Genomic DNA, 72089 nt, shown 5'->3' with positions numbered 1-72089 from the left:
TAAAAAAAACGTTTGTTTCATTTAATACATTTTTTGAATTTCAATCAGCTTTTTAATAAATTATAATATGAGTATACATAAATTGCCTTACGCACCGGGCAAACCCTTCGGCTTCACTCGTATATTCCTCGAGTACTTACTATCTTCTTGCGATGTGTCATTGTCGTTTGTTTATGTTTAACCTATAATTGTAATGGTGGTTTAGGCAAGTTTTTATTGTTTAATAGTTTGGAGTAAAGCAAAATGGCAAGTGAAATTCGCGAATTGATGAGTAGCAATATTAATGTATCGTTAATTTTTTTATTAGATAAGAAATTTAGTACGTTGACTTTCGATGATAAATTATTTATTTCAAAATTAAAATCTACGCCTGACATGAAAAATTTAACAAATAAAAACAATTGCGGAAGTAACGGATCATTTAGTAAAAATTGGTACAATAAATATGAGTGGTTAACAGGCAGCGAAACCAAAACCAAATTATATTAGAATTGTTTACTATGTAATGAAAAAAGTTAAAACACCGTGGAACTATCTAGGATATTCAGATCTGAAACATATTAATGAATCCTTACAAAAAAACAGGAGCGATCGAATTAGCATACATATTCATCATTAAAATTTAAATTATTAGGAAAAAAAACATTCAAACTTTTCTTGATTCCGCATTTCGTGAGAATATTTTAAAACATAATAAAGTCTTGGAAAAAATAGACATTGTAAAGCACTTTATTGATATGATTATTTACTTAGCTACACAAGAACAAGATTTAAGGACTATAATGAATCAGATAATTCCATTAATCAAGGCAATTTTCGTGAGCTTGCAAACTTACTTCCAAGGTACGATAATAAATTTAGTGTTTTTAGAAAAAAGTCTAGTTTTTAGCAGCCTTTCAAAAACTATTCAAAATGATTTAATAGAGAGCATCAATGGTCTAGCTCTAGCATCTGAGGTGATATTCTCAGAAATAAGAAATGCTCTATATTTCGCGGGCAAGTACCCAAATGAAATAACGGATGTTAAATCTTTATCTCAGTTATTAGTAGTTTTTAGATATGTTCATTGTGGTAAATTAGTTGAAAGATTTATGGGATTTTTTTATATAAGCAAGGGGAAAAAAGCTGCGGATCATTTGTTAACAAAAAATAAAAAAAAATTTGATATAGAAAATAAATTAGTAGGCCAGTAGAGTGCAATTATTCTTATATGATATTAAGTTACATGAGGAAAAATATTTTGCCCACCCATCTCATAAAGCCACGAGCCGCCACTGCGTTATTCTGCACTCAATGCTAATTCCAGGAAGAATAGTGTTACTTTTAAAGATTAAATAAGCTATGATAAAAACAAAAATTAACTAATGCATTTCATTTAGTTGCTAAGGTAATTTGACTGGCCCTTAGAAGTATTTAGATTTGATATTTCTGACAGCAGAATTAAACAGCATCTTTTAATCTTTCAGGTCTTTTGGCCTATAAATAATAAACAGTTCTAACTGCGTCTGTTTTGTAACCAATTTCCAATTTTTATAGCTCGCTATCACTCAGAAATGCATACAAATCGTGTGGAGTTTCGAACAGCGCAAAAATTATTTTAAACTCAACAACTAAGCAATTCGCGTGTAAAGAAGAGACAAAGGACGGGTATGACTGAGGTGATTTAATTTGTGGGACTTCCCGACTAACAAAATCAGGAGCTCAAAATCAATTTTCTGTGTTTCTGTTACGTGGAAGCTACCTGCCTCGGCTACACACTAGCGTCAGTGATAACAACAATAACTATTGTGGGTGTGTGTGTAACTAAATACGAACCTTCGTGTAAGAGCAGATATCCTAAGCGAAAAGTAGATATGACGAGGGGCAAAGCGAAACTTAAAAATTAAAAAGAACTGGCACCTAATACTAGAACTGGCTTTAAAACTGGCATCGGTGTGTGGTTGAGAGAACCTTCGGTGAGTGTAGTTACATCTAACTGTCGCCGTGCGTGAACATCAGACCATAGTCCAAACGAACAAGTATTATCAAACATGGGTGAGTTCGAGCGGCAGTTTGACCACGTTCTCATGCGGCATGATCGCAGCTGACGTCGGGCGCCGTCGCGGTTAGAAAATAACAACTGATTTGTTTAGATTGACTATGGCATAGCGCACCGTGTTTACCAGGGCCCCACTATCGCGGTCCCCACCCATAGTAAAAGGCTATGTACGGACATTCTAATAGCACCGCATAGGACGGGTTCGGCCTGGCAAAAACATAGGGGACACGGTTTATAGGGAGCCGTCAATATAGACGCGAGCGCGACGTTTCCTCAAGTTTTCTCGTCACCGCATTAAAATGCACACCATGGACTTAAAGATGTACTAAAGTACACTGAGGGAAGTTTAAGAAAGTTTCGCTACGGTAATCCGTATTAAAATGTCAATTTTTCTTGTTAGTGTTACAATATCACATGTCAAGGTTAAGGGAAACCACAATACACTGTAAAAAAATCAGTGTGAGTGAAAGAAATAAAGGTTGAGCACATTTTTACTCAATATTTTATCCATTAAACTAAAACTGAGTACTTTCACTCAAATATAGGTACTCCTTAAATAATTTCCTCACGTAAACTCGTATTTGGTGCACTTGTACCTAAATCAGAGTAAATCGCCTCGTTACTGAGCGATCCCACCCTTTTTCATATCCAGATGCATTGTCTTTGTCTGTTCCCATCGTCCCATTAGGTTATCTCGTGACAGTGGCGTGGTGGATGGCAGTATGGCGTACGGTGTTCGGTGTGCAGTGCCATTCCTGGATATTCTGCCGTCCTGTGCAAAAAATTAATTGCCGCCCTACTCTTGAATGAAATTTTGAAATAAAAATACTGGTTTGAGTAAGTGACGTCAAAAATTGAAACCCCATCATTTTGTGATATTTGATAAGGAACCTTTCATAAAACAACGTTATTAAAAATAAATAAAAACCTTATTGTATTTAGATTCATAGTTATTTACATGCGATAAAAAACAAAACTTAAAAATAAATACACAAACAACCGAAAAATCGCAAAAATAAAATAAGTCTATAATACAGGGTGATTTAGAACTTATCAAAAAAAAAATTCTGGATGTACAGGGCACCCTTATAAATACAATTTTGTAAAGAAAGAATCAAAAAGGTCAGTTCGAAATTGATTTAAAAATACACTTCTGCACGGCACTGGAAACTGGTCCACTGTAAAACCTGACCTCGCACAATGCGACCGGTATGGCGGCGTGATAAAAACGGACAAAAACTTTCGCAAGGAAAGAAATATGTAAATAGAATTTTATCGCACCTATTTTATATCGGCAAATTCAAATGCTTTTGCCTTTATTAATTATTAATAAAATTAATTTGTGTTTTTAATAATTTAATAATAAAATCATTTGACATACCCGATGCTGCAACAGCAATTGTTCAAAATTTTATCCACTCACGTGTAAACAAATTTGGGTCCGTCTTACTCACTTTCTACGAACTAACACAAATGATGTCTTGCTTCACCATAACACAAATACTTTACCATAATACAAATGTTGTCTTGCTTCACCATAAATTAAAACGATATCCATCAACTCTGAGTTGCTATACACGCAAGCCATTTTTGACAGTAACTACTAAAAAACTGATGTAAATACCACAGATAACAGGTAAAAACTACCACAACGACGGATTTCAGTATTAGGAGTCACATGGCTCTCCACGCGTATTGCGAATGACGATAGAGACTACAGTTGTCCAGCTATGTAGTGGTTTAATGTGCTATAACTTCAATAATTTTTTTCTCAGAAACTATAAGGATTTTACAATATTTTTTTACAATATTGACTCCATGCCTCATGCCGCATCTATTCCCAAATTTTTTTGGATAAGTTGTGAATCACCCTGTATAATATCTATAATATATACATATTTATAATAAATTATAAATAAAATTAAAGTAAAACCCTACGAGCTTTTTTAGAAGCAAAATCGTGTATTATATTTGATATGTCTAAGTTTTGACAAATTTCATGTTCAATTGAAATAGTGGCAAGGTTTGTCAATCTTTCTTGGGACAAAGAGTAGACGGTAAGAAATTTTTAATGAGTTTTAATTTACTAAAACTCCTTTTCCCAGAGGCAACCGTCACAGGTAATGTAAGAAATATTTTTAGAGCTAGGGCTAAATTAGGAAAACAAGAGGTAAGATCATTGGTGATTATATAATTTAATATAAAGTAGGGTTTGGATTCTTCAAGCGATGTAACAATGGCTTAAAAACATAAAATTGCATTATAGAGCTCATTTCCATCGATATCTCGTTGAAGGAAGTCCCCATTTCCTTGTAAATAAGAATCTAGATCCAAACATGATTTTCTCAAAAATTCTGGTTCCATTTCGTGAAACTCATATAAACATTTAAATAAATTATTAGATTCTTCTATTAAAGAAAATCTTTCTTGTAGTGAATTGTTCGTGGTATCTAATATAGGTACTAAAATAAAAATGTACATTAAAATTTTGTTTTTGGGGAAGAGGAAATTCGGGCAAAATATTAACTTCTGCAGCTATCGATTCAGATTCTTTTATAAATGAAATTAAAACTTTCATCAGTTCTTTTTTCACTAATATAGTTAATTAAAATTTTTGAGGCAGTTACACATTCGGAAATATTAATTTTAGGATTATGAGACATTTTACTAACAACGTGAATTTTCCCGATTAATTAAACTGCGCCGTGGGGCGAGGTTGCCAAGTCTAACTAAAGTATTGTAAGGGGTCTTTTATATGGAATTTATATACTGTTTTACGAACGAAATGCCGCCCCCTAATTCCTGCCGCCCCGTGCGAGTGCATGTGCTGCACCCCCGCCAGGAATGGCCTTGACGGTGTGCTTTGGAGCTGCACAAGTAGGTATCGGTTTATCTGATTATTCTAGTGAAAACTGTATTTAAATGCAGTGATTTAATTACAATAATTAAAGACAACATATTAAGTCTCGATTAATATTTGGTTAAATAAACGGATAGTTAAATTGTTATCTATAATGATGTATTTATAACGTACAAACGGGTCTATTCTGTAACGCTTTTCGTTAAATTTTAACGTCAAGGCCATAGTTAAAATTTTAACCTCCTATTATTTAACTCGATACTGTATTCTGTAAAATTTTAATGGATTTATTTTAATCTAATATGTTAAAATTTAGCGGGACCAAAATAGATGCTGTTAAAATTTAACATGGCTTGACAAATGGTATAATTGATCTATATTATTTATAAACGTTATAACGACTCTACAAATTAAATCATTTCAAGCTTTATTTGCAACCACAATTTAATGTGGCTGCAAATTGGTGTAAAATATCGTTGACTTCCAAAAAGTCAACAAATAATTGGAACTTGTTTTTTGTCGTGTTTCTTTTCTTCACCCCCCATAATATTATTATTTGTACTAATCCACCAATCGGGGTTATATTATCACAAATCGACGTCTTTTACTCATAGAAAAATATAAATATTTCTGTATGCTTTTAACTTACTGCTAACTTCACTAACATTGAAAAATTAACGTACGGCTAACAAAATTGTTTTAACTGGGCCGTTAAAAAACTTATACCGAGTACCAGTTGGAGTTACTATTTTTAGCGGTAGGGTTAATTTTAACCTATAAGATACAGAATACAGCTGAATATCGGTTATGGCAATTTATTTATCCGATCAGTGAATCAATCGAGACCTAAATTATTATCTCTAAAACAAATCTGTGTTGAAACCACCATAACTGTTTAGTAGTTTATGACAATGATTTTTGAATTAAAATTTCAAAAAATTATAAAGTGGTGCAAAACATCTCCAAACATTAATAATGTGGATTGTGGAAGCATTTATTAAGTAAATTGTACACATTAGTCTATTTCAAATAACATGGCTTTTACTCAAAAATTATACAAATGTAATAAATTACAAAAAAATTATTACAAAATACCGATTTTCATCTCTTAACTTCAAGGATTAATATATACTATCATTTGCAGAACACGCTGTATAGCGTCTAATTAATTTCAACACTGTATATCCTAATTTATGAGTGATTTATTTTTGCACTCAATATTTACTTAATTAAAAACCAAGTCTGAGTAAAAAATGACTCAGTAATAGTTAAATTTAAATCATATTAGAGAAAAAGTCAACTGTAAATTGGTTTTATATACTCAGAATAGAGTCAAAAGTCACTCAATTGATAGTTAGCAGTAGCTCGAATTTGAGTAAAACTCACCCATTTCTGACGCAACAGCTCAATTGTACTCATACTAATATAGTGAAAATTACTCACAATCGGATGTGGACAAAAATTGATACATTATTGAGTAAAATTGAGTGAAATTTGAGTGAATTTTTTTTACAGTGTATAGGAGGCTGATTTTCAGGCATTTCTCACGAATATTTTTGAGTGGGACAAATTCATTAATATTTGATCAAACTTTGACATTATTTTATCAATATTTTAAATTACATTTACAAATTTTTTCAAGTCAATTAAGTTGAAAATGCCGATGTTGGGGGTTGGGTTGTTGTCCACCCAAGGTCGTCGTCCTAGGTCGTTGTTCACAATTTTGATGTAAAAGCAAACTGGTTTTTTTCTTGCACTATTATGATTTCTATGAACAGGAACCTCGTTGGGGGTAAAAATTGTGAAAATTTAAGTTGTGACAAGTGTTTGAAAAGAATGAATCGATTTTCACCATTTTTTTCACTTATCTTGAATAAAAATCACCCTTAAAATTATGATATCATCCCAATTGCTGGTTCATATTTTTTGTAATTTCATAACGAAACACACTTTAAATTTTCATAACGATCAATCAGCGATTTCAGCACAAAGATCAATCGTAGAGATTATTTCAAGGTCAATTTGGATTTTTTAGATACAATAGATGTATTTCTGACAGCGAAAACGGATAGATCGAAAAATTTTATGTTCTATGTTATGGTTCAAAGTGACCCTAAATGCTTATTTTAGGGTTGAAGGGGCAAGATTTTGCGATATATTTTGGGAAAGCTCTTACGACGACGGATTATGCTTGAAAATCTTATGGTTTGATGGAATCAAACGATGTTGACCTTGACAATGATCTAAAGGTCAAGCTTGAAGATTCTTTAAAGGTCAAATCAAGTTTTGTTTGCAGTCCCATTAAGTTATGGCCCAGCCAATCAAGGCAAGATCGCTATAACTCGATGAGTCAAGGCAAGGCCACTATGACCCATGGTCGAAGCTATCTTGCCTTGATTGGCTGGGCCATAACGATCTTGCCTTAACTTAATGGGGATGCAAACAGGGTTCTCCTATCTCGTACCTTGATTTGACCTTCAAAGAACCTTCAAGCTTGACCTCTAGGTCACTATCAAGGTCATCATCGTATAGTTCCATCAAACCGTAAAATTTTCAACCAGAATCTGTCGTCGTAAGTGATTTCCCGAAAAATTTCTTAACCTTAAAATAACATTTTAGGGTCATTTTGACCCATAACATAAAATATTCCGCTCTATTCATTTCCGGTGTTACAAATATATCTATCATATCTAAAAATGTCAGTTGACCTTGAAATGACCTTTGTGTCAAGGTCACCTTCGAATGCCTCCCTCAGAACCCTACGTTTATGTCTAAAAAGTTTCTCTTAAAAGTGCTTTCCTAAGAGGATATTGCAATGCATTATTTAAAATGAGACACCGTGTATATTTCTTTGAATCGAAAGAAAATTTCATAAAACTTTGACGTTTACCATTTTTTCTAGATGGAGGTTAAAAAAAATAAGTGCCCTTAGTACCCCTGATTTACTTGTTCGCAGAATATTCGATCGAAACGTCGATGTGAGAGAAGGGATCTGGAATAAAAACAGCCAATACGCGAACCTCTTCCCCTTTTATGTATTTCTGGTTTACCCACTGAGCGCCGCGGCAGGTCAGTTGATAATTACTTTTAAATGACCATTTTCGAAAGCAATGATTATCGGTTTGGTTTCGAGTGACCAACTAATAACAGTTCGCGTACGAAAAATGTAGACGTTACTCGGTTCGGCATGACTCCGACATGCATTTGCCATAGAAATCGTGAAATCAACCGCGAACCTCACCGTAAAATTAAAATAAAATTAACGTTTATGCCCCGCAAAACCAAACCGGCCCGACTGGCACGTCCGGGCGTTTGGAGAAAACATAGGAGACATAAAAACGCTAAATTAACTACAATAAACTGGTCTCTGTCGCAATAATATAAATTAGGAATTTAAATATGTGTGACATGAAATATAATTCTTATCAAATTGACGCGATAATTATTAATAAGTATTTAGAAATACGGGGTGCGCCAAATTTTATAGTCAAACTGTAACAGTTGATGATGAAGTCTAACATAAAGAGTTGCTATAAACATAGATCGCAAAATATCGCTTTGAAGATATACAGCGTGTTGAAATTAAAAATAAACACACATATCTCTTAATACTCCAGTCGAGTTAGATTATTAAACCCAAGAACTTCAAAAAAATATTGGTAGACATTTTTATTACACTTTATGACGGGGAAGGCTATGTAGAATGATAATATCAAAAAAATTACTCGAAAGAATTGACACTAAGTTGGCAAATTGCAAATAAGTATGGCAAATTTACGTGTTTTTTCACTTTTTTACTATCCACGAAAATCTAGACGACCTATCGGAACTGTAAAACAGAGGTCGAATGCGGAAATTTTCAAAACTTGCGCATTATTATTGCAAGAAGCTATGGATGTTGATGAAATTTATGGGAAAGACGGACCAACATGTGTGCCAATCGCCGATTTAATTGACCGTAAAATTATCGTTCCAGCTATTTGTTAAATAATTTCTTTTGTTTTTTTGCAACTAATTGTTTAATTACTAAACGTTAATTTTAGATGTTAATATCGTAGATATAACGAGCGTTCAAATAAAAACTTGGTCAAGTTGGTTCTGAAAATTTGGACGAAGGGCGTAGCGTATAGCAAATGAACTTAAACGTCATCTGTCAAAGCGCTATATCGCCGCTATCAATTTGAATATTTTCGTTTTAAAAAGCGTTTAAAATGGTGTTTTCTCAAGAACAAAAAGTGTTTATCATAGAGTCCTACTTTAGAAATGGACGCAAGATTGATGGAATATGGAAGTATTCTATTGAGGAATGTTTCATAGAATTTCAAAATCAATTTCCCGGCGTTGTTGAGTACAAAATTTTTTAAAGTGCAGTTCAGCGTTGTGTTAATGTTTTTCGTGAAACGGGCAGTGTAACAAGAAAAGAAGGAAGCGGCCGACATAAAAAGCGGACTGAAGAATTAAAAGAAAATGTCCAACAAATAAATAATGGAAAATGCGCCAAGAACTTCTGTACGTGTTTTATCACAAATGGTGGGAGTATCAGTCGGTACCTGCCACACAGTGTTAAAAAAAGATTTGCGTTTGTTCTCCTTTAATTGTTTGTTATTGTTATTACGATTATTCTTTAAAATAAAGTTATAATATAGTCATTAACGTTATTGAAACTGACAGCTGCTATACAGCTCGTTGAGAAATGAGGTTAAGTTGGTTGCTATAAGCTACTCCCTACGTCCAATGTGTCAGAGCCAACTTCGACCACGTTTTTATTTGAACGCTCGTTAGATTCCATCTGATCCAAAGAAAAACAAAAATTTCAAAAAGTTGAAATTAAGTTGCCCTCTACAACTAACAAAGTAAGACGTGCAAAACAATGTTATAAACAAATTGTCACAGGGCCAGGCAAAAGCCGCTCGGGAATTCCCTCTTTTTGAATTAAATAGAGCTTATTTTTAGGGTAATTGAAAAAAAAAAGTGAGATCACCTACGCCTCTTTGTTCCCACGATAGCTTTTTTTATAACGTTAATTGTTTATTAACTATAGGACGTATCGAATCGAGATTTTAGAGATAAACAATAGTTCATGTAATAAACGCGCTAGCAGCAGTAAAAGTTAACGTTAATGAAAGGCCTACACGCGGGAGGAGCGCCGGGCCCGCGCATGCGCGTGAATGTCGCTCTCGTCGCGCGCCAGGTTTTTTACTTGATCATTTCAAATTCGGTTGCAAAAAGCAACTATTTCAAATCAACAAATCAATACTTTTTTATGTTATCATTAAGTGAATCGGAATATGCCTTTCCTGACGACAATTTCGTAAAAATACTCAATAATTATGATTAATTCAAGAGTTATTTTTATTAACTTTTGGAGAGATATGTTTATTAACTTTTGGATATTTTAATAAAAAAAATGGCAATTGTTTAGGAACTATTGTTTATAAAATACCCACTCACACGAACAGACATCTAAATTTCAATTCATTTCATCATAGTGATATAAAGAAAGCTGTATTTAAATGTTTGTACGATAGAGCCAAATTGATTTGTTCAAATGAAATTTTTTATAATGAGTTAAAATTCATAAAGAACCTACTGTAATAATAAATCAATACCTTGAAAATTTTATTGAAACAGTCTTTAGTAATATTGAAAACAAGACAAATTATGTTAGACAACAACAAGAAATTACATCCACAATAAAAATTCCATATACAGGCTGTTACAAATTTGCTTCTCACTACAGGGATCTCGAAAACGGTAAGAGATACAAACTAGCTTAAACGGGGACAAAGTTGCGTAATCAGGAGCCCAGCATTATGCCTCTAAATAATCAAGGCTACATGATTAATTTTCGAAATATTTGAAAAAAAACCGAAATTTTATAAATCCGTTTTTGTCTCATTTCAGCCTCGTTTGAGGCGACATTGAAAAAAGAAGAACACTTTCTCATGGCCACTTTTTACCCACTATCGAATGGCATAATCAATTTTTATATGTAACGTTTCGTCTCTCCAGGACCATCATCAACTTCATTTTTTTAAATACGACCCTGGAAATTTTATTACATTTTCTGCAAGGCTTCATGACCTCCAATACTGTACTGCCTCAGCCGGAACCAGATTCAGACGTTTTGTCTTGAAAAATTCATCTCCAGTGTATTCGTTCCAAATTTAATTGATGATGTTCCTAGAGAGACGAAACGTTACATATAAAAATGTTGAAATGAAACAAAAACGGATTTCCAAAATTTCGGTTTTTTTCAAATATTTCGAAAACTAATCATGTTAGCCTTGATTTTTTAGAGGCATAATGTTGGTCCTCTGATTACGCAACTTTGCCCATATTTAAGCTACTTCGTACCTCTTACCGTTTCCGAGATCCCTGTAATGAGAAACGAATTTTGTAACAGCCTGTATATACCTGTACTCTCGGAAAAATTAAGGAATATAGGCAACAAATTCAACATTAGAATAGTTTTTCAGACAACTAAATAATACTTTACGGAGTTTATTATCAAAAACGCGCCCGAATAATGTTTTTCGAAATTCAAAAAATTGCATTTATAGCATAGGTACCTTGTGAATGCAATAAGCATTATGTTGGGGAGATTTCTCAACCTGTGAATATTAGAATGAACGAAAAAATTTGCTATCACGCTTGGGAAAATGGTATAATTCAATAGGGTTTGGCTAAAATTTTGGAAAAAGAAAGAAAATACAGTTAAGAGAAAAATAAAAGAGATTATTTTATTTTATTGAATGATGAAAGATGTGCGACAAATTATTGAGATTTTTTGGTTAGGCAAAACTATTTTCATAAAAATAACCTTTGATTGATTCATTTGGTACAAGAGTTTATTTTACTAATTTTTTAAATTCTTTCAAAGGTGACAAAATACCCAAAAAATAAAGAAAACTAAGAAAAAAATTCATAAAAGCATTCTGCGGGGTGTCATTATGTTTATGGTTACGTACGCAACCCTCTGTATATTAAACAGACCTTACAATTTAACAACTCGATTAATTATGAAAAAAAAATCACCGCATTGGCTTACACATAATATGTGAACCAGTGACGGCGATACTAGGAAGCATTATTAATAAGACCCGTAGAATGTCGACGCCAGTGGGGAAATACATTTAAGTTCGGGTGGTATATCTTGTATTTTATTCAAAAAACGAGCCATTTTTGAGATATGTATATATTTTTTTGGTTAAATTAAGCCTAAGACGTAGTTGAATAAATTGAAAATACATTTAGAATTATTTGTTTCATAAAAAAGTAATAGAAAATCGTTAGAAATACAATTCTAAATATCATATGGTTACCATAAATCCAAAACAATCATTATCTGTAATTATTTATTTGCACTGTTCAGAAATTTGTAAGAATTACAATTGAAAAATAATGCAGTTACGAACGAAAAGTCCAAAACAATCATTGCATCAAAATCAGATACAGCTTGTAATTATTTATTAGTGATGTTTTTAGTGTTTCTATTTAATTATACTTCTATAAACAACCTCTTGCACTAAAAGGATGAGTCAAGGGGTTGATTATATAAGTTTAGTGTTGCCCAATCAGAAAGATCACACCGAGGAAGTAAATAACGTTTCTCCACTAATCATTAATCACTATAACAAGTTGACGATTCGAAAATATCCCTCTGTTTTCATTCTCAAAACACAAATATCCTTAAAGTTAAACATGACATTTTTTTAAATTTTGTTAACCTACCTTCCATAATTTGTAATATATATCACGTTATTATTTATCATTTAAAAAGAATAGGTAATAGGTCTGATATTAGGACCAGTTACGGATAATTTTAAAACCAGATAAAAAATATTGAGTACCTTGTGAAGTAGGCGTTAGTTGGCGAAATTCAATCAAGTTCATAAGAAATTATTTTTCTTTAAAATAATTTAAATAATCACACTCTTTTATCGGATCATACTTAAGGACTACCCTGTATATATAATGCAATGTAAAATATGTCACCTTTGACAACCAAAGTTGACATTATTTGAGTAGTTCTGAACACTGAACACATATAGGTACATACCATGCTGTCTATATTCATGTTATTCTCAGAGATATGAGCAAAATATATTAAAGTTCCCTAGATTAAATATTTTAAACGTTTGTTTTTTTTACATTTATAAGTATTACATTTTCTATTTCAGTCGTCGCAATGTATGCGTATAGGCAACACAACATACAGCTCAAACAATTCATAATAGTATAATTATATAACGCAAATTATAATTTCGATTTCAAATATTACTAAAATTAAATAAGACTTTAATACAATAAATTGCATGTATACTTAAAAAATCAGTTTTATGTATATTCAAGGCAAAATAGTGATACCATTATTAAATTTTATTGCGAACACGCCATCTGCTTCTTAACCAATAATAATCGTTCTCTAACCTAGTTTCCCTAATGCAAGCCAGGGGGAGCCCTTTTAGTTTTAAAAAGTGTTATTATTACTGTAATTGTAACTTTTGTAGACTATTTGTTAATGAAATAAAAGTTTTATGGTTTCAGTTTCGACAGTTTTAACTGCAAATGTTGAGTTATACTAATACAGTGATAATACAACCTGTGAAAATGTACAAGTGAGTACCTACTTACTGTTATCAATTATAACAAAGGAAAAATTAGTACATATTTAGACACTATAAATAGTGCAAAATTTCATTTTTATAAACAGATACTTATGCAAATTGGACATATACCTACCTATCCCTTTAATTATTTTCAATAGGTAGGTAAATAGTTAAAACTGCTTCAAGTTTTTCAAAATGTATACAAAATAAGTAGGTTACCTACCGAACTTATTTAGTACAATGACCACCAATTTATTTGCAATTTGCAAAGTGATCTCTCTTTGTCCAGTTGTCAATTAATCTTTAAGAAAAAAAAAATTGAAACAATTTCAGAACAATTTGAGGTTATACTGGACAGTTAATTTTTGATGCGGATGTGCAGGAATAGGGAGAGTAGGTACAGGGACCTGATCCCCACATTTTTTTGTATTAAGTAGAATATAATATACTTATTTTATATTTTCTGATAACCAACATTTAAGTCAGCAAATAAAGCTCCCGCCTCACATATTTCGGTTTGCGATACGCCACTAGGTATATAGTGATATTCAGAATTATGCTATTTTGCAAATTGAGCTGTTCATTATAACGTTTATCAAAGAAAATGATAAGTTGGTTTAATGCTGGGGGCATAAAATAGATAAAGACAATGATAAAGTATAATAAGCAGTTCCTAGATTCTGCTGTGTCTAAAAATAGGGGATGCTCATCATATCACGGAAATCACACTTATAAACATTTAAAAAATATTGTTGATACCTGTTTAGTTGTTCTTGTGAGAAATTAATTGGTGTTAAAATAATGAAGGTGAAAATTTTCGTCTATCTATGCTCAAACAATTTTTTAAATTATGAGAAAAGTACTAAACATTCGTTAACTTATTTACACTGATTTACGTGTTAGTCCAGGCGATAGAGCAGTAAAAGTAGGCTTTGGCGTTTGTGTTTGAAGTCATCTATATTGTTGTACAGAAAAATCCCAAATATTATGTAGAATAAGAATCCGAGTTTGCCTATTCCTTAGAGCAAGTACAAGCTCTATTCCAAAAAACCATTGCTAAATTCAGGGGAACAACACACATACAAAAAGAACGAAAAATTACCCGTTTTTCGACATATTTTCCCTGTAGCATTGAAAGTAAGCTCTAAATCAAAGAAAGTCATTCTTTATTTTTTGTTTATTTGGCGATTTTCTATAAAGTTACAACAAGTGCTAATAAAAAAAGTTGAATTTTGCATTAACAATGGGCGACAATTTGAAGAAAATCATATGTATATTTGGAGCAATTTTTAAAATAAGTAAATATAAATAAATATTTATGAAACTTTGTGAATAAAGAGTAAAACATTATGTCAATTCTATCCTAAAAATTTTGCAACGATCGATCGCGTGGTTTTCGATTGGCAGGATTGTTAATTAAACAAATTTCAAAAAGTTTATCGCGTACCGTGGGCGTGGGTTTAAATTAATGTTAGAAAGGGCACACATTTTTTTAGAGATACTTGTCATAATAAACAATGATCAATAATACTAAAAATATCTATTTTTACATTTTTATAACCATTTAGAATTTTTTTTAAATTCAACATTTTAAAATAAACAATTATTTATTGCCCATGGAATTTCCTATGCAATCGACAAAATCTTGCACACATAAAAACTATGTATTAGCCAAATACGACAGCACTCTACTGTCATCTTTTATCGCACATACGCATTTTGAAACCCAGGCAGCGCGCGGCAACGCAGCTCTCAGTCATCACCTCTGCCGAGAAATTCCAGTAACCACGGTACCTTTCTTGATTCTTCTTTCATTAAACTTTTATCTGTCGAAAATGCACTAAACGGATATTGAAAGTTAGCAATAAAAACAATTTTTTTTCTCGATTTCACGAGCTATAAATTATTATTACTTAAATTAAAAAAAAAATTGTAAATGGTTATAGAAGTGTAAAAATAAGTATTTTTTAATCGATCGTTGCACAATTTTTAGGGTAGAACTGACATGTTTTACTATTTGTTCACAAAGTTTTATCAATCTTTATAAATATTTACTTATTTTAAAAAGTGCTCCAAATATACATACGATTTTCTACTATTCTTCGCCCATTGTTGCAAAATCGCAGTTGTAACTTTATAGAAAATCGTCAAATAAACAAAAAAATAAAAAATTACTTTTTTGTATTTAGTTCTTACTTTCAATGTTACAGGGAAAAATATGTCGAAAAATGGGTAATTTTTCCTTCTTTTTGTATGTTTGTAGTTCTCCTGAATTTAGCAATGATTGTTTTGGAATATCGAATTCTAATATTTGGGATTTTTCTGTCCAACAAAATAGATTACTTCAAATACAAATGCCCCGAATGCTCTATCTCTATCGCCTGTACTAGGTATGTTATATTTTTCATGACTTGTGGAAATGATCTATGATTTGGATTCTTTGAATGTTGTTATAATAATATTTCAATTTTACCATTATGCTACGTGCTACGTATTTTGAATGTAAACTATTTTTCAACATTTACTCAAATTTAATTTTTAAATCTGTTTAAGTAAATCTGACGAAAAATGGTAATATTTTTAAAAAAAATGGGTGCAAATTTGAATATCTTATTTATTTTATTATTTCTTTCTATGTAGGTATACAGGGTGGTCCGAATTTTATGCAGGAAACTTCGAGGGTAGATAGATATCTTTAAAATAATATGTGTTTGCCTTATAAACATCGATAAAAAACGAAACGGCACAAATATCTCCAATACCGTTAGAGATAGCTATAGGGAACCTATACACAGTTTGAAAGAGTTTTAAATTTCCCAACTCCCAAAGTAAAAATATACTGGGTGTTCCATTTAAAATAACCAAGTTATTGCTGTTTAAAGTTGAGAGAAGTATTCAGCAGTTTTTTGAACACCCTGTATAATACTAAGTGACGACAAATATAACAATTTATAACTTCAAGCATCTAAAATAGACCCTCCAAAGCTGCTTCCTTAAAATTATTTTTTTATTGCTGATATTAAATTTCTACGTTATGCTTGCATTTTCACTAAAATTGAAATATCTCACAAACTATAAGTCCTAGGTATGCAGAACCTTTAATAAAGTTCACCTATTTTTTTACGGTACTTTCAAAAATGCAGTAAAATACAGGGTGTTCCATTTAAAAAACATAACTTTGATATGGTACGCTTTTCCTGGACACCCTGTATATCTCAAAATAATTTTAAAATAACCATAATTAACCTACACATACCCACCTAAACAGGTTTCTGTAACATTTGCCGTTTGGTCACTAGCGACCGAGGCGTTCCAGGTGGCCCACCCTGTATACGAGTATATACTTTGAAAAAACGAGGACTGTCCATATCTTCCAAGGGAAAAACGGTGAATGTCCATATCACGTGGTATACGTACAACGTAAATATTTAGATAATATAAAGATAATAAACAATCATACTATTTTTATTAATAAATAATTGCCGTCGTCTAGATCTTCTACCCATAAAGAGAAATACAAAAACTTACAAGAGCATTTGTTCATCTGCAGCATAAGATTATTATACCCAATTGCCCTTTTCTAACCAATATCATGACTGATTAGATATAGCAAATTATTTGTAAGAATATTCTTATGTTTTGTAACGACTGACCTACCTTTCTTTGGACATTCCCCATTTTTCAGTTGTATGTTAATAAATTTTTTGTGACATTCCACCGTTTTCAGTCGTATTTTGTGAGTTTGTTACTTATTCAACATATTTTTTTTTACTAAAATAAAATATTTGCGAACATTACTTCATGATTGTTTTAATCATAGATTTTTTAAGGTAATTTTGAAATTAAAAACTTTATATATTTAAATAACAAATATGTACACAGTTGCAAAGTTTAAAAAGCTTATTCTGAACAAACATGTAAATGTGACATTCCTCCTTTTCCCCCGTGCTCTTCAACTGGAGACAATAATGTTTTACCACTGCTTTTCGATTTATTCAATCTTAAAAAGTATAATTACGACATAAATTACTCCTTATAAATACATACAAATAGTAAAAATAACTATATACAGTTAAACTATATACATTTTTTTAATATTTAAATACGATTGGATACATCATATATGTATAAACCCTAGAACATGTACGACATGGATTAAGTACGTTTACGGCGACAGTGTAGACGAGCGACAGAGAAAGAGAAAGATATAGTTTGGGTACTTCTTTCTCTCTCCACACTCTTCCTCAACGATTAGAGAGGGAGAGCGGATACTATCGCCATTTCTCTATACAAAGTCTACACTTTTTAACACCTGGTGCCTCCTCCATATGGTATATGCTCTAAGATATAAACAAATATTACACTCAGTAAAATATAATAAGTAGTAATAGTAGTAATAAATAAAATTACATTCCCCTATCAGTTTTTATGGTTATTGTAAATAAACTTATTTTTTACATTCATATTACATATATCCATAATAACTATTACAAAAATTTATAGATTCGTCTATTTTAGATATTAATTCGCTTCCTTTGAAGATGATGAAGGCATAGGCATAGGTACATTTGAAAAATTTGACATTTAAATACTGTTCTGTTTAACTAAATTAAATTTAATTAAATTAAACAAGTAACTTTATTAACTACCTCCACACTTGATGATATTTTACTTGAAGTCTGATACGTACAATTTAGCAAATAATGTATACCTTCTTTTAAAAAAATCGTCAGAACTCAAAAAAACAACCTAGCACTACCATCCACAGCTTGAACATCAAAATACACAGCACCGTCAGCAGCGCATAATGGGCCACCATAAGTTTGTAGTATTTCACAGCGCCTTTGGGGATGGTGTCCAAAGGATCTTTCAGTAGATACACCCTCGCACCTCTGGTGTAGGTATAAAAATACATGTCCCAGTTGAAATCGCCCATGCTGAACTCGAAAAGCTCCTTGTCCTGCTTTTTCATCCGCTTCCAAAGGGCCTGGATGTTTCCGTTTTTGAAATTCCACTGGCGTGTGCAAAAGTAGGCGAGCACGTCGCTGAACTTGTTGATTTTTTGGTAGCCCTTGACCAACCTGTAAAGAAATAGGAATATTAAGCTTTGTAATTATTCAAAAAATTAAATATACAGGGTGTTTCACAATGATGTGGAAATATTTTAAGGAGGTGTTTACAAAGTAATTTTAGGGGAAGAAAATATTCAAATCTCAAAATGGCAGAAAAAATTAGCTTTTATTTTTTTTCACGAAAACGGTTAAACTTAGAAATTTCAATTTTGGTACACACAACTAGTTGAATAGTATTTTTGGTAGTTTTTTTTTCTGGTTTATGTCTGAATCAAAGAAATTAGCACCCCTTGGTTTTGTTTCTCTCACAACTTTTTTCTATGTTAATCAATTCCAACAAAAAAATAGCTTTTAATACTACATTTCATTTAGAACTCTCCTCATTTTTTCGTATACTTAATGGTTTACGAGCAAAAAAATAAGTTATTTTCCTTGCCGACATAATTAGTATGACAGTTACCAAAAACGATTGTCATTTTTGACATGCTTTTTGCAAAAATTATTTTTTATCAATAGGAAAAGCTAAGCAAATATGAATTAAACATTTAATAAAAAAAAATAAAAGCTAATTTTTCGGCATTTTGAGATTTTAATATTTTCTCAGGGAGTGCTCAAATAAAAAAAAATTGGAAATACCCCCCCAAAATTATTTTTTAAACACCTTGCACATCATTATGAAACACTAGATTTTGAACTTTTCATCAATTTCTTCTTCTTACATATGGTTCATACCACATCATCAGTCTTCTACTTACTAGAAGCCACTTTTTAAGTAGTTTATTAATTAACTTTACTTTTCTTGTGCTTGCTTATTCTATAATTTTAATCAACATTTTATAGAAACTTTTTATGTGTACTTGCAAATATGTGTAACTCTCTTTTGTTCGTGAATTCTCCATGAATATACAGGGTGTTAATGATACACTCTGCCATACTTTAGTGACAGATTGGTCGTCACAAATCAATAAAAAGTGTTGCTGAATTAAAATGACCATGCCATACTTGAATAAATCGAAAATAACGAGGCTATTCACCACATGAAAAAAATCGTTAGCAATTTTTTGTTGGAAATACAACTTAGTTATGAAAAATATAAAAAAAAATCATTGGTATAACCATTTTTAATTTTCTGAAAGATACTAATCCCTCAGCTAAATCTTTACAATATTTTACCTGATGCCGTAAAAGAGTTAAACTCTTGTAAATTTAAAAGTATCAGGAAATATCTTTTTTTTTTATTCGGTGCAGGAGTATCTGAGTGCTACCACCATGTTTTTAAATTTTTAATTATTGCTTGTCTTGATTATTTTAACTGTACTTTTGCCGTTATGTAAGTTTTGTTAATCTGTTATTTTTTGTTTTATACATTGTGCATTATTGATTTTTAATATTTTTCTTTTTTTTACTATTGATATATGTTTGACTTACTACAATTGTACTTCTTTGTATAAAAAGTAGTTAATAAATTTATCTATCTATCTATCTACAATCCCCTAAAGAATTTAAAATTGCTACGTTCATGATTTTTTTTACTTATAATTACATTGTATTTTTTTGTGAGATGAATAGTTTTGTAGTTATCCTCGATTTTAAATTAAAATTTTGAAAAATAACGACTCGCCCGAATCTTCGATTCCACTCTGCCAGTATGCCGACCGTTTTCCGATTAATTGTTGCTGCTAAAATACCGTTTAGTATGCTCGGCATACGTGTAAATATAATTGTAATATTATAATTTTTTTGCAATTAACAATTACCTTTACTGGTGCATGTTCTACGGTTACCGGCTAATTGTACTTGTTCATTGGTCAGCATGCGCATAATTAACGATACCTTGAAGGGAGAAATCATTCGGCTATTTTGCAGCGGACTGACGGGATATAATCACTGCGTCTGCATCTGCGTTAATAGTTATTTAAGAGATACTTAAACACGTGATTTTTCTTTTTATTTCAGCATCCTGCATCTCGAAAACATGTTTATAAGAACTGTTTGTGACAAAAACCACCATTAAAATTTGACAGAATATTACCTATCGTCACCACAGAAATTAATTTACACATATTCAATACTTATTTACCTCTGCCTACCTTTATTTATTTGATGTCAACTGCCAAGTTAGGCTAGTGATCAGTTACATGACAGTTAAAATTAACATAAACAAAATATCAAATATACATAAGTGCACAAAAACTTTTAAAAAAGTCTAAAAATAAATACATATACCTATAGAAACGGATTTAATTAAAGTTGAGAATTCATCGTTTTATACAGTGGTATTATAACAAAAAATGTCAAAAAAATGTTGATACAGCACCTATTTATGCAAATTGAAGAAGTCCTTGGTGTATTAAATAAAATAAACACTCGAGGGATACTCTGCAACTCAATATATTAAAATTTAAATATTATAATTATCCCATTTATAAGTTTAAATAAAACAGAATAAAAAAGTCATCTTTAAGCTTGTGGTAGATAATAAATGAGTTTATAACGAACCAAGAACTTTTTGTGATGTGATTAATGTGACTGACGAAAGTTTGTTTGGAGTCAAACATGACACTGAAATCCTTGAATTGGTTACATTTTGATTAAAATATCTCATCAGTTTTATATGCACAATACAGGTAAAATGATTTTTTTTTGGGAAATGAAATGCAAAAACATTCTTGGTATTAATTGGCAAAAAGTTGGCTTTATACCATGTGTTAATCTTTGTTATATCACTGCAATTCCAAACAATTGGCATGCATCAGTGTAATGCTGTTAATATACGTTGATGTCGTTCATAAATAAATTAAACAGAAGTCAAAAAATTTTATTAGCTAACTTTTCTATTTAAACAAATAAGTGAGGAAAATAGTTTTTCACACTGCAGGGAAAACCATCAATTTTAGCGAAAAGTGACTCACAGACAGCATGTAGGGAATAAAATTATCTACAAAATGAGACTTGTTAAATTAAAATCGGTTAATAAACAAAAAAGTTATTTGCAAAAAAAACAAGAAAAGTGCCCATTTTTTAATTTGTTTATAACCATCGCATTTATTGTTAAAATTTTATAAAACCTATGACAAGTTGAGGGTTTTGTTATACTTTAAAAGTGTGCCAAAAGTGGGCGCTGTAGGTGCAATAGTTTTCACAAAATTCAATTTGTTTATAACGCAGGCTCCAAAAGTTATGAACTTTAAGCCTCTGTACAGGCGTTAATTTTCAACCAAACATGATTCTGAAAGCGTCATTGTAATCTTAAAGACGTAATTAAGCGACTTATTAGAAAATATCACCGGTTTCTTGACATTAACATTTTCAAATTGTGCATTAAAAAACATGCGTTTTTCGCTTATAAACAATTTGAATAAAATTGTTGCTATTTATACTACCTCACCTAAAATAGATTCAATGGATAGTTGGCAAAAAAATTACAATTTAAAAAAGCACCCTCTACGACCAACAGGAGATAAACATTAAGACTTGAATTTTTCGCAAAATAAAGTTTACGATGTAAACTACGATTTCCCGTGAATTACATTAAAAAATGTGGAAAATTAACGACTCGCGAGCCCTTTAAAGAGAAGATACTTGCTAAGTAAAATGTCCGGCGTGGTGGTGGGGGAAGCTCGTCCAAGCGAGTCGCGCGCGCGATAAAAGTCAAATCCAAAGTTCAAATTGATGCGCGCTGTAAATTTTTGTATTTTTGTAATATCTTGTATTATGTTCCTCTAGACAATTATACAATAATATCGCAGATAGGACTTTTTTCGAGTTTCTCTTTTATTTTCGCTAATTTTCCTGGTGTATAAGTATTTGTACCCTATAATTGAGTAAGATGAAAGCACATGTTTACTTACATTGGCTTCTTTCCCAGGCAGACTGCTATAAAGTCGACAACGTAGGCGGGAATGTTATGTAAAACAAGTACAGCTATCAGGTTTAGATATTTGTTGGATATCATTCGGAAGTAACTGTGCCACACCACCTTCTCCGATGGTATTTGCACGCAGTGTTTTGTGGACAGTTTCTGGAAATCATCTGGAAAAAAAACACGAAATATTCAGCAAAATATTTATAAAAAATGTTACTACTAATTTATTATCTATTAAGATATTATTAAATGTTATAAAACATGGGTGTAATAGCGGTGTTGCAACAACCTTTTGGAACTTATTACTTTATTTATTACAATAAAATAGAAGAGTATTCCATAGCGGTTTTCTTAATTACTAATCCTTATTCATATTTGCCTTCGTCTATAATCCCGTTGTATTGTTTACAAGTTACCCTACTCACCCCATGTAAGTGGACTTTGTGGTGAACTAACAAAATTGTAGACGGGTATTTCCTTGTCGAATTTTTCTTCTCTGCTCAATTTATCCTGAGTCTCTTTGTTATCGTTTAGTGTTCTAGGAATTGAAAAAATATTGGATTAATTTGTTGAACAAAGCAATTTAATGGAAAACAGTTAAATATTGCGAGTTTAAGATGTAAAAATATAGAAGGAATGTCAGCTACCAAAAATAATAGATATATTAATTAATGTAAAACTATCAGTTTCATATTAATAAAAGCTTATTAACCGTCATAGGTCACACTAGTGCGAATTCGCAGCACCGTTTTTGTTGACAGCTGGCATGTCGCAGGTAGTAGCTACCGAAGGTTCCACCACCAAGATAATTCCTTCTATAGCCCAAACAATCAAGCCGTACCATAGCTGGCATCAGTTTGTTATTGTCGGCCAAACTAGAGAGTGTGGAAAGCCCAATCAGTGTGAATTCGCACTAGTGTGACTTTAGTGTGGACAAAAGTGTGGCTGAATTTATATCATACAATCTAGAAATAAAAAAAAAAGATAAAATGAAATGCAAATTTCCGCTTTTTTTACCTCATTTTACGTGTCGAATAGACCAGAATATATTTTTTCAAATATTTTTTTTCATTAATATTTTAATAGTAACATGCATTTGTCAATATTTACGGATAATAATATTTAAATTTAATATTAATATTTTTATGCAAAGGAGTGCAAAATAAACATCAATTTATAGAAAATGAGACAAAAATCACAACTTCAAAAATCGATATCATTTTATCAATATGGGGTATTTTTTTTTAAATATGGACTGAACTTCAAAACCCTTTTTTTACTTTTTCTCTAGCCATTATTTATAAAAAAAATACGAATTTAAAAAAGTAATTATCGCATTTTTTATTAACAAATTATTTTTTTTCTAACCTAATTACATCATTCGATTTCTTGGAAAATTTTACCCCGGTTTTGATGTAAATACGCTATTTTCGTTAACAAATAAAGTAGACAAAAGTTCAAAGTTGGTAAAACCTGAATTTGCACCAAGTGTGAACTTTGAAGGTTAATAAACTGTTTTATGAATTGCTCCTCAAATTATGAAAATTTCCAATATTTGATTAGTCTTATAACATTTAAAATATGGCTGTTATATACATATTTTTAAAATGGGAAAAATCCAACAAATACAAATTATATCCACAAATGATATTAAAGTATTATAACGTTTATATCTCATCTACATAAAGTTTATATTAATACTTAATTATGAGTGTAAAAATAATGTAAATCAAAAACACCCTGTACAGAGAATTGACAACTAAAATATGCTTTTCTGGTGACCCACCTTTGGTGTTCAATTTGAAAAGAGTAAGGGAAACAAGGAATAACAATGAAAAGGGAAATATTACATTGCTGACTAGAAAGTAAGAAAAACATTCTTAAAACACTTATGCCTCTAAAACATACTTTATCGAGGCGACATCCCAAGCTGCAGCTAAACAGCTATTGATGACATAATCGGCAGGTACCAGTTCGGCATTGTTCTCTTTCTTCGCGTGAAGAGTCCTGAGCAAACCAATTGCAACACCAAGCAGTATTCCAGTGGCTCCGTATACGTTGTCTATCCACCCTGCTACAGGTTCTTTCACTGTAGCGATGACTATGTAAAAGAAAAAAAAGTATCACCCACTAAAGCTCTTCATCTCGTTTATCATTATTATATATTTTTTTCAAGCATGCAACGTGTCCAATTCCCTTAGGAATACGCCTTCAAAGGTTCAGCAAATTAGATCAGTTTTAAATTAGTCAAGTTGGAAGAGATTTTTATCCTCTACCCAATCTTTTTTATTTAAAAAAATGCGGTCGTGCAAATAAATATCAAACAAAAATCTTTCAAAGATATTGCTCAAAGTGATCCTCAACAACTAAGTCGCTAATGCAATAAAAAATGGACTTAAGTGTTGCAAAGGCTTACCTATAGAAGGTCGATATAAAGCGATGGGTAGATTTTTCCCTTCTGCCCTTACTACATCTTCTGCTACGCACTTCGTGAAGGCGTATGTATTTGGGAAATCACCAAGTAATCTGAAATTCACAAAAATATGTCTTTTTAGAACGCCGTTTTATTTAAATTAACAGTGATGTTCATTGGCGTCCATAGAGGAAGCAGGGGGGAACATTTTCTTTTAATACTGCTATCTAATCGTAAATCGAATTATTATTACTATTATTTTTATTTTTCGAATAGTTCTCCAATAAAAAAGCCGTTATCGCTATATCGATAAAACGTGTTAGATACATTCAGCTCAGGTCCCCCATAAGCGGGTGATCTCTAAGTTCAATTTTTAAATATTCGAAAGTTTGTCGAAAATCCTAAGTCTTCAGAAAAAAAGCGATCCTACGTCCACGATTTTATTACGAATATTATTATCATTATTTTTATACATTGGTACTTACGTTGGAGTAATTTTGTTTAGTTTTTCGTCGTCTAAACATTCGACTAGAGTAATTAATTTCTCGCCACTAATTGGTGTTTCGTAGAAGGTTTCGTCGATGTCTTCTCTGTTACAGTTTGAAAACGCTGTGGAAACGTGTACTACAGCCTAAAATAAAAAAAAATATATTTATAAACGTCATCGATCAAATTAGTAAGATTTAAGGAGGTATATCGGGGTCCGAGGAAAGTGAGGAGCGCAGGGGGTCCTATGCTTTTCTTATGGGACTAAAGCCCGCTGCCAATTTGAAAAAAAATAAATTCTATTCAAATTATTTGCGATAAACATTATCTATATAGCAAAGAAATCTACTCATATGCACATAGCATACATATTGACTAATTAACTACATAAAAATATCATATTTAAGTAGTTTTAAATTATATTTAATGAACGCATAAAAACTATGTAGATGTGGCAACAGCGCTAATAATTGACTAGCAGTTGTTCACACTGCGAACCTACAGACCTAGGACATCGGAGATATTGCGCGTCAAATTCGGGTAAAGATGCGTACGCGTTCAAAAATGTATTGTGTGTAAACTATGTATAGCAAATATATCGTATTATCCTCGCGAAGATTTGTATCCTTTATTTAAAATCCGTAAATCATGTGAACTGGTAAAACAACGAGAATTATGTTAATTTAGTTCTAAAGAAATGAAATGACACTCGCGCCCATCTCTCGTCCAAGTCAAAGGATGCAATGCAATTTTGAAGGTTCTGTGATAGAAATTACATTATTACTCACTGTTCGTGTTTTTCATCTATATTTTAGTAGTGTTACAAAAGTAATTTTTTAGATATAAAGTTTGCTGAGAAATATTTATGTTCCTTTGTTATTCCGTACAAATGCTTTTATCTCAAGTATTACTAATCATATTAATCAAGTAAAGAAAACTTTATGTAACACTAAATATTGCTGGGTACGGATTACGATGTTTTTATAAACCATTAAATATATTAAATTTATTTATTAACTGTATTTTTTATTCCAATAAATATATCACAGCTTCCTAGTCTTTTTTAATTAATCTAGTTTTTTAAAAACATTACAAAAAATCATCTGTTGTGGATAATTTACTGTTGATAACAATGTACATGAGATTTAGGAAAAATGTATATGTTTGAAATCAATTTCGTTTTTATCAAATCTTTCAAATGTATTCCCTCCTGCTGTCAGCTGATTGCTACGTTGCCACATTAATCCTCAAGTCAGACAGAAATGCAATTATTGGTTTCTGTTTCTAATTAATACAGCTGTACTATGTTTAAAACTTACATTAGTTTTACATCAAAGATAATATTGTGTACTGTCTTATGGAAAAGTTTTGTTTCACAATTTCTACATTTTTTCTCAGTTACGGTCAAAAAAAGAGCCGCACCGTCCATCTCCGCCATATAAACATATGTTAAAATGAACAACTTTCAACAACAATATCTCAAAATGTAGATTAAAAAAAATTTCAAAAAAATATGACGCACAGGGTAATACGCTATATAAAATTCACGTACATCTGTGCATTTGAGTAAACCCTATATACCTCCTTAAACAGTAATAGTAGCAGCAAATACCTAAATAAACATCAAAAGCGATTTTAAGTATTTCGTAGCCGGTCCTCAACGATATTATAGGGTAACGAAAAATGTTACTGAAAATTTGAATTATGGAGTACAAGCGGCATGGATTGAAGTGCATTTTGCACCAAAAATTAGAGTTAGAAATTTCGAAAATCGTGTTGATGACGTCATGAAATATTTTCTCCAGGAACATACCTGTATTTTTCCATATTCCAAAAGAACATATTTTTCGATATATTTTTATGTTTTTTTAAAACATGAACGGGACACCCTGTAGATACTAATTTAGAATTAACTTCTAACTCGACAAATATACTAAAAGTTCTACTTTATGCACACAACATTCATTACCGGAACGACTCTTAGTATCAATAATAATATAAATAGTGTCCCATCTTATTGTGAACCATATTTTTTATAAAGGGAGATCAAGAGGCGAGAATTTCCACACTAGCTATAAGTAAACTTTCTTTCCATCCACGTAAACTGAAAATGGCCTGTTAAGGTCAATCGGTTCAATCCGCTGATGGATAACAAAGTTTCTCTAGGAATTTCAAAATAGGCAACAGGTATGTGTGTGATTGTAAGTACAGACGAGTTATTATAAGCCGTGTTACAAAAGAAATAACGTAAGCCAAATACATTTATAGAAATTCTATTACAGAAATGCTGACGAGATCGATGTCTATACGAGGTTTTACGTAACGAACCGGTGCTTTGTTGGGTAGGTACTTTAATTCATTCTTGGCGAATAATGGATCTAAAATGGGACGTAGTTTTCCTTTTTTTATACGGGAGAGTTACCTATTTTTCGTACACGAAACGAAGATTGTTTAATTTTTTTTTGAGTTAATTAACATAAACAGTGGTCTTATTCAAATACGGCCTAGTGCTACTTACGATGTTAATTAATGTTTACATTATTATACAGTATGTCCACGGATTGTCTTTATAAGAGGACAGACAAATGGACCAAAAAGTGAAAGATACGAAAAAAGGCAATCTTGGTAAAAGTTTGTACTTGTTTAGAAAATACGAATAACCATGTCGAACTTCAATTTTGTTGCACAGGGTGGGTCAAAACACAAAAATGTTATTTTACGTAAGAGCAAACGTACCTTATTTTGCAAGATACGAAAAAAGGTATTCTTGATAAAGGCTTTTGCTTGAAAAGTGAATAAAATTGACGTTATTAAAAATTGAATTAAGTATTCTCTAACACTCCTTTAATCAGAGTCATTAATCGTAAAATAATAATGACACTTAATGATACATTTGTCTTTATTTAATGAAGTGAGGGTTGCTTTCGCTGTACAGCAAAAATAAAACGCTCTCTCAACGGTAATAATAAAGTATTTTATTGAAAACTAAGTTGTATGGAAAAAGACGAGTTGACGGGGTGAGTGTTCGTTGGAGAGTCCCTGTGTGTGGAGTCGGTCGTAGGTATATGAGTACGCATCTGGTCGCCGGTGCCAGTCCGCCGTAGACCTTTCCTGGAACGCTGGTGCGTCCGGCGGCGTCCTGCTGGCGCTCTTGACGTAATGCTTAAAAATGGGTCACTTGCGAACATGTGTACTTACTCACACCCCTGCATAGTTCTCATCAAAATGCTATCTACTGAGTAAAAGGTTTGTATTAAAAATATTATGGGGATGGTCATGTAACATATCACTACGTCATGGAACTATTTGTGGGAATCCTAATAAGTCGGATGACAATCTGCAAGATAATAAAAAAAATTCAATGAACTGGTTCGGTTTTAAACCTCAAAAAGAAAAAGAAGAAATATGACCATAACGATGCTGCCACAGTTTTAGTTCTGCAGTCTGTTGGAGAAACTCCTTTGATGTCCCTTAGAAATCGTGCTAAACAGTTAGAAGTTGAGAAAAAAAATAATATTCAGAAGATTTTAAAAGAAAATAAAGTATTTCCGTCCAAACCACACATTACTCAAACATTGGAAGAATGAGATGAAAAGAAAAGACTAGGTTTTTGTTTGTGGGTAGGAGACAAAATTTTAAATTGGAAATATTGATTTTTTATAAGTTTATTATGTATAGGCTGGTATTTTTTCAATAACACCTGCAATAGAATATCGTACTTAGAAATTTTTGATACATTTTTTAGCGTTGAACTCGAAAATTTACCATTACATTTTCTCCAAAGAATGTATTTTCAACAAGATGGTTGTGCTCGTGAGGTACAGTATTTCCGAAGTCAGTTGAACATGCATAAAAAACCCAGCAATCAAATTAAATGAGTTTCATGGGCGTCCCTAAAAAATGTGTCTGCTAAAAGTAGAAAATTATAATAATTTGTATATAATGTGCAGAAAATTTCTAATATGTTCATTTGACCAACAACATATTTTAATTATTTATGCCCTCAAACAATTTTATTATATTGGTGGTAAATTTCGTATTGTTCCGTTTCAGAACGTCTCCAGAATGCCATGTTGTAATAATATTAGTAAACCAAATATCCCTCTTATTTTGCCCTTTCGCAATTGTAATATGAATGATTAATAGAAGGGTGCCTATAATAAATTAAAATTATCTGAATCACACCAAATTCCGCATTACCGCACTGCACTGCCAGGCGACTTGTCGACAACTGAATTTTATGACGCAATAGACCAAAGCAACAGTGCATATTTGTCTTTGCCCGTACGCTCATTCTTCAACTGAGCGTATGCATTTCTACCACCTGGACGTTTCGTTCAACGAGACCTGTATATGGGTATGGCTAAATAAATGTGGGAACAAGTTTTTCAAATATTTCAATGCCGAGTTGCTGCTTAGCGACCGTGCCTGGTACATACCTTGAAGTTATTGGTTCTTCAATTGACTTCGGAAAAACTATAACAGAATGGCTTAATTATAGATTTGGTCCAAGATGGATTGGTAGAAATGATCCAATTTTGTGCCTGTGCCGGGGTGTNTCAAATATTTCAATGCCGAGTTGCTGCTTAGCGACCGAGCCTGGTACATACCTTGAAATTATAGGTTCTTCAATTGACTTCGGAAAAACTATAACAGAATGGCTTAATTATAGATTTGGTCCAAGATGGATTGGTAGAAATGATCCAATTTTGTGCCTGTGCCGGGGTGTGGCACAGGCACAAAAATGTGTTCAATATGGGGGTGGTGTTTTTGAAATTTGATATCTTTATCATATTGCTTTGTTTACTTTTTTTTAGCTTAATAGTTATTGTAATTATGTTCGTATTATTCTAAAATTACACTTTAGTAGACGTATTTTAGTTTTGTATTTTGTTCCCTGTAAAAAAAAAAATTTTGATAACGTGACTCTTATTCATTTTTCAAACAAAAACTTTTATCAAGAATGCCTTTTTTCGTATCTTGCAAAATAAGGTGTATTTAATCTTACGCAAAATATTTTTGTGTTTTTGACCCTCCCCGTACAACAAAATTAATGTTCGTCATGATGATTTGTATTTTCTAAACAAGCAAAAATTTTTATGCCTTTTTTCATATCTTTCACCTTCTGGTCCATTTGTTCTTTTGTAAAATCAGTCCACGGACATACAGTATATTATTTTATACAGGGTGTTCATTTACTAATGGACCAGCAACAGAATCTATTATGAAAGTCAAGGGGGGCAGTTCAAATAGAATGTTCATTTTCGAGATAAATGTGTTGAAATTGAAAAAATTTAAAACATTTTCAGGCATATCTCGAAAATCTGTTTAGCAATTATTTTCTAATTTATCATGGAGAGTACTAATCTAGTCCTTTTTGTAAAAAATAAATGTTACGCCACTGTGTAGAACAAAAATAATAGTATGTTTAAAATTTTATTTATTCTATTTGAAGTAAGATATTGTACAAATGCCGTGACAATCGTGACATCAATTTATTTTAACTGTCTTCTCGATTTTCGTGGTAAAATCTATCAAAAAAATATGTATAATGCAAACATGAATTAACATCTTAAGTTGTACTAAGCCGTATTTGAATGGTACCAATGTTTAATTTAATTTTTAACGAATAAACAACCTTCGTTACGTAAAATGTTATTTCCGCGTCTTAGAATTTTTATGGCGTATTTTTTGTTTACAGATGTGACCAGTAATTGAATAATTACACATTATAATAATAATTGCAAATTGCTAACAGCGGCCGCAAGATATTTAACATAAAAAATGTATGCTTCACGAAGGAATTTTTTTATTGCGGTTTTAAATTTTTTATGAATCAGCTTTTAAAATAATTACCTAAGCAAAATATTGCCGAGAAGTTATAAAAAATTCGTCCCATAAGCTATGAGAAATTATTATTAACAGGAAATCGTACGTATGTTCTTATTTATCTAATACGAGTATGAAAGGAGATATACAAGTTGCGTTCCAAAGTAAAGAGGCTTTTCAAAAATAGAAGCGAAGCCATCTATTGACAATTAGTCTAATCAATAGGTAGAAGAGCTTACAGAAAATATCACCTGGAAACAAAAAATATGGTGATATAGGAAAATTCTAAGAGATAGTGTTTTTTTCCTGTGGCTCATAAACGGTGAAGTTAAGCTAAAAAATGCATAAAATAAAAAAAAAAACGGTTTTTCGCTAATAAAAAAAATTAACTCGAATCGAAAAAGTTAAATGGGACAATTGTAGCTATTAAAAAAAAAACCATCGACTTGTATTTTTAAATATATCGATTGTTGTATTACTTTTCGAGATATATCGAAAAAACCGTCAAAAATCGACTTTTTTGTTTTTACTGTATCTCTTGCAAGTTAAGGTTTTAAAACTTGTTATTTGCTGTAAATGTATCCATCAGCAAACAAAAAAAGTGCCTTTTTTAAATTAAAAAATATTAAAATAATTTTCGAGTTATATTATCTATTTTTCGAAAAAAGGTCATATCGAAAATCGGCTCTTCTTGCTCGACGAAAAGTCGTAGTGAAACGAATCAGGGCTCTTTTTTTTCCTTGAGAGTTGGTAAAAACGAGTGATTACGAAAAAAGTAAAAAATTTTTGGTCGTGTTTTTCTTGAATATTTTTTTCGATTTTCATTTCTCGATAATGTTTATTACAGGAATCGATTGCTGGTAGGTATTTTAAGCGATTTAAAAAAAAAGCGTTGCTCTACGACCTTCTAGAGCCAAGATAATTGTGTTTTTTTTTTTTTAAAATTGCACAGGCTTAAGTGCTACAGCGTCCATTCTTACAGAAATTGAAGTTGAAGACTTATATTTTCAATAAAAAATACTGTGGTTCATTTTAACCACTTTTGTTTATCTCGTCCCAGAATAAGTACAAAAGGATTTTTGTACGTGGTCCAGAAGTCGAGATAATGAAGATTTTGAAAGTAAGAGCGCTTTTGAACGCGCGAATTAAGTTTTCGGAGCGGCCGAGTAGCGTTACCCCCACTCCGCCACCCGCTACAGTTACCCGATTTTCGAGATGATCTTTTTTCGAAATATTGTTTTTCGAAAAATTTTTAATATCTTTTAATTTAAAAAAAGCACTTTTTTGCTTGCCGAGGGCTATATTTACAGCAAGTAACAAGTTTCAAAACCTTAATTTGCAAAAAATACAGCAAAAAAAAGTCGATTCTTGACGATTTCTTCGATATGTCTCGAAAAGTAATATAGCAATTGATATAAGTATTTAAAAATGTGAATCCATAAGTTTTTTTAATACCTACAACTTTCTTATTTAACTTTTTTCGATTGGAGTTCAAGTTTTTTTTATAAGCGAAAAACCGTTTTTTGAGTTTTATGAATTTTTTAGGTTAACTTCGCCGTTTATGCGCCACAGGAAAAAAACATTATCTCTCTTAATTTTTTTCCTATATTACCATATTTTTTTGTTTCCAGGTGGTATTTTTGTAAGCTCTTCTACCTATTGATTGGACTATAAAGATATAATATGTAACGCAACAATTTTACATATTTTATCATTTTCGTTGAATTTCTTTATTTTTTTAGTTGTTTACATTTTTTCTTATGTTTTTCTTGTATTAAAAAGGTTTTATTAAAAATATTCCTAAAAATTTAGAATCCGAGGTCCAAATTTCTCAATTGGCTGTGTTTTTCGAGATATCTTAACCTAAAAGTGTCAAAATCGCGATTATTTAACATGTTTGAGGTTATCTTACATGGAAAGGTAATTTTTTTTGCTGAAACCATTAAACCATCGCTTAAAGTATGTACTACACTTAGGTACTCTTTAAAACGCACTTGGATTTATCCCGATATCATTTTTCGTCTTTGAGAAGTCGCATGTTAAAATTTAGTAGTTCGACTTATTTGTCGATTTTTGAATATAGTGACAACACAGCACCACAAACCTAAATTCATCGGCACCCGGAAGTAGGGATCTTACATGTTTTTGGGGTCGCTGATTATGAATCTGAACTCTAAAATACTCTATCACGTCAAATTTTGCAATAAAATTATAAAAATATCTAGAAATTCGATATATGGCCGATATTTTACGAATTATATCAATCTGGAAATACATTTACACGCAAAAAAGGCTAGTACGCTCAACCTCGAACTCATAGGATTTTTGGGCTTAGGGTTTATGGGAATTAATTGGAGCATACAAAGTATATTCATTCCATGTTATAGAAATTTATTATTTTTTATGCATTCATAGATAACGCAATGTTCACTTCAGCAATGATCTAGATAACTGAATAATTGAATGATTTGAAATTCTAGTGTACAATAACTGGGTCAATGATTTGTGTAGCTCACACGGACAAATTCACAAAAATGCATTTATTGCCTCATTTATTTCCGACAAATTAAAACAGAAATGTCGCTGTTGTGCTACAGAAAAGGTTTGACTTTGTTCCATTCTTAAAACGTACTGCTTAATCCTAAAACAGGATCAGGTCAATTTATTGAAATTATTCATACGACAAATATAAACCATAATTTTAATTCTGATGCTCTTAACGTTTTCATTGTTTATTCTAACTTGTTAATTTGAAAATCAATTACGGATTCTAATTGTTTTCGTAACCATGTAAGTAGTGTTAGTTGAAAACGTTGAAAACTTAAGTAAAAGCATTTAAAAAAGTAACGAATTCGCTGCCAAAGCGACGGCTGATTTTTACGTTTCGATGAGTGTAAATATTTGTTTACTTTTACATTAAAAATGCAAGAAATAAAAAAAACTTAATAACTTATTCTGTTATTTTCCGTGGGTAAGGATGTAGCGTCTGTATAACACGAAATATTTTGTCCTATCTGATGTCTATCGCATTAAAAAATTAAATTACACAACGTATTTTAAAAGATATTAAAAGAAAATCGATTTTCAGGGGCATCCTTTAGAGGCCTGTATCGCCGTAGGGGGGAGGGGGCTCTAGGGAAAATTTTTATATGGTTCTGTCATGTGTCATGTTATTTTAACGTCCCCTGTATAAATCCGAGAGATTGCCCAGATATTCTGGGATACCCTGTATATTAACAAAAAATTAATATGCGTCGTCACTTAGGGAGCGTTGTACTGTTTTCATTATTTAATTACTTTCATTGACCTGCAAAAAAATTTGTCTGCCATCGAAACTCATGCGTTACTTACAACTTGCCGATGTTGCATTTTAACGAGTCAAAGACGTCAGCGTTTTTTAAAAAGCTCATAGTAGTTTCTTTTTAATACTGGTATTAAAAGTAATTTACGTTAAACACTAGTGTTACAATACATGGTAACTCACAACTCAATGCACATAGAACAGGTGCGTGTAGAGGACACCAAAACCGGTAGATTTTCCATATGAATTTTTTTTCTCATACCTATGGTTTGCGGAGATATTGGCGTCAGAAAATGTCTTAAAAAAAATCGAAAAAACTAGGTATTTCAGCAGTGCCTCATTTTGTAAATATATTTATTTTATTGACGTCATTAGCTGGTATAAACTTGAAGTGAAGGTTTAGGGGTAGGCCACCCTTAAAATTTTATAAATTTTTTCAACCCTAACTTAATTTATAATTAAAGTCTACCAGTTTAATAGCACATTCAATTTTACACTGTTTTTTATTCTTGTCAATTTTTCGAGAAACCGTTTTTGAGAAAATAGCGATTTTGTGAACCAATTAAATCGAACAAAAATATGTGGTTTTATATTTGCGGGTAGGCTACGCTACTACTGCTTTAAGGCCCACTTTTATAACCTAGGTTTAAACCCGAAATGAAGTTTATCTTTGACAGATAAACAATGGTATGTTATGTTAAATCTGCAAGTTTAAACTTAGGTTACAAAAGTGGGCCTTAGCATCCAGACATGCAAATAAAATTGGTGCCAAGGTACTCTAGACCTGGATTTTTTTGGAGCAACTTTTAATAGTAGGTCGTGATTAAATATGTAGTTGTTCAGATTTGGAAGATTTTTTGCAAACACGAAATAAAACGTTGTCGTTTTATTAAATTATTTATTAATTTCGTTCAACGCAAAATTTAACAAACAGTATGAAACTAATTAAGTAATAGTAAAAAAATTAACACTGAAGATGCTGTTCAAAACGGCTCCCATTTTCTCTTATAAATAGATGAACCCTTTGCCGAAACTCAAAGTTTACTCTATTCAATAATTTAATGTCATTTTTTATAATGGTGCATTTATTATTGATGCTATTCATGACTTGTGCATATTTATAATCCCTCTCCGTGTAAACCCAGCTTCATCCGTGAAAAGAATTGATCCTGTGGAAACCAATGATCTAGGATGAAATTACAAAAAAATCATCCTTGGCTCGAGGTCTCGCGGTAATAGTTCTTGAACTTTTTGAAAAAGATATGGATCCAGCAGATTACTAGGCCGGGAAAATAAGCTGGGAAATGACCATTTCGCAACTTTTTGTTTCGGCAAGCTGAAATTATCACTATAGATGCTAAATATTATGTACAATAACATATTAGTTTACACAGTCATAAAAATGGGGGGAAGATTGTTTACAGGGTGGTTAATTGTATAATTTTTACGTAAATTCACGTTTTTCGCTTATAACTTTTTTTTTTTGTTCATTTCCACGAGAAAATAGTAAAGTACTTTTTTTTCGTCTTCAAAAGACCTACAAAACTAGTCCTCGAGCGTAAAAAAATATTGATTAGATAAAAAATATAAACAGAAGAAGTTTATTTATGACTTTTGAATTAAAAATTTATAAACTGCGTTATTATTACCAAAACGTTTTGGTATCGCATCCCCTCATTCCTTATCACTGTCTAATAACTCACACGAAATCTGGAATCGGTAAATTGAATAGTTTACAAGTTATGGCCAAATTAACTAATTATTAGTCTGGACGATCCCGCGGATCTTCCACAATCGCACTGATTTTTTTCATGGTAGATTTCATAATAATACATCGAAATCTATCATTTCTTTTTTTTAATTTCAAATGTGCAACCTGGATTTTTTTTTTTATTTCTAGCCTTAGTCGCAAACGCACGCATGAGGGAAAAATTCAAATGAAAAATCAACTTGTTTTGGTGTACTCTACAGGCACCTGTTCTCGGTTCATTGAGTTGTGAATCACACTGCTAATAACCTATATCTGATATTACAGCACATAAAATATAGCATTTCTAAAAATGGCATAAACTTTTTGCACTAGAACTCAAAGTAATGACTTTTTAGCACTAGTATTAAAAGAGATTTATTTTAAACACTAAAGTTATAACCTATATGCTAATAAAAGATACATTTGTGATTGCTGTATTATAACGGAATCAAAGACGTCAAGGTTCTTGCAAAAGCAAGTTGTCAGTGTCAAAATTGTATTTTATAGTCCACAGTACACGACTTTTCTCGATTTCCTCCGCTTTTCCACTTGGAAAAGTCCAAAAACATGGCAATTTCCCGGGGTCTTGATAAGTCAAGACCACATCTTTTATTTTTAGCTTCAGTTACTGGAAATTTTGTTGCAAATGCCGATTTAAATTTGTCCGACATAAATTCTTCCGACATTGACGTGTCTACCGGTCGAAACATGCCAAAATAACAGGGTATTGAAAATCAATTACCACATAGGTAATTTTTAGTAAAATAAATTGTAAATAATTAATTCAGTCAAAATGTATTGTTGTCCGACAAATTTTAAAGTTTTTTCAGTCCGGCAGCTGAAAATCGGAATTTTCACGGGGTATGATAAATCGATTACCACATGTCGGACAAAAATAACACACGATAGAAAAGTGTTTTTTATAAGTAAAAATTACAGGGTGTTTCAGAAAGACCTCCTATAAATACAGGGGGTGAGGACGACAAAAAATAAGAATTGTTTGCCATATGACCTGTATGTCTATCTCCTCCTGTTTTCGAGATATAGAGCGACAAAATAAAATTTTTTAAATAACATTTTTATGAAAATTTCCGAACGGTGCGAAATATTTTTATGAAATTTGGTATTCCGAGGTTTTTAAAGATGCCAAATACGCTGGTCTAATTATTTTTTGTATATTTCATAGAGGACGCTAGTTCATGTTAGAACTTCCTAATGTGGACGATTTTCGAGAAAAAAGGCTTTTAATTAAACTCTTACAATATTACGGTGTATAAAATAAGTGACTTTTCTCAAAGCTCAAGCTTACTTTGAGAAAAGTCACTTATTTTATAGTGTAATATTGTAAGAGTTTAATTAAAAGCCTTTTTTCTCGAAAACCGTCCACATTAGGATGTTCTAACAAAAGTACATTGTTTTTAGAAAATAAAATTGTACATTAGAAATTTTCGTAAAAATTCTATTTAAAAAATTTTATTTTGACTCTCTTTATCTCGAAAACAAGAGGAGATAGACATATAGTTCATACGACAAAAAATACGACAAAAAATTCTAATTTTTTGTCGTATATATTTTACGTTTTATTCTTGTAATTGTAAATCTCTTATGCTCAATTTAGCCAAATAAATATGGAGACAAGAATTAAATTATTTAAAAAAAGTATGTATGGTGTAAAAAAATTGTGCACAAAAGTTTTGGGATTTTCTTTTAGAAAAATAGGAAAATTTGTGTAAAGAAAAATAACAAACGCCAATGAAATCTTGAAAGAGAAAAAAAGATTTTTATATCAAGTATAATATTAATTTATTTAGAAATAATGCATTATGCACTAAAATCGTATTAATCGCCTCAAAAATAACTTCATTTGTTTATAACTTTTAAATTTTTAAGCATAAAATAAGCAATATTATAATTATTTGAAACAAATAATAATTTACATAATAATAATTAATAACCATTTATAAATATGAAATTTTTGGAGTGAAAAAATTGCTCCTCAGAAGTTATAAAGTATGTGGCAATCAACTTTCCAGAGGGGGCCTGTACTGTGGACTATAAGGTCCAAAGCAATTTCTTCGAAGCACTAGTATTAGAAATTATTTCCTTTGAACTCCGGTGTTACAATGCCGTATTATAACCGATAAAAAATACCAGTGATGCTTACCCTCAACTTCTTCATCTGCTTACATAACCTCAAAATGTCTCGAACTCCTCTGACGTTGATGTAAGTCGCCAATTTGATAGCTTCGTTGAATTTAACAGTCGCTGCGAAGTGTATGACGCAGTCCACTTCAGAGATAAGTTTCTCCCTGTCCTCATCGTTTAGCCCTAGGTCCGGCAGGCTGACGTCTCCTACCACTATTTTTATTTTTTGCTTGAAATTTGGGTACTTTCTTTTAAGCGGGTCGAAGCTCTGAAATGTTACAAAATGTGTTCATCTTTATCTGAATAAAGGATTTAGATGATAAATCATTTTTTAATAATGTATAATCGCTCACTCATCCGAAATGTGTAAGTTTGTGCTTCTTTTTGGAAACGCAAATTTATACTTTTTGCTCGGTTATACAAAATAATATTATCGAGGTGGGATACCAGAAATTACGAAAATGGACGTCACTTTGAGATATCAAAAAATAACTTACAGGTTCATCGAAAAGTTCGTCGAATCTCTTGTACACGTCCTTGCCTTTCTTCGCTCTAATGAGTATGTATATCGCATTTAAGTTGGGACAGGTACGGAGTAGTTTTTCTATGCATAGTTTTCCTAGGAATCCAGTGGCGCCCGTGATAAATACGGTGGAGTTCTTGTAGAACTCCAAGATGTCGCTGTCTTGTGCGGGAACTATCATGTCGGATGCGGTTATGTCACCACCCTCCCTCTCATAGTGTTCCATTTTTTTTTTTAGCGTTGGACGCCTGAAACAAACGAGAAGATATTATTGAAATAGTCCTGCCCTATTTAAACTCGGCAAAGGAAAATAAGGGAGCAGAAAAATTTCCAGATTTTCTTAGTGATTTTAGAAAGGAAGTAACTTTGTTTTAGCTCAATATATGCCCATGAGATGTAAATTTGAAATCCATCGGTAAAACCGTTTTCTTCACTGAATCGTCAGTTTTATAAAAAAGTTAAAAGAGAAGGTTTATTGCTCCTTAAACCTCAATTAAGCTGAAAAAAAAATTCTAGCGATAAAATATCGAAAAAAAATTATTTCTACAATTTCACATTAAATATTTCAAATGTCCAAGTGTTGAAATTAAAAAAAATATATTGAAATTTCAAAATATTCAGAAAGTTATATAGTCCAGTCACTGAAGGCGAAAATAAGGTAAAAGCTCCCAATTTTTTCGGATAGAATGGATTTTCCTGAAAATTTGCATACAAGCTCATCTGACCCCCCCCCTCAAAAGTTTTATTGTCTAGATGTGTGTTTTTTTCTATTTAGGGATGAAAACTACCCTTGTACGAAAAAAATGCGAAAATTGCAGATTTACGTTTTTAAAGATTCAATTCATGTTCAAATATGTTGGATAAAGTTCCTTTCATGTTTTTTAATATAATTTATGAAATCTAATTACTTTTCAACCCTTAAAAATCCTTAAAAAATGGCCAAAAAATAGAAAAAAAAGGTTTTAACAGTTTAAAATATTCTTTTGGTGCATTCACAATGTATTGCATTTCTTTTGTTATTCATTAGAAGGCTTACGACTCATTACAAAGTTGCAACCCTTAAAAACCATCCCTTATAATAAAATAAAATATTAATGAAAGCTTGAGATGTTTTAATGGCATGGCATGTTGAATTATAAACTTTTTATTGGTTTTCAAAGGATCTATGATATATTGTAACTTTTCAGCCACCCAAAAAACCCTTATAGAAGACCTATCCCTCATAAAAAAAACCTACCCCTTATAGAAAAATTTCCTAAAAATTATATGTGAGTATGATGATGCTTTTGAAAATCATTAACGATTCAANAATTTTTTTTTAATTTTATTGAATTTATTCTTAATATTTTCTTATTAAATTAATATCATATAAAACATTTTTTATATATGTACATTATAAATGGATGTATTATACAAAATGGTTTAAAAATGGTCTGTTATTTTTTACATGTGCGCATACAGAATTTTTCGCTTGGTGCCAATCTAAATTCGAGGCCTTGGACAATTTCCGAATGTACACATACATATACATGTGAACTCGGATACGTGTGTGTATCTATATTATTAAAATACTTACTCAAATCAGTTCACAAGTGCTCCAAAATACACAAAGATGTTGGTAATTTCCGAAAATTTTACCGAAAAAATGCGATTAATTTTTTGACCATAACTTTTGTAATTTAAGTTATAAATTTACTGAAAAACCCTTTTTATAGAGAATTTAAAGCACTTTAAGTTCTGTGATTTGCCGTTTTTTTTGAGCCCTTCGTTTTTTAGATTTATAAGCTAAAAAAGATCAGGAAAGGCAGTCTTGGAGCATCTTTTTTCTTATCATTTTTTAATAACTTTGTTAGTTTTTGAAATATTTTGAAAAATGGCGATTTTTTAAACAATTGAAAATTTTATTCAAAATGAAATATTTTTTAAAATTTAGGCTTCTAAAATCGTTCAAATTCCCACAATCTACTGTTAATATATAAATAAAATAAATTGCAGAAGGAATACGTTTAATTTTTTTTCCGTCAAGTCATTACGTAATTTTAATAGCGATTTTTTTTCTCAAAAATCAAGACAATCATTTTATTTTGATTGTAACTTCATTAGTTTTCATGCTAGCGACTTTTACCATCAGTCAATTTAAAGGTCTTTTCAAAAACTTTAATAAGTGTTATACAAGTTTTCCTCGAAAATCCTTTAATTTTTCCGCCACAGGACGCTGAACGTTTCGATTATAGCTATCTTCGAAATTGACTTCAATTTCTGGGAGTCATAACTCGGGTTCTATACCACCTAAAAAAATAAAAAAGCAATATCTTTGCTATTTAAAATTACCTTAATTTTTGCTTATAATCATGTTCTTGATAAAACTTGTAGTTTTTGAGATATTCGCGAAAAATGGCCCAAAAACAACCATTTTTGGGCTAAAAACGAACATGTTTAGGCGCAAATAACTCAAAAAGTATTGACTCTATCGAATCGTGAGGTTATTTTTAATAAAAAATTCCCACCCTCCAGAAGGGGTGGCATCCACCCCTAGGGTGAAAGCACACATCGGCACTATATAACTTTTATTTCTTGGGCTATTCCCTAGCTACAGTTCAACTGATATGACTAATATGGTTTCGTGTCCAACGGGTTGAAACACGGTCATCTTTCGGTCGACATTCCACTAACAGTAAGGCACGGTATAACGTGTCCCAACCTTAATAGGTATTCACAATCTTCATATGACATTCATTACTTTTGATCACTACAATGTACACGTAAGTTGCAAAAGTCGCAAGGTAATGCCATATTTATATGCTATGCGGAACTTGTAACAATTTTTGTTCGGAATTGAGTAAAATTGACCTCATTGAATGGACGTATACTATTACTACTACATACATACTTTCTAGTTGAATTTTCTTCTGTAATCCGGTTTTGGTATACCTACGAAAACGCCTTCACGGGGGCGAACTGTTATGTACTTTTGCGATACAACAAGTAAATATTTTGCTTTTAGATTTAGAGGTAAGATTAATTGTTTTTTAATAATAAACATTTTATTGCTCTCTTATTATTATTAGCTGTTTATTTTGAAGGGTTAATTGTTATACATTATTTACGTATTGTATGTTTCATTTCATTGTTTACACTTATTCAGTTTGATACAGCAGTAGTTTCTTTTTGTTGTTTCTATCCTCAAAAACGATGTTTCTGAGAATACGGACAAAAAATCTAATTATACAAATTGGAAAAACAAATGAAGATCAATGAAAAAAAGGTGAACTATAAAAATAACAGCATTTTTTTGTAATTGATTCTTCCAAAATCGCATACCATTAACATTCCAAATGTATTACAGTAGTGTTAATATAAATTATATTGACATTTTCCATACCGTATTTTTATATTGTGCTGTTTTATTCACAAAGATCTAAATGTGTAATTATGTAAATGTATGTATAGTCTTCCATTTTTCTCATACCCGAAAGTTTTAAGCGGTCTAAAATCATAAACATGATGACATGTAATATTCACAATATTTACTAGTCATCTTAATGTAGATGTTCTGCTAATTTTATAGTTTACAGGGAGAAAAACTTCATTAAATTCCAAAAAAAAATTTATTTTATCACAACAAAAAATAATATGTATGGTAATATAATGTATTTCAACAATAACTTAAGACTCAACATCATAAACTTAAGAAGGATCCAGTATGTATCTCTAGGTACTATACGTTCAAACTGTAATATACAGCGTGTATACAGGGTAGCCCATCGAAAACGTACCGCAAGGCATTACAGGGTAGTAATGAACTTTTCGGCAAAATCCAAAAACAGGTAAAGTTTGCTTCTGAGGGGGACAACTTTTGGCGCAAAAAGCATAGCAAAATCTTCAACCCCCTAAGTGGGGGTGCCATCCCCCAAATTTTTTTAAATGGGAATGGGGGTCAAGTGGGGGGTCATTAGAAAGGGCTTTTAATTCTCTATACATCGATTCTTACTTTTTGAAAATCGATCCATTATTTTAGAAAATATGCAGCTTTGAAAATACGAACAATATTTTTGACGAGAAATGCGAAAATCGATTTAATTTTACTTCAAAACTTACGGTATTAGCTTGGTAAATTCCTTCAAAAGAATTCGCTGTTTTTTTTTTCTGATTTGCGAATTCTTTAGCCTGATTTTGGTGAGCAAAAAATTGTCCGCTTTTTGTTTCGTATTTAGATAGGCCACAAGAAGTTGCTAGATAACTGTCTTGTGACTTGTAGTTGAAGAGTACCAATACTGCCGAGTCTTTTAAATTGATTAATTATGGTGTACTCAATTCCAGAAAGAGTAGAAATTATTGAGCTTTTTTTCAAAAACAATGAATGCGGAAATCGGGTCGCCGAACTGTTCAACCAACGGCATCCTGAGAAACATGCGTCTGGAAAAATTGTTCGCGAATTGGTGGCCAAATTTCGCGAAACTGGCTCCGTTCATAACAAAAAGAGGCAGGTTGAAAATCCGGTACTAAATGAACCTACGGAAATAGCGGTATTGGGGCAAGTGGCAATGGATAGTACGCTGAGTACAATGCAATTGGCTACTGCGACAGGAGTGAGTCGTACAAGTGTCCAACGAATATTAAAAAAATACAAATTCCATCCTTATAAGATTCGGCTAGTGCAAGAGCTAAATGAAGACGATTTTGATCGTCGTTTGCAATTTTGCGAAATAATGACTGAACGAGCGATAAACGATAATTTCCTCTTTAATGTGTGTTTTTCGGACGAGTGTACGTTCTTCTTGAATGGTTTAGTGAATCGCCATAATTGTCGTTACTGGGCTGATACCAATCCAAGGATTTTCCATGAGACACACTCCCAACACCCCCAGAAGTTGAATGTATGGGCAGGTATTTTTGGAAATTCCATTGTAGGTCCTTTTTTCCTTCCTGGAAATTTGACAGGCGATATGTACTTGGATTTACTACAAAATGTCATCGACCCAGCTCTAACAAATATCATAGAGGACGACCCTGCTTACAATGAACACGAACTGATTTTCCAGCAAGACGGAGCTCCTCCACATTACTCGCTCAATGTGCGCAATTACCTAAATGAGACGTTTCCAGGACGCTGGATAGGACGAAGAGGTGCAATTGAGTGGCCCCCTCGGTCACCCGACTTAAATCCTTTAGATTTCTTTCTCTGGGGGCACATTAAAAGCAAAGTTTACAGCACTCCACCTGATACCTTGGAAGATCTGCGAGGACGAATCATTAATGTATGTCGCGAAGTAACACCGCAAGTGCTCCAGAATGTTCGACAACGGTTTGAAGACAACCTGTATCATTGTATGCAAGTTGGCGGACAACATTTTCAGCATTTACTTGACTAATACCGTAAGTTTTGAAGTAAAATTAAATCGATTTTCGCATTTCTCGTCAAAAATATTGTTCGTATTTTCAAAGCTATATTTTCTAAAATAATGAATCGATTTTCAAAAAGTAAGAATCGATGTATAGAGAATTAAAAGCCCTTTCTAATGACCCCCACTTGAACCCCATTCCCATTTGAAAAAAATTAGGGGATAGCAACCACACCAAACAGGTACTTTTTGTGGTTGTTCCAATGTAACTCGTAGGTTTTCTTTAGCCCAGCTACAGTAATTTTGATTGTTTATTTACACATCCACCAATTTTGAAAAGAGCTTCATCACTAATGATGATTTTGTTAAAAAAAATCATCATTTTCTTCTTTCACTGCAAGAGCTCAAGTAACCAATGTACGACCATGACCAAATCCATGATCTGTTGGCCATAATTCTTGTATTAACTGTATTTTGTGAGCCTTTAGTGAAGATCCTTATACAAGATATTGAATAAAGTGGTTTGTTTAGTGCCTAATAGCTGTCAACGATGACGAACTGATGTATTTGGTTCTGCAGTGACACTATCATTGGCAACTGCAACATTTTCTTCTGAACGACCACTATGACTGTAAATTTTACCTCTTTGATCTTGAATTGAATCAGTTTCTTGAAATTTATTCACAATATTACGAATTTGTTTGTTGGACAATTTGTTTTTCCATATTTTGTATGATATTTTCTTCCAACTTCTGCATATAACTTTAATCCAATTTAAAATAATTTTTAACAATAAAGACGTGTTGTTTTAGTACAAAAACCCCGAGGTAACGAATTTCGGCTAAGTTTATAACGAATTTTCACAAAACTCCAGGAGACGTCGTGGAAACCGGCCACCCTGGGCAGTAAGTACCTCGGAGACCGTTGCCGTCGTGATATTCGTGTTCAGCGATCCCAAAAACCCCCGAGTAGCAAAATTGAACTCATTTCCGTCAATATTTTCTGAGTTATAAATTTTTCATATTTTATCTCTGAGAGATACAATTTTAAAAATGCATTTTTCTTATGCACCGATGCAATTTTCATTTCTCATTGATCACATAGGGTCACAAACTTTCTGGACGCTCTAACGAATCGAATGCAAAAAACCGCATCACGATCCAACTTACTGCACAGATTTCAGAGGTTCAGAGCTTTATTTCCTCGACTATTAATACTTACAGATTTTTTAAGTCGGTTATTATTTTGATTTGAGTTAACGTCATAGGTAATAATGGTTGGTAACGATGATTGTACCAAATTAAAAAAAATGGTACTTTGTAAATACTTCTATACCTAGATATGTGCTTATTTGATATTTTTTCTTGTAGCCTTTTGTTAGAAATCAACATCTGGAATAAAGCTACCGTTTACCTTTCATGGTTTGAAATAACTAAAGTAATAATTATTTCAGCAGGTGTGTAAACTACAGTGTTAATGATTTAAACTCTATTTACATTCTTTTGTTTTAAATTTAATTCCTCTTACGACAGTTGCACTTTATTCCCTCGGCATGCAATCAATTGTCTGCGTGGAACTGTTGGTAGAAGGAATTGTCAAAAATTATTTATTAAATAATTACAAAATAACTGTTGTTAGGCTACACTTGATTTTAAACAGTTATTTCATGTTTACTCTATTNTTCATTTTATTACTTTAGTATTATTTTATTTAATGAGAACTACCTACAAAGTATTTTAAATTTTCCCGCGACACCACTTTGATATTAAACTGACTTTGGTAAGTAACTAGATATGTTAAGTTGGCAACGCTGCGAAATCTTGTTACAATTAGTGTCGTTTCATTAAAACACATGACATATAAATGAGGCATAGGCGTAGCTAGAATTTTTACTTAGGGTGGGCTCAGGGCTGCAAGTTCTATGGAGTCTCTAAAAAATAGCTCTCGCAATCAACAACTTGCCGAATAAAATTATAAAAACCTGAACACAGTTCTTTAAAAAAAAAAGTCACGTAGTCAGCGACTTACCGACATGCCGATATGATAGACGATAATATTAGATCTTTTTTCTGGGGTGGGCACCGGGCTTTCTGGGGTGGGCCGTGCACACCCCTGCTCCCCCCTAGCTACGCCCATGGATAAATCCTTATTAGAGATCGGGAACTCGGTAAAATTCATATCGAGCAATATGACAACGGAGCGGCGGTTAACACGACGTACTAAGCTATCCAACAATACGCAATTCAGTTGGTGTTGGTATCTGGAATTGGACCGTGTCGGAGTGTTTTTTGCGTACCACTATTTCCTTTTCTTGAGGCGCTTTCCAGCGCGTGAGCGAAAAATGGACTCGAACGGGTCGTGCGTGTATTGAAAATAGTAGTGGACATTTTGAACATATGTTGTGGTTTGTTTTGTACTTGTGCGTTTAAAAATGACTGAATTTTGCTTTTTGGTAAGTCATTAAATTATTTTTAATACGTATGATTATTTGGACGTGAATCTTTGGGTACTTTAATTACATATTTTTCATATTCATAATTTGATTAAAAGTTCCTGTTTTAAGAGATTCATAATTACTAAAATCCGAGCTAAAATTTAAGCACACTATCTTCGTACTACAAAGTCGATACATTTTATTTTATTTATTTAAACACTGAAAAACAATTGTCTTTAAATTTACTAAATGTTTCACAATAATAGTTGTTTACATATTTGTTATTCCGTAGGACACGTCTGCCGCATGCACACGTGGTGTGCATCAGCTGTGTAACATTAGGTTAAGCGCTGTTGTCACGTTGTTATGAAACTCCCCAATATTAATGCTCGCTGTATTTTGAAAACTATTAATCTTATGCCCCTGTAGTATACCACTTTTTTGTTCACTTATGATTACTCTATCTCATGCTGAAGTAACAGCAGTCAAACTTCTTACACCCTGTATATGTAAGTATTTGCATAATAGCATGAAACAAATAAGGTTCACATGGAACTCACCATAAAATATATAGGTACGTTATAATAAGTACCAGCAAATGTTAACAAAATAATAATTTAATAAACAGTTGCCCTAAACGTTCCGCGGTTAATTGTCTTCAGCGATCGGTAAATACCCATTTAAAAAAAAATAACCGTCAACATTATCCGAGGTCACAGGCGCATATCTAAAATAGTCGAAGAGTTTAATGGATAATGGTGGCGAAGCATCATGTACTTCACATTTTAATAAACCCACTATCAGTGTAATTGTACAATAACATGTACATGTTTGCCACTGACCTGAAGCTTCGCATCGATCAATTTATTCAGTACGTATCTAGCGGCACCCTGCCGACCTGGCGTGCGTTGTGTATTGTGAGTATAGAGCGGCACATGGTGTGACCACAGATTTAGCATATTAGATTTTATGAACACAATATTTTGCCATTCTATTTATTGTTTAATTATTATAGAAATATTTATCACTGGGGAAAAATGTTAATTAATGTAAAGATTTTAAATAAAATTCTGAAAAAGTTGTTGAGCCAGGGCCAGTGCAAAACTTAAAGTGGTCTATTATAGGTATAAATAGTTATATTAACGAATTTGAATGAATTTAATCAATAGTTGTATCGGAGAACGTCTACCTATGTCTAGGCAATGTCAAAATATTTGCAACTATTTCACAATCTATTTATAAGTCAATGTCAAATGCACCGTCACTGTTCAAGTGGCCCATAATCCAACAAGCTGTATGCAAATTTATTTTATATGCCGTTTTAATTATATTTTTGTTATGAAAGACATATTTTTTATTTTTATGTCTTGCCTGATACGGAAATACCCATGATGAAGGATCTACCAATGAACTTGTCAGATTTGAATACCGGACTTGCGATTAAGTTAAATTAATTGCCGATTCCAATAAGTCTCGAAATACTTATATAATTTTTAATTCTATAAATTGTCTATATCGCATTAGTCCATTAATATTTTTTATATGTACCTATACTTAGCTAAAACTGTATTGTGGGATATGTGTCTGGTAACCAGTATGTTGGCTTCAAAACAACGTCAGACAATGAACCGAATAATATCTATAATTAATATTATTCATATACGATTCGCACACAAACGAACAGAAATAAAAATAAATTATAGCTATTAAATATTTTCGCACAGCCAAATGCGCTAAACAATAATTACCTAGTTAAGTAATCAAATTAAAGTAATTTTATAATTTTATTAGTTAATAATCACGATTGTTTTTATTTATATTCTTATCCAAGTCAAGGTTTTAGTGGGATCAATAAATGAAAGAACACTATATTTTAAATAATTGCCAACGTTTTGGTGTTATTTTACACCATCCTCAGGGCTCTAAAGTGTGTGTAGTGTTCTTTTATATATTGATCTTTATCCCACTAAAACCTTGACTTGGATAACTAATCAAGATCGCAAAACAGTGGAGACGTAATTATATTCTTATATTTGCATTGACTATTTTGACATGAAAGAAAAGGGTGTCTTACAAGGAAATACACAAACTTTAATACTGTTCCTCAGATATAAATAAACAAAAGAGTTTATATAAACTTTTTTTAAAATTTTAAATAACGAGCGTTCAAATAAAAACGTGGTCAAGTTGGTTCTGAAAATTTGGACGTAGGGCGTAGCGTATAGCAAATAACTTAAACGTCATCTGTCAAAGCGCTATATCGCCGCTATCAATTTGAATATTTTCGTTTTAAAAAGCGTTTAAAATGGTGTTTTCTCAAGAACAAAAAGTGTTTATCATAGAGTCCTACTTTAGAAATGGACGCAAGATTGATGGAATATGGAAGTATTCTATTGAGGAATGTTTCATAGAATTTCAAAATCAATTTCCCGGCGTTGTTGAGTATAAAATTTTTCAAAGTGCAGTTCAGCGTTGTGTTAATGTTTTTCGTGAAACGGGCAGTGTAACAAAAAAAGAAGGAAGCGGCCGACCTAAAAAGCGGACTGAAGAATTAAAAGAAAATGTCCAACAAATAATGGAAAATGCGCCAAGAACTTCTGTACGTGTTTTATCACAAATGGTGGGAGTATCAGTCGGTACCTGCCACACAGTGTTAAAAAAAGATTTGCGTTTGTTCTCCTATCGTTTAACTTGTCAGCAAGAACTTCATGAAGTTGATTTTCCGCGACGGGCTGTATTTTGTGAATGATTTTTAAACAACTACGGTGAACTTCATAATATCACCTTTTTTTCTGATGAAGCCTGGTTTCATTTAAGTGGTTACGTAAACTCACAGAATATGAGAATGTGGTCTTCTGAAAAACCAGATAACTTTTTTGTCGAGGGCCCTCTACACGCTCAAAAAATTGGAGTTTGGTGTGCTCTCAATCGAAGGAGGATTTATGGACCTATTTTTTTTAATGGTACTCTTACTGCGCAAAGGTATAGAGAAGAAATTATCGCTCCTTTTGTTAACCAGCTGGAAGAAAACGAAATTACAAACTTTTACTTTCAACAAGATGGCGCAAGGGCACATACGGCAGGCGAGACGATGAATATGTTGAGGGAAGTTTTCCAAAATCGACTAATAAGTCTCAATGCTGAACGTGAATTTCCACCGAGGTCATGTGATATTACGCCGTGTGATTTCTTTTTGTGGCCTTACCTTAAAAACACTATTTTTGAACTGCCTATTCCTGATTTAGACCATCTGCAGGCTCGACTTATAGACAAGATTCGTGAAATTAACAATACCCCGAGCATCTTAGAAAATGTCTTTAATTCTTTAAGGAACAGGTGTGAAAAGTGCTTGGAACAAGGAGGGGGACACTTTCAGCAGCTGCTTTAATTTATTGTTATTGTTATCACGATTATTCTTTAAAATAAAGTTATGTAGTCATTAACGTTATTGAAACTGACAGCTGCTATACAGCTCGTTGAGAAATGAGGTTAAGTTGGTCGCTATAAGCTACTCCCTACGTCCAATGTGTCAGAGCCAACTTCGACCACGTTTTTATTTGAACGCTCGTTATATAAGTTTGTTTAAAAAAGGAACAAAATTAAAAATCAGGTAATGAAATTTTAAATAAAGGGTTTTCCAAATAGGGCGGGTCGATGTTGACAGTCTATGGCGGCTATGTTTTTTGTTCGGCATCTTTCAAATCTGTTGCTTATTATTCAGTCACTGATGCCAAATCATCATGTCAAGTTACACGATTCAACAGCACGTCCAAATGATAAAATTTTATTATCAAAATGAGCGTTCGTTAGTGCAAACGTTGCGCGCCTTGCGCCTATTTTACGGGAGACGCGGTGGCCCTTCAAAGTTAACTCTTCTACGTTTGGTGGCCAAATTCGACACGACCGGTTCGGTAAACAATCAACCAACACCCGTACGTCAAAGGAACGCCAGATCGGGCGAGAACATCGCCGCTGTCCGTGAAAGTGTGCAGAAAAACCCGAGGCAGTTTATTCCTCGCCGTGCACAAGAACTCGGACTTTCGCAGACTTTAACTTGGCGAATTTTGTGTCGGGACTTGGGCCTGCACTCGTACAAGATCCAACTGACCCAGGAGTTACAAGTTAATGACCATAGACAACGCCGTTTGTTCGCTGACTGGGCTTCAGAGCGTTTGGAAGAGGACCCCAATTTTGGCCGAAAAATCATCTTTAGCGACAAGGCGCATTTTTGGATTAATGGCTATGTTAACAAGCAAAATTGCCGTATATGGAACGACGCCACCTCACACGAGATTCACCAGGTGGCAATGCACCCACAAAAAGTTACTGTTTGGTGCGGATTTTGGACCGGCGCGGCGGCATCATTGGTCCGTTCTTCGAAAACGACGTTGGTGAGGCCATCACCGTCAACGGCGAGCGCTACAGATCAATGACCACCAATTTCTTTTGGCCCAAATTGAACGATATGAACGTGGACGACATGTGGTTCCAACAGGACGGCGCTACGTGTCACACAGCGACTGTCTCAATGGATATTCTGCATGAATGATTTGAGGGTATGGTTATCTCTCGCAGAGGTAACGTGAATTGGCCACCAAGATCGTGCGATTTGACCATGCTAGATTTTTTCTTGTGGAGTTTTCTCAAGTCGCAGTCTATGCCAATAAGCCGCAATCGACCGATGCCCTCAAAGTCAACATAACCCAGGCCATAGCTCAAATTCAGCCGGATCTATGCGGCAAAGTCATTCAAAATTGGACCTCTTGGATCCGTGCTACCATGCGGAGCTGCGGCGGGCATTTGAACGATGTCATATTCTATACATAATGGCATACATAGACCTTTCAAATAAAAAAAAAATCCGTTGATATCTCACACACAACTTGTTTTATTCCATATCAACATCGACCCGCCCTTATTGAAAAACCCGTTAGAATTCTCATATTAACTAAATTTTCAGTGTCCACAATTTTTCATAAATTTATATAAAGAAAATTGGGGACATAAATGTTGTTGGCCAAATGAGCATATTGAAATTTTCTACAGCAGAAAAATTTTTTAGGGACGCCTATGAAACTCATTAAATTTTATTGCTAAGCTTTTTTATACATGCTCAACTGACTTCGGAAAGACCTTACTCTTTTTTTTTATTGCCCAATTGAGAAGCAATTATTCGTGAGCTGGTATAGTTGCATCATCTTCTACTAGACTACTAGTAGAATATTTTCTGCTTCTAAATCTTGTAGATGAGCTCGTTCAACTGTTATACTAGCGCTGGGAAGTTTTCCGGTTTCGCACAGTTTGTTGAAAACTCTGATAAATACATTTTTATTAGACATTTGTTAAGTGGAAACTATTGACGATAATCTTCAGCAGCAGCATTAGCATTCCCGTTACAAAAGCCATAAACAAACACCATATTTGCACACTCTAAATTTGAATAAGTTCTCGATAAATATCCTACTTTTGAACTTGGAACATGACATACTATGATTTAAAATTTTTTAAATTTGTAAGTACTCCATAACTTGAAAACAAATGAAAATCGCATTTGAGTTTTTTCTTATTATTTTGACATGTAGAATCCATTCCTGGAGTTTGGTGCTATCCTTCCAATTCACCCTGTATATTTTGAAATATTTTCAGGATGCTACAGGAAATTTTACAAGGTTATACACTAATTTTAGTTACCAGTGCCGTAGATATGGAATTTCAGCCCCTTTCGTAAAGCTTAGCGTCTCCACATTTGACTTTTATAAATATTTAAGCAACAAATTTATTTTTCTCACAGGTGTAAAGAATTTGTGTACACTGGAGCTAAAAAAATACTGAATACAGGGTGTTAATGAACTTATGTCAATAATTTAAAGGAATAAAAAAGGAGCTAAAACTGAGTTAACTGATGTCACAAACTTGTATCGGAAGTTTAAGGTCATAGAGCTAATTAAAAATGTGTTTAAAACTGTTTTGGAACTGCTGAAATACGTGTATTTTATCGCGACCAGTACTTACAAAAAATTCTGTAACATTTTTACGAGTTTCTTATGGAACCGGACTGTATTCGAAAGTCAGTTTGTAATACTTTGTTGTAGTGATTGCTGTGCTGTTTTTTGAAAGTACATTTAATAACCGTATTTCCAAATTTTCATTTGAAAATTGCGCATTTATTTAGCAAAATATGTGGAGCCCCCACTCACGTTTTTCGCATTTCCTATTCGCTGGAGATGCCGCGGCAGCCTAGTTAGATGGACCCCCGGTCCCCGAACCTCACCACTTTAGACTTCTTTTTGTGGGGATATGTGAAAAGTGTTGCGTATTCCTCGGAAGTTCATGACATCGACCAACTGCGACATCGTATTGCCGAAGCTTGTAATACGATTCGAGAGGAAGTGGCAATGTTGCAACAAGTGCGAGCGAATTGGATACGTCGCGCTGAAGCTTGTGTGCAAGCAAATTAAATTTTTACTTACTTTTAAAAGTCCTATCCGCGAGATTATTGTAAAATTTTCTAAAGGAACATAATACAAGACATCTCTCATCTCGTGAGTCTAAATTTTATTAGCTAACTTTTTCTATTTAAACAAATAAGTGAGGAAAACAGTTTTTTCACTTTGCAGGGAAAACCATCAATTTTAGCGAAAAGTGACTCTCAGACAGCTTGTAAGGAGTAAAATTATCTACAAAATGAGATTTGCTAAATTAAAATTGGTTAATAAACAAAAAAGTTATTGCAAAAAAAAACAAGAAAAGTGCTCATTTTTTTATTTGTTTATAACTATCGTATTTATTGTTAAAATTTTATAAAATCTATGACAAATTGAGGATTTTGTCATACTTCAAAAGTGTGCCAAAAGTGGGCGCTGTAGGTGCAATAGTTTTCGCACAATTATATTTGTTTATAACAGAGGCTCCAAAAGTTATGAATTTTAAGCCTCTGTACAGGCGTTAATTTTCAACTAAACATGATTCTGGAAGCGACATTGTAATCTTAAAGACGTAATTAAGCTACCTATTAAAAAATATCACCGTTTTTTTGACATTAACATTCTCAAATTGTGCATTAAAAAACCTTTTAGGTTTTAGGATAGGACTTTTTTCGAGTTTCTCTTTTATTTTCGTTAATTTTTCTGGTGTACAACTCAAAAGGTTACTCCTTGCAATGTTGAGGTAAAATTACAGTTTACTCATCACAAATCCGTGTATTTACCTCATTTTTACATAACGGATATGTAGCAAAAATATTTGACTTAAGTTCATTATACCCTGTTATGTTACTATGTTGCGTAAAATATTGTTTAGTAAGTTGCAGCTTTTTTTGTTTCAAATAGTTCCATAAAAGGCACAGGCTCGATGTAACGTTAGCCACATGCTAGGATATTATTTAATAGGAAATAGAAAGGCTAATTCTGTACTGATTAATAAATCTTATTCAGTTGTACGCATATGTGTGTTGCTTCCGTTGTAATTAAGTGGGATATACATATTCTTCAATACAACTACTACGTTATATGTCCAAGTTATTTGATCCGGGTATGAATTCTGTGTGCAAAAATAATTTAAAGATTGTACAATTATTGTACAACATATTTTCTAGAAAACAGTTCTCATAGCCACCCTCGTGTTGTCCTTTTGTGCCTTAATTTTTAATAATCTTGAACTGTCAACTGTCTCTGTTTTTTCGTGGCAACACTTTAGCGCTCAAATGGCGTAAAATTTTGAGACACCCATTGTGGGTGTAAAATATTTACAAAAAAAACTGACTAGAAATAGAACTGGTGGGCTAATTATTCCTAATTATTTTTTCTTTTTGTAAATTTATCCACATATTTTAGTTACATCCTCTATATGAACAAATATTTATAATTAACATAATCCCATCTCTCTCACCACATACAATTTCTGGAAGCTACAAACACGTTTTTTACTTTTCAAATAAATATATTGTTATAGAGAGAATTTATTGTAAAAATAAACACCACACCTGCGGAAAATCCTTGATCGCTGTATTTAGCTATAGTTTTGAATAATAGTGACTGTGCAAAAACTCTTGTATAACAAGAAACTAAATAATAAATCACTATTATATTATTAAATTCACATTAATATATAAAAATTCCTACTACATATTAATTCCTAAATCCAAGGTTAAATTTTTAGTTCTAATCTTCCATTTTCGAGTGTGTATGCGTTTGTATTTCTGTAGTGGGACACCAAATGCCTTGTCTTTGTCTTATATCATTCATGAAATATAAATAAAATAATAAAACAATGGTGCAAAAGTGGAATATACAAAGAAACATGACTATTGGATTACACATTGAACCAAATATCATTTAGCCATAAGTGGTAATTAATTAACGCTAAGACAATATTTGCTTTAAATAGGCTCCAGAAAGGTTACGATGTTGACATAATAAAAAATATTTTGCTGAACGAATGTATTAAGTATGAAAAAGTTTTTTGTTAAATTTTTTTCATAACTTTACCTACATAACCTATAACTGTGAATAACACTCCCTTCGCTATATTTGAGGTTATAAATCTCGTTTTGTCATTCGAAAGCTTTACTCTTTTTGTTCAAAATCAATTTTCAATTGTTCGGATATCTCCAAGAGATTAATTAATTTAAAGTATTCTTCGATATCTGGAAATTTCACTCTACAGAGCTATGGGATCAAAAGTCTGCTGTACTAGAGCTATTTGTGCTTGAAAATTCGACCCTCAGGGCTATGGGGTTGTAAAGTCTATGGTATTCGAATTTGTTCCGAATGGAAATTCGATTCACAGAGCTATAGTGTTACAGAATCACTTCAGCGGCCATATTGGATCTGCCATAATACCGTGCAACGAATAGTTTTCTCAGCTTTCATAGCGATAGTAATTTGAAAAATTTATGAATTTCCAAATAATTTTTACTCGACGATAATCTTTTCATTTTTAAATGATGTAACATAACCTCAAATATACCAAAACAACGTAGTTTTCACACATACAGGTTTTTTTTTGTTACGCGTTGTGTTGCCCTCTGTTAACGGATTGTATTAACATATCGGAATACCGAAGTCGGAATTGTATAAGTAGTGACATCTATTACAGAAAAGGCAAACGACGAAAACAAAGATGACCACCGGTCGTTGAATTACAAGTGGAAGTGGATCTTATTAGTGGAAGGGCGAAACGGGCGGTGACTATGAGACGCCTTCATTATAGCCATCCTTCTCTATCGCACGGATTTCTACGACTTACTTTATCGCTCTCACGTAATGGCCGATGAACCATGGGGACTTTCCGAACTCGTATACTGTAAAATAATTATAATGCTCTACTAATCTATTATTTTGAAATAATATCTCTATTTTGAGATGCATAAAATGAGAAATAACTTCCTAGGGCATTTTTAATATAACGCCGTAGGAAAAATTGAAAACGCTTTATCGAAGAAGTAAATCTATTAAGTAACATTTATTAATGTCAATACAAAATAAATGTCAAACAAATGTCATATTTACTGTAGTAACAAAATTTTCATACATACCTACATACTAGTAGGATGTTAAGCGTTAAAGAACCACGGGTGTCATAAGATAATCATACTCGGTCAATAATTCGCAATGCACATTACATTATTATCCATATGACACCCTTGGTACCTTAGTATTTTGTGTTGCATAATAAATAAATCTAAACATATTAGATTTCAGTCAGTATCAATGCTGCAGGAGAAACATTTGCTGTCGGTATTTAAATATCAACCGCATTTTCCCGAGTGCAAATTGGTCGGGTGCATAACCAGCGCATTCCCGATCCGAGACGTTGTTAGTTATCAGAACGATGCATTCGGATCTACGCATTTCGCAAAACTTTCACTCGCCGGTACTGAATATTTATGAACATCTTATATAATACAATTAATTGGAATTAATATATTTATCAAGCGATCCGGGCACTAATAACCTGAAGCTCAACGAGTAGCGCTGTACGCGGTTCGATTTTAAAATTTGCAACATGTGTGTAATATGTTGTTCGGAATTCATTAGTTTTTAATTATGTAGTAACGAATATGTTTATGTCATATAATACATATACTTAACACACTGGATAATAAAATAAAACAAGTACAAGCTCTAGTACGAGATAATCTCGGGAATAATAATAAACTGTCCCCTCCCCCACACAATTTCAGATAATTTTAATAAATAATGTTATATTTCTTTACAGTAATATATGTACATTTAAGTACACTGTAGTGGTATGAGATATGACTGCAGTAATATACAGGGTGTTTTCAGGATTCATTGGTCAAACTTGAAATTTGAGTCTGGGTGGTCAAACAAGAAGTTCTATGAAAAATTGTTTGGGAAGGTTTCATTTTCAAGACAGGGGTGTTAATATTTGAAATAAACTGAAGCCGTTTGATATAAAGTGATAAAACTTGGGCAATTATTTTTGTAATTAAAAATAAATGCAATCAAATCTGCTGAATTTGAGAAAAAATAGATTTGTCACTTCAGGTATGTCGGTAGTCAATATGACTGAGAATTCTGGAAATTTGACGTTTGTTTTAAATTTATTGTAGTAAGGGTAATGTTTGGCCAATATAAGAACGTTTGTAATATTTTATGTTTGTGGCGTTTTCAGATACATTTTTTTTATTTAATTAGGATCTCTATATAAAAATTTAAACTAGAAACCCCAAAACAATCTGACAAAGGGTTGATTTTATAAATTTAGTTTTACCGAACCAGAAATATCTCACACTAAGCAGGTCATTTTTCGTGACCTAATCACTAAACACAATAATCACCAATAACCACTAAACACAATAATCACTAATTACAAATTACACAATAATCACTAAAACTTCTTCCTCAAATTTATTTTATACAACTTTTTGTCTGTTATTTTAATCACCAGAATTCAAATCTAAGTTTGGCCAATTATTAATCTCGATACACTTCGCGTATTTTAGTTATTAGCACTTCAAAACTCTGATAGAGAACGTTGGATATAATATAGCCGGTGCGGTTTTTCTTTTGATTCTTATTGTTGTGAGAAGCGAATACATAATAGATTTATATATATTACACAAGTTTAACTCATTTTTATCTAGGTTGCATCACAAATTATGGACATTATATAATGTTTTCAAGCTTGTTTGGTAATCTAGACAGCCTTGATTACAGATTTTTGTCCATTAGTCATCAACTTGGTCGCGTAGAATACTGTATTTGCTAGACTTGCCAAGCTCGTAGCGTAAATTTATTTAATGTCACAATATGTCATATTGTCATAAGACCTTAATCAAATGAAAACTGTTTATGAAATTTATTCACGATTTTTAAATTTTGGAGGTTTCACACTGTAAAAAAATTTCACTCAAATTTCACTCAATTTTACTCAATAATGTATCAATTTCTGTCTACACCCGGTTGAGTGAAATTTTCACTTTATTAGTATGAGTACAACTGAGTGAAACTATTGCATCAGAAATGAGTGAGTTTTATTCAAATCCGAGTTACTGCTAACTATCAATTGAGCGACTTTTGACTATCTATTCTGAGTATATTAAACCAATTTAGAGTTGACTTTTTCTCTAATATGATTTAAATTTAACTATTATTGAGTAATTTTTTACTCAGACTTGGTTTTTAGTTAACTAAATATTGAGTGCAAAATTAGGATATACATTGTTAAAATTAATTCTCTTCGCGGGGCCTCCTCCTGTCCTGGCTGAGACCCGCCAGCTGAGACCCACCGCCGCCGGCTAAGGCCTGGTCTCCTGACTATCACGCTTTTCTGGAGCATCTAACGCGCCCCTATCAACTGTGGTCGAGATAACAGAAGCAATATGTAAGTGGTGCCATCTTCACGGCGCCATTCAAATTATTCGAAATTAATATACATTTAAATTCACTCAGCAATGAGGACATTTACTCTGATTTAGGTATAAGTGGATCAAATACGAGTTTATTTGAAGAATTTATTTAAGGAGTATATTTGAGGATATTTGAGTGCAAGTACTCAGTTTTAGTTTAAATATAATCACAAATGAGTAAAATGATCAAAATGCCAATATTGAGTGAAAATGTACCCAATAATTCCACTCAATGGATTTACTCCGAACCTTTATTGCCTCACTCACGCCGATTTTTTTACAGTGTACAATCTTGAGTGATTAGTACATAAATAGTAGGTGTGTAAGTGAAATTCGATCCCGGTTCCTTAAACAAGAAGGTCAATTTCTTCGAGATTAAAGGTCATCCCACTTAGAACTAATTCGTCCTGCTCCCGTCCAGCTTACTTTTGCTATTTATTTTGTGAAATGTTTTATGAAAGAGTTTATCCCACCGGCCTGCAAAATGTGTTACGTCGCTTGACTGTTTTCCAACGCAATTGTTAGGAATCATCGGAATAGGATATCCTCGGTAAAAAATATTTCTCGACATAGGTAACACACAGATAAGTGTTAACACTTGCTTATTTTTAATTTTTATATATATTTTACTTCGTAATGAAAACTATTGTAGTTACTTTGAAGCAAACCTCAGCTGTTCACATGGAATACGCCAGCCAAGTGTTTATTTGCTTTTGAGATAATGTAATTTATGAGTACCAAAATGTAGCCCGGGATACCGAAACTAAGACAAGGTGTTCTTTGTGACAGTGGCGCCTGGCCAGCGTCCGAATAAGATTGATTATTATGTGTATGCTTGCTTGAATACATTTGTTTAATGAAGAATGATACATATTTGCTAATTAATATAATGGAAACGTATGGAAGGAATCCTAAAGTTAAGGGGAGTGTAACCCCCCGGTAACCTATTTATTTGTTTTTTTATTGACAGAACAGTAACTTTCATTTGTTTCATATACCCTCTTGATTTTTGACGAATAACCCGGCTGTTGTCGAGATAACTGCTTTGCGATGACCCATGTATAAAAGGTAACAATACCAACAATAACATTTACTTTACATAAGTATCCAGTATTCATTTTATGACATGTTAGTTCGCTATTACTTTTTCAAATACCCTCGTACCCTTTCTATTGTATTAAGTACAGTATTATCGTATAGGTTTGCGCTAATGGAAATTTAAATTGGTAAGTGTCAGCATACGTGTATTAAAATTATATAACTTGGAAATTTTGTGTGGGAACAACTTGTTTTAAATCAGTCAATATTTGAAATATGAGCTGTAGGAAATATTTCACCACTTAAGTAAGCATTAAGGGATTGTTTGAAATTTAATTTATGCAAATTGCGTATTTGTCGTTCCAAAGCGCAAATTCACGCGATAATAAAATAACAAGTAGTTGTCTTGGGCCTATGCGGTTTTATTTTAAATTTTCGATAATACTACGAAAGGTTATTAGTACACAGCACACATAAAAATACGATTAACATGCTATTGTACCTAGTTTACGCATTTCAATTGTCACACACGTGTATTGTATTTAAATAAGGTGTCGATTTGAAATTAACATCAGCTCATATAAAGCTTCGTTGAACGTCCAGATACTAGTATTGATACTGAAATACCTCTTGAGCTCGTGAAAATATAAACACACAATCATCCAAGCTTTCATCAGATCATATCAGTGTTTAGATTAACACAAATTTTACTGGTAAAAGTAAATCATGTTGAAAAGAAGTAGAAAGAATAAAAGTACGCATTAAACTAAAAATAATAGTGAATCGTACCTTCTTCCATGAGATTTTTACACTGTAAAACAATAACTGTGTGGAATTCACGTTTCAGTTTCACGGCGGTTAATAATAATTTGTTTGCAATTTTTTTGACCTGAACAATATTTTTGACACACAAATCTTTGGTAAATATAGGCGTTGTGGGTGATTTAAGCTTAAAAGATTAAATAAATAATCCTACGATGTATAGTTATTGGAGATACAAAGTGACAAAGTTTTTGAAAAATATCACATACAGTGTCTCTCTAAAAATCAGGACATACCTCTTTTTTTTTTCAACACAATTCCAGTGATTTTTTTTTTATATATAATGTGGTTCACTATAAACAAGGATACACCTTTAATAATTTTTTTGGGTAGCATGATTTGAATGAATTTTGTTACGATTATCCAGTTGGCACTGTATCGCCTACTCCGTTTTTAAAGCGATTTTTTCAAAAATTACTTTAAATCTGCATATGTGACCTTAATCAACAACATTTTTTTTTATACGTACTTAAAATTTTAAAATGAAGTACCTAACAGTTTAAAAATACTTTAGAAATTGGATCCTTGTGGCTGTCTACAATATCAAAAGAAGTAGACAAAATTTTAGAAGATGTAAATAATACTTGAATAAATATCATATGATTTATCTAATTTTGACATATAAACAAACAGAGCTGAAACTGTCAAATTTGAAAAACAAATGTCATTTCCGGTTGTGAGAACGATAACAGATTGGTTTTTTAAACTAAATTGGTTAGGTTAGGTATAGTTTCATAAAATAACCCTTGAATTATTTTTTGGTGCGTGAATTAATTGGTAAAATACCCAAAAAAACTTAAAAAGGTATTCTGCATTATTAACTGATAAAAATTTTAAATATGGGGTTTTTCATTAACCTACGCAGCCAGATTTTCTTTCGGAAAATAAAAAAAATTGTCATCAACTTTTTTTTCCACGAACATACCCATTTTTATGATAACTAAAATTATATATTTTTTATGATTGGAATTAGTCATGATTAATCAACATTGCTGTGAAAACAATGGCTGAAACTGCTGTCACAAGTCTGTTTACATATTAGTTTTTGTCAAATGCTATTTCTTGCATGATAAACAAACTAGTAAGTGGTTGCTAAAAATTAAAAAATGTTCACAAACAATGAAAAAGTTGACATGATTTTAATTTATGGTGAATGTCAAAAAAAAATGCCAGTAGAGCTGCTAACTTATATTATGGGAGATATCCAGAGCGTCAAGCTGTTAACCCAAAAATATTTACCAGATTAGAACGAATTTTTCGTGCTAACGAAAATGCATTTTCATCAAGAAAAGGGAAAAAAGGACGCCCCTAGACTATTTTTTATGGGGAAAATTAAAAAATCAAGTATATAAGACACCCACGAGAAGTTTGGTGCATTTAAAGCAAAAGATTCGACATGTTTGTGAGAATCTTTCAAGAGAAACGTTGTTTAAAGCTATAAGGGATGTTAGGAAAAAATTGGATACATGCTTAGAAGTAAGAGGCATGCATATCGAACATTTTTTAAAGTAATAATCATAATTTTATATTTTGTTTTGTGTTTTGTTATTAGTTATTGTTATATTTATTAGTTACAATTAAAATTGTTTAATATTTTTTATATTTGGTTATCCTATTTAGCCGTCATTATGTGTATTGTTCTATTTTTCTTCGTGGAGTCACCTTTTTTAAAAAGAACATAGCAACTAATATGTAAACAAATTTGTGACAGGAGTTACAGCGATCGTTTTTCACAGTAATGTTGATTAAGTCATGACTAGTTCCAATACAATAGAATACATACTTATACAGTGTAGGAAAGTACCGATGGTCTATCAGAAGTTACGTGAGAGCGATAAAGTAAGCCATAGAAATCCATGTGACTATCAGACGCCTTCATTATAGCCATCCTTGTCTATCACATGGATTTCTATGGCTTACTTTATCGCTCTCACGTAACTTCTGATAGACCATCGGTACTTTCCTACACTGTATGTACAATGTTTGTTATTGTAACTGTCGTTGTAACTTTTTAAGAAGAGATAGAGAAAAAATTTCTGGACAAAAAATGTTAAAAAAAATAGATAATTAGTTATCATAAAAAATGAGTATGTTCGTGGAAAAAAGTTAATGACGATTTTTTTTTATTTTCCGAATTTTGAAAAAAAGTGCAAAACGGACCTGAGCGAGTCCCTATTCACGCCATCTAAACAGATTTTTGGGACACCCTGTACATCCAAAAGGCCGCTGTATAGTATTTAAATATATCAAAGATCTTAGTAAATTCATGAAACTGAAAAAAAAAAAAATACATTTTGCGAAACGATAGCAATGAACGATTCACTGAACTATGTTGTGAGGTAATAGAAAATTGCACTTCCAAGAAATTATTCTCTAAAATGTCTGAAAATATGTATTAGTGATTACTGACCTGTCACAGGCACCGGTTAACCAACGAACTACAAACTCGCTCACACCTCGTGCGAAAAGCGTGATCTAAGTAAACCGCACAGACGGAGACCCGATATTTCACAAGACGACTAAACCAACAGCGGCGGAAAATTGCTTGCACACCACCACGACCGTCTCGAGATCCCCACCTTACGCACAGGTTCTGCAAGGAAAGTATTGCTAACTGGTCAAGCGTTTCTGGCCAACTATATGCATATCGGTGTTGTTGCCCGCATAAGAGTAAGTTACTCATATCCATATGTGTTGCCCTAGTTAAGGAAATTTCCTTGCTCGCAATTAGGAAAGCAGCCGTCTGATGGAAATAGTTGTTAATGAGAGACAAATGGAATCATTTCTATAACTGTCTCAGTTACTTATTTTGGAATTTAGTTGTCTTCGCACTGAAGCAAAATTGTCGTTTATGATGTTGGTAGTAAGAATGTCAATTTGTTTAAGTTAAAAAAATTTACTTTAGAAATAGAAAATAATAGTACATTATCCTTTCTAGATATTTTAATTAAAATATATGAAAATTTTAAGGATATTGAAAGTAAAACAATCCTTTTTACTTCTACCACAACGGACGTTTGGGATAGATGACGTCGATGCTGTCGCTCTCCCTGCGTTATCGCACTCTAGTGTCTCTTTATCACTATTTTTTGTGGCGCTAGACTAAGGCACTAGAGTTTATGAATGCGGAAGGAGGCCCACATCCTTAGAGAGCCTGTATATCTCTAAGGATCTTCACTGCAAGTAGGACGAGCTTGGGTGGGTTGCTTTAAGAGCAATGGCAGAGAAATATAACTCGATTTATTTTTAAATTGCGAAATTTATTGAGTAATATGTATTTAATAACAATAAATTAAAGCAGTTATCTGTATATATAAAAGCACAAGAAAATTGGAAGCGTACTTTGAGTACTTGAGTACTACTTGATTCCGAACACTGGTTATTAAATAGCTGGTCCTCAAGCTGACGTTCGAACTCTCTCAACGCTAGATCCGCAGGGTGGCCTGATGTGTGGTTCGGTTCAGGTCTGGAAAATTTGCGTTTTATCTTATTTCTATCCTTACAAAAAGTTATAGCAGAAAACTTCTCAAAATTCATTTTGAGATTACCTATTTGTTCCTAACTCGCATTCTACATCGTCAAATTTATTTAATACAATTAATTATTAGTATACCAGTATGAATATGATCGTCCTTCCATTGTGTTTTTTCAAAGAATCTTATCTTTTGTGTTGATCTATTCATCTTGCCATATTTTTTACAAGCTACAACTTTTTTTACATCTATAAGAATGGGTTTGTCTGTAGCTGTATAACGTTTATGATTTGAATATCTACTGAAAGAAAGTTATCATTTTCATGATTGTCATAGGATTGATTAGTTTTCACAAAATACTTAACTGATCTTTTCAAATGTGAATGTACATTCTAGTTCTATCACGATTTATTCTTTTAAAAAACTTGTTGCTTTTAGAAACATTTATTCGTTTTCATAAAAATATAATGCTGGTGTTAAATCTTAAAATGCAAATTTTTCATTTTACTTAAACTTGTTTATGTACCTTGGTCTAACACGATTTCTTTGAAATTAATTTAGATAACAGGTTTATTATTCATATTTTCAAAAAGATAGTAGCTTGAAGGACCAGCAGAGATTAACATATATTACTTATACGTTTTCATTTAAAAAATTGTGGATATTGCGGTTTTTGGGGGGCGTATTGACAATAAAGTGTAAGTGCTCGTTATTTTTATGAACGCTCTGAATATCCAGGCACACTTCTTACTGCAGTATATTCGAAAGCTTCAATTTTTAATCATAGTTTTTGTAATAATAGTGCAAGTATGTACTTATATAATAGTAGTTAATTAATATTATTATATAAATACTTGTTTACGTTTTGCTTGATGTGCTAGAAATGAAAATTTATAATGAAAGAAAGTGTAATCTATAAAGATTTTAATTATTAATAGGTCAGCACAAGCAGTCATTCAATTTTTTTATATATATATTGGAATGAGCATTTCATTTAATTTTCAAAGAAATTATTGGCAATACATGGGACATTCTTTGTCAAAAAGCCACCCACTTTGTCAAATAATGAAGCAACCTGGAAACTCAAGACGGCAATCCTCAAAATTACTGTCAATATAGTAGAAATACATAACAACTTTCTTTAACTTTGATGATGTTTAATGCGAAGAAAACTGAGACTTCTACAAAAAAAAATGTATTACACTTGAATTGAATTTGAAACTAGTAACTGTCAGGTGTCCCAAAATTCTAAAACAATTGTAGACACCGAACTTGTTGAAAATGAATAGCGTTAAAGATTATTGTGGCAGACATAACATGTTGAGGGTTGCTTTCGCTGTACAGCAAAAATAAAACGCTCTCTCAACGGTACAAATAAAGTATTTTTATTGAAAACTAAGCTTGTGAAAAAAGAACTGTTTTCGGTCTGAGTGTTTGCTGGAGAGTCCCTCTTGGTCGAGTCGCTCGCAGAAGTACCTGGTCCTTGGCGCCAATCTGTCGGGGTCGTCTTCCGGGAACCTTTACAAGTTTAGTCAGTTTTAACATAATAATTGGTCCATCCAGATCAGCATTCGTTTTCTCTATCCATTCCAAGCCTTTGGTTTTATTGTAGCTTTGGGGTTAGTGCAATTTTTAAATGTTTCATAAATCCTTTTGCCTGAATAAAGTTTTCAATCAGTTGAGGTTCGAAGACCTTTTGGTCTATAAAACCACCATATTACACATAAACAATGTCTTATTATGGTTGCAATTGGTCATGTTGGTCATATAAACTAAGAATGTAACGATCGATATTTCGTAAAAGTGAATAAAACAACAAAGCAAAGCAAAAAAAAGTTATTGCGATCATGTTTATTACATATAAACTATTAATAATAGTTTTGATTGCTTTGACTTTAGAAATGCGTAAGCAAATAAATTATATAAAAATTATAGTATATTGAAGTATTAAATTGATACGTCTCAGTTATTATTTCTATAATCAATAATTACTACTTTCTATATAATTAGTGACGCGTGAAATGACGTATTTGCTATAATTTGAGTAATTATTAGCGCATAGTAGCCTTAAGTAAGAATCATTCTTTGTAATGTTCAAAAACAGTTTCATTTCAAACTAATACTATGTGAAACATCCCCTTTCTATTAAAAATGTTGTCACCACCGTTCTTGGTGGTGAAAATTCGAAATATTAGGAATTATCCAATTTTCGTGGCTGAAAACATACATAGGTATTATATTTTCGAAAGCGAGAGAGTTGCACTAACCAAATTTGGACAGGACTTAGCTAATACAATGCGAAACATCAGCTTAATGTTAAAAATGCTGTCACCGCCGTTTTTGGTGGTGAAAATTCCAAATATTTAGAATTATTCAATTTTCGTGGCTAAAAACATACATAGGTATTGAATTTTTGAAACCCAGATAGATGCACTAACCAAATTTGGACAGGACATAGCTAATACAATGCGGAACATCGCCTTAATGTTAAAATGTCAATAATTTTCAGAGAATTTTAATTAAAAGGTATAATCTTTGTCTTGCACATTAGCAATATTATTGAAAATGTATAATTTATGTTTTCGTTAATAAACGCTTAAGTTTCTTTTATGACTACTTATTAAAATAGAGCATAAATGTCTAATATAATTTTATTGTCCACAGTAATTTTTATATTGTCCATTGCGAGATTCAGTCTTTCAAAGCAGAATATTGATCAAATTGTTAAGTAAACCCACGACATATATACATAAGTTTGGTTCGTATCTTTGAAACGCTATGTATAGTTTCTATTTTCATAAACTCATTAAACTCCTTATCGAGTTTAATCCTTTTATTTATCCTTATTGACATTTATGCACTTTAAACAACGAACATTCAATTATTTTCCAACGCCTACTTGATCCTTCCACCGCTAATATGATTTTTAAGTGGTATTTCTTTTGAGACTCTTTAGGACGATATTGTTTATAACTTTTCAACGGGAAGTAATACAGAAAAATTTATCTAATAAAGGTTTATTAGAAAATAGAGAGCTTTTTAACAAGAAAAAAGTTTGGGTATGTTTCTGGAAAAAATATAATTAATGACGTCATTAGTCATTTCTGTTACATCCCAAAGATAATACTTTCAATTGAAAATGGAGCTTATCGCATCCCATTAACACCACGTGTCCCAAATTTTATTTAATTTTCTAGAGAGTGTTATTAATATGAGAAATAAATAACAAATAATGAAAGGTGTTATGGACATAAATTATTACATTAATGACATTTTTATGACATTGCTAAGATAATGTGTCTATGTAATTGTAAATGTCAGTAATAATTAAGCAATTACTATAATAAGTGGAAATTTACAAACCTAGAAGAAAAACTATAAAGTGTGATTTTCTTGTCAAGGTAATATGCGATTTATTTATTCTTGAACACACAGAAGTAACCGTCTTTTTCCAACACAAACAACACTAATTTTGCACGTAGCTAGAGCTGTCACATTTCGTTTGGCATAATTTTTCAGTTGTCTATTTTCATAGAGCATAGCCTGCCTCGTTATGGAAACAATAATCTTTATAAATACGCAGATATTTGGAATTAATAAAAAAATTAAAAATTGTACATATTAAAAATATTTCAAAATAAAGCAACTACTTTTTAAGGTCAAACTTCGTATAGTTTTGCAATTTAATTTTGGCTTGGACTTTGTCAATGTTATTTAGAGATCTAAATAAAGGAGGATGTTCTACCACAACTTCACCGTTTTACCAAAAACTTGAAAACGAAAAAAGCTATCGACCTCCGGTTTATGTATTTGTTTTCCTTAATAAATGGTGCATCAAGCCATGGAAAAAAACTATATAATTGCATTTAATTTTTTTAGTAAACGGAGACAATTACAAAACTTTTCTAATTAGCGTCGTCTACCGTCGCACAGGAAAAGAATATTTTTATTCCCATATCATAAATACAAATTTTATTAATAGTTCTTTAAAATGAGTCCTCATTTATTGAAATCGATTAAGGCATTTAGAAATTTTGACAATTTAAAAATTTCAAGATGGCGTCCTTCATAATGGCGTTGCTATGGTAATAACAAAAAAAGTTCAAACAAAACTAGTGAAGGGTTTAACACTGTATCTAAAAAGTGTATTTTCAACTTGGGTTAAACAAGAAAAATTTCGAAGAAGCGACAATTTTCTGTAAACTATAGCAGTAGCGCTCCCTAGTGATGAAGTTACAAACTTGAAAATATAAATCAATTTCTTTTGGCCGTATTTGTTAATACATTTTTTACCCCAAAATCGTAACATGTCTAGTTTCCTATATACAACCGCTCCGTACCGTTAATCGATCACCCTGTAGATATACCTTTTATTTTATCGATTATTTCAAGAAGCTTGTTCTATTTATTTTGAATTTTTCTCTCAGAAAACAATATCGTATTAATTTTTCTTGGTTCTAATGAATTTACATGGGCAAAAGTATTATTCTGGAAGCTATTGTTAGTTAGTCAAGGTTATACATACTTTTTATTGTTACATCTACATCAAGCAGGTAAGCATCTAGATTTCTGCTGTATGTCGTTTGTTAAATTGAAATTTACATTTTTACCTTATATGGTTATATGGGTAAAGGTTAACCTATCACAGCATAATGTACGAAACAGTACAAGACTAAATAAACAGAAATTTAATACATTTTTTACAATACCCACCAGGGTTCGAGGCTACGAGCTCTACGCAAGCCCTCTTTCTAAAAAAAAACCTAAATAGGTTTCTATTTGAACAGCCCCCGTAGCGTTCCCCCCTCCCTCAATCTTACAAAATCCAAGAAAATAACGGTTTAGTAACAGTTTGTTAAGAAAAAATAGTTCTAACCATATCATCTCTCTCTTGCACCATAATATCAGACAGAAACTTGAAAATGAAAACATAAAAATACACTACCGTCACTAAGCACTGAATAGCTTTATAAGATTATACTGACACTACACAATAGACTTCACAAGTGCTTTCTCATAAACCGATAAATTGAAAACTAAAATAAAAATTTAACAAAATGAAATTCTGATGATGTGTTCGACCATTCCTGTTTCACCGAATTAACGTTGCACTTTATTTTTTACTCATTCCCCACCCCGTCTTATCATGCTAGATGTGAAATCAACTGGTAACGGCTTTTTAGAAGTGCCAATATGACATTAACTGGACGGCGGACGTTAATATACGCTACCCTTCGTAAGCGTTCGGAACAGGATCGGATTCTGCTTAAATTTATCATGGTTTAATTTTGTTCCTGTGTGTTTATTTTGAATTAATTTACTATATTTAGTACGGATTGGCTGCTAAAGTGGCTGAATAGGAAATGGGAGTAGAAACTTGCCACATTTTTAGAATTTTATAATTTTTTAATATTACCTGTCATAACTTTCCCAAATCCGTCCATATTTACGTTACATAGTAACAATAGTACGGTTTAGCTAAGCTAGGGCAATATCGGAAGTCATTAACAGAAATTGACAAATAAACACTGCTTGTAAAAAAACGATTTAAAAAATATTTCATATTAATTAGATTAGTATATAAGTACTTTTATTATTTTTTTATTAAGTGCTTTTTAAAAACTCAAAAAATAATTATTTTAAAATATAAATTAGTTTTATTTACAATTACCTAGTAATGTAACTACATGTGTACCAATATCAATCCGTTTTACTAAAATATTTTCAATTGTCACCCTCTGACAGTTTATTTAAAAAGGTAACAACTGATGCAGCTTACCATACTAATTCCGCTAGGCCCGGTTTACATTGCCTAAGTGTAGTTTAAAAAACTAATTTTAACTTGTTTTGATTAAGAAAATATAATTCCACATTACAGTTCAGAGAAACACGTACTATTATGTGTACCCCTAAAAAAATTGACCCCTAATCAAAATTATTATACCTTGTATATTAAAGACTAAAGTGCAAAAAGCTAAAAGTGAATACACTTGCGCAGCATATTTAATCCAATTTTAAAATAAAATCAGAACCCTTCACACTAAACAAAGGACAAAATATTAATTTGAAGATTGAAATAAAAGATCAACAGGTAAATAACGCTTTTCTATTATTTTTTGTTTAGAAATATTTACATAATTGGATAAATTTATCAAGCATTCGTTTACGTTGCAAATTTTATGATTCGCTATATTACGAGTCAAATAAAAGCTAAAAACATGCACTAATGACTAAATGAATCTTTTGACCTTATTAAAATCGTTATTTATGTCAATAATTTTAATAAAGCATAGCAGCATATTAATAAGTATAAGCATAAGCATATTAATTAATTAATTAATTAATTAACATAGGAACGGTAGTAGGATACAGAAGTAATATTTTTTCGTTTTGTTTAATTTAAATATACTTGTGTTAGTACAGTATAGCAAACAACGGTAATCATAGTAAATGTTTAGGAAACTAGACAGTCCAATAATATGACTACATCGATATAACTTCCTTTGGGTGGCATAAATTCCATGTTTTTAAGGAAAATTACATATACAGGGTGGTCCCGAGGTAATGGGCCAAAATTCATGGGTAGATTCCCCAAGCAAAAATATTGCGGTTTAGCCGAACTTGCCTTAGTTCAAAAGTTGATAGTTAAAGACATACAAGGTGTTAAATGTAAAATGTTATTTTAGTTTATTTCTAATCTACACAAAATTTTGGGGTTTGGGGTTCTTTGGGTAGAGAAATTGAAATTTGTTCACATTTTGGTTATACTTCATATAGGGCGTCAGCTGCCGTAGATTGAATGTGTTGAAAACGACATAACTTTTTTGTACTTTAAGGTATCTCATCTTTGGTATCAAATTCTTATTTTGCAACTTTTTTTACATAAAAAAGGTAAACTTTATGAACGTAGCTGTCTCGCACCGTTTCCGAGATATTTGACTTTGAAACTTCCAATGCTGTTGCATTAATTTACAATTAAGTACCTACAGGTATTATTAATTTAGCGGTAAAGTTTCTTAAGTACAAAAAAGTTATGTCGTTTTTAACACATTCAATCTACTGCAGCTAGCTACCCAAAGAAGGATATTTGCATTTGTTAAGGAATAAATGAAAAAAACTGAAATAATATTTTACATTTAACACCCTGTATTTCTTTAACTATAAACTTTTGGAGGTAAGTTCGGCTCAATCGCAATATGTTTGCTTGGGGAATCTACCCATGAATTGGCCCATTACCTCGGGACCACCCTGTATATGAGAAAGTTTTTACTATTTTATACAATTACAAAAACCGAAGAGATATTGTCGTATATATTTTTCCACCACAATTTCCACTCAACTCGGAAGATAGTTAAATAACATAACACTTGTGTTTTATTAGCATTTTAAATATTGGCCTTTTGAATAACTAGGTACCACTAAATAAAATCGCAAGCATTGAGTAATGTCTTAAAAAAGTAGTACTTATTGTGATGTAACGTTTTCCAAGTTTGTTTAACAACGCACTCGGTATTTCTCAACGTGAAACTCGAAGAACAGGTTGATCTGAAGTAAAATTACGCCTAGTTAGAGATTGTACCAAAACATTAACCAACATACCAAATATTATTATCTACGTCTGACGATTAAGTCACATGGAATTTTTATAGTTGTGTTACGCACTCTACATCGTAGAGGTTTACCTTCGTTTTATTGCGAATGAGAAGAATATGAAATGGTCAAGGAAATGGAAAACTAGAATATTCTTTTATTTTTATCTACAAAAAATTTGTTAGTTATAATTTTTATGTTAATAGGTATGGTCTATATATATATATATATATACTTTTAACAAAATGATCGGAATATACTGTCGCCGAAATATTCTGTCAGTTTTTGAAAGAAGCCGGAAAAGTTTTCATAATACTCACAGATTAGTAGGAGTTGAGCAACAATTAAGATATGACAGAATTTGGACGATATATCTCACCCATACTAGAATCATGTTATTATAGTTTTACCTAAGGTTAGCGAAACAACCACATAAATAAATACATATTATGCTTCAAATCTCATTTTGAACACCACCCAAACAATTAAAAATCCTCAAAAATTTAAACGATCAAAATTTAGGTGTTTTTTCTGAAGAATCACTGTCATCGCAACTAACATATTGAAAAGAGCTAGATTATCCCTGTAGAACAGTCCAATGAAGTGCTGAATATGTCTAGT

The 72089-nt window shown here is 32.1% G+C and overlaps 2 protein-coding genes across 4 annotated transcripts in view; both read right to left on the bottom strand.

Annotated features, from left to right (window-relative positions):
* Positions 1–2098, bottom strand: part of LOC108904471 (Krueppel-like factor 7) — a 373170-nt gene extending 371072 nt beyond the window's left edge. For 2 of the 3 annotated variants that reach the window (XM_018707055.2, XM_018707081.2), the window contains exon 1: positions 1816–2098. The gene's annotated coding sequence lies outside the window, so the exon portion shown is untranslated. The remainder of the gene's footprint in view (positions 1–1815) is intronic. The other variant, XM_018707072.2, reaches the window with a different exon arrangement.
* A 15295-nt stretch (positions 2099–17393) lies between these two features.
* LOC108904345 (fatty acyl-CoA reductase wat-like) lies at positions 17394–63030 on the bottom strand. Its single transcript, XM_018706864.1, has 9 exons — positions 62816–63030; positions 38869–39142; positions 38391–38639; positions 25346–25491; positions 24864–24973; positions 24356–24548; positions 22873–22985; positions 22434–22614; positions 17394–18591 (listed from the first exon to the last, which is right to left on the bottom strand). The coding sequence occupies exons 2-9, from the start codon at positions 39118–39120 to the stop codon at positions 18240–18242; spliced, it is 1596 nt and encodes a 531-aa protein (XP_018562380.1). The 5' UTR covers positions 39121–39142; positions 62816–63030; the 3' UTR covers positions 17394–18239.
* Positions 63031–72089: the final 9059 nt, after the last annotated feature.

This window comes from Anoplophora glabripennis, unplaced genomic scaffold, assembly GCF_000390285.2.
Source record: "Anoplophora glabripennis isolate ALB-LARVAE unplaced genomic scaffold, Agla_2.0 scaffold13, whole genome shotgun sequence".
Lineage (NCBI taxonomy): Eukaryota > Metazoa > Arthropoda > Insecta > Coleoptera > Cerambycidae > Anoplophora > Anoplophora glabripennis.
The sequence above is the reverse complement of the archived record's forward strand: the minus strand, read 5'-3'. Positions and strand labels throughout refer to the sequence as shown.

What these genes read in the sequence shown, in the direction of transcription:
- LOC108904345 (XM_018706864.1), bottom strand. Translation starts at nt 39,120, where the DNA reads ATGGAACACTATGAGAGGGAGGGTGGTGACATAACCGCATCCGACATG. An exon ending in AGCAGATGAAGAAGTTGAGG is followed by an intron (nt 25,492 to 38,390) that starts GTAAGCATCACT and finishes TTTTTATTTTAG; the next exon opens with GCTGTAGTACACGTTTCCAC. An exon ending in ACAAAGTCCACTTACATGGG is followed by an intron (nt 22,615 to 22,872) that starts GTGAGTAGGGTA and finishes TTTTTTTTCCAG; the next exon opens with ATGATTTCCAGAAACTGTCC.